A 71,021-nucleotide genomic window follows, 5' to 3' on the forward strand; every position below is an offset into this window, starting at 1 on the left:
CTTCACGTTCCCATGTAACTTCAGCTTCTGTATAATTGTTCCACTGTACTCGGCAGTACATGACTGTTGTTCTCCTAGTTTTACAAGTTGCCACATCCAAGATTTGGATGGGTCTTTCCTCCTACTGAAGATCTGGCTGTAGTTCCATGATTTTCAAGGGAACTTGTTCTTCTAGAACCCTGAAACATTTCTTTAACTACAACACATGAAACACATCATGTACATCGGACATCTCTTTTGGAAGTGCCAGCTGGTAAGCCATTGTTCCAATCTTTTCGAGTATCTCGTCAGGTCCCACAAATCTAAGTGCCAGCTTTCATGCCTGAAACCTCCGAGTGCCTCTTATTGGGGATACCTTGAGGTAGACTAACTACCCTACTTCAATGGTTAGGTCTCTCCTTCGGTTATCTGCATAACCTTTCTATCTGCTCTGAGCTGCTCTCAAGTTTTCCCTGATCTTAGAAACTTGTTCTTCCGCGTCTTTGATTAATGCTAGTCCGAAGAGCATACGCTCTCCAACTTCTGACCATAGCAAAGATGTTCAACATTTTCTCCCATACAATGCCTCAAGTTGCGACATCTTCTGTCTAGTTTGCTAACTATTATTGTAGGAGAACTCTGCAAATGATAGGCTTTTTCCCAGTCTTTTTCATAGCTTATCACACAAGGTCTTAGAAGATCTTCCAAGACCTGGTTTACTCTTTCAGTCTGACCATCTGTCTGCAAGTGGTAAGCAGAATTGAAATCTAGTCTAGTACCTAAAGTGGTATGTTGGCTTTTCCAAAACCTTGATGTAAACTGGGGTCCTCAATCAGAGACAATCCTTCTAGGAACTCCATGTAGTCTTTGAATACGGTCGATATATAAGTCTACCAGCTTGTCTCCTCTATAGGTTGTCTTGACTGGTATGAAGTGAGCTACTTTTGTCAGACGATCTACTATAACCCATATGGAGTCGTTACCCTTCTGTGTTCTGGGTAACCCAACTATAAAATATATACTAATTTCAACCCACTTCCAAGTTGGGACTTGCAATGATTGTAGTAATCCTGTTAGTCTTTGGTGCTCTGCTTTGACCTTTTGACATGTGTCACACCGAGCGACGAACCCTGATATGTCAAACTTCATTCCTATCCACCAATACTTGATCCTCAGATCCGTGAACATCTTGGTACATTCTGGATGAATGGAGTAGGGAGACTTGTGGGCTTCATCCCTCATTAACTCTATAAGATTTTCTCGATCTGGTACACACAACCTATCCTTGTACCATACAGTTCCTTGCTGATCTACTAGGAATTCAGGTGCTTTATTTACCCCGAGAGTCTCTTCATATTCTTACTGGGCCTCATGAATCGTATCCTCTAGTGTTGGACACACTACCAGAGTGTGAACTTGTTCTTGTGATATGTGCAAGTTCAGATGTTGCATTTCTGCATGAAGCTCTAGCCTTAAATCCTGCATTTGTAGGTCATGACTGTAAACTTTTCTACTCAGGGCATTAGCCACAACATTAGTCTTGTCTGGGTGATATTGGATACTCAGGTTGTAATCCTTTATCAACTTTAACCATCTTCATTGCCTAAGACTCAATTGTGACTAAGTGAAAATATAGTTCAGGCTCTTGTGATCCGTATATATCTCGCACTTATTTCCAAGAAGAAAATGTCTCCATATCTTAAGTGCATGTACCACTGCTTCTAATTCCACATCATGAGTCTGTAATTCTCTTCATGCGGCTTCAGTTGCCTAGATGCATAAGCCACAACCTTGTCATCTTGCATCAGCACACAGCCTAAACCTTGGCGTGAGGCATCACAATATACTACAAAGTCATTCTGGATATCTAGCAATTTCAATACTGGGGCTGTAGTTAGTCTCTTCTTGAGCTCTTGAAAACTCTCTTCGTAGACTTCATCCCACTCGAACTTAGCGTCTTTCTAGAGAAGCTTGGTCTTGGTTTAGCTATCCTCGAGAAGCCCTCAATAAACTTAAAGTAGTTACTTGCCAATCCAAGAAAACTTCTGATTTCTGAGACATTGATTGGTTGAATCTAGCCTACTACTGCTTCAACTTTGGAAGGGTCCATGGACACTACTTCTACTGTTAGAACATGTCCAAGGAATGCCACTTCTTGAACCCAAAATTCACATTTGTTGAACTTGGTGTAAAGCTGATATGCTCTTAGCCTTCCCATAACCACCCTCAGATGTTGTTCGTGCTCTTCGTCACTCCTTGAGTAGATGAGAATATCATCAATAAACACTATCACAAATCGGTCCAGTTCTTCCATGAACACATTGTTCATCAGATTCATAAAGTATGCTGAGGCATTTGTCAACCCAAATTATATGACTGTAAACTCAAACAATCCATACCTTGTTACAAAGGCAGTCTTCTGGATGTCACTTTTCCTAATTTTTAACTGGTTGTATCCAGATCTCAAATCTATCTTAGAGAAATACTTGGCTCCTCTTAACTGATCAAACAGATCATCGATCCTTGTAGTGGATACTTGTTCTTAATGGTCACTTCATTCAAAGAGCGGTAATTCACACACATCATTTGACTTCTATCTTTCTTATTCACAAACAGAACTGGTTATCCCCAAGGTGAAGAACTAGGTCTAATAAAACCACTTGCTAGCAATTCTCTAATCTGCTCCTTCAACAATTCCAGTTCATTGAGTCATCCTATAAGGTCTCTTGGCAATTGGGGTCGTTCTAGGTAAGAGGTCAATAACGAACTCTATGTCACGGTCCAGTGGCATACTAGGTAATTCATCTGGAAATACACCTGGGTACTCACATATCACTCGCACATCCTCTATTGACTGGATAGACAAGTTGCATGCCATTGGGTCAGACTTGGGATCTTTGGTCTCGAACTCTACCTTGATTTCTTTATGATTGACCAAGGTAACTCTTCTACTAGTACAGGCTATATGACTTTCATGCTTGGTTAACCAATCCATTCCCAGGATGACATCTCTTCCACTTGAATTGAGAATTACCAGGTTTGCTAGGAACTCTACCCCACTTAAACAGAGTTTGACCCGGGTGTATCCTAGATGACACAGGATATTTCCCGTAGGAGATCGAACTAGCTTAGGATTCTTAAGTATCACAGTAGGTAACTTATGCAGTGCATCAAACTTTGAAGAAACAAATAAATGCGAAGCTCCAGAATCAAATAAAACTGTTGCAAGGGTTGAGTTGGCGGGGAACTCACCGAGTACAACGTCCGGTGCTTCCTGGGGTTCCTGAGCGTCAATGCGGTTGACGCGGCCTTGTCCATAGTTTTGTGATTGTCCTGCTGATCAGTTCCCTTCTCATCACGCTCCTGTTACTGGGGCTGAACAAGCTGGTGCATTGTTCTGATTGGCATTCGAGTAATCCTTCGTGTAGTGTCCTAGCTGATGGCAGATGAAGCATGTCTTCTGTGTAGCTGCTGGAGTTTGAGCATTGCTCAGCTTAGACTATCCTGAGTTGGAACTGCGATGAGTAGATGTTGCTGTGCGGAATGTGGATCCCGGAGTTGGGTACCACATGGTTTGCTGCTGCAGATACTGAATTTTTTGCCTCTGGTTGTAATTGGTCCCCTGGGACCTACTACCCTACTGCTTCCGATCAGCGAACTTTCTCTTTCTTTCCACCTCTATGGGTGCATGAGCCTCTTCTAGTAGAAGGGTCCTGTTCATCATGGTATTGAAGTCGAGGTAGATAACAAGCATAAGCTGAACATACAAGTTGCGTTGCAGTCCCTTCTTGAAGCAATCTTGCTTCTTCTTAACCATTGACACCTTTTTTGGTGCATAGCGGGAAAGGTGGATGAACTTTCGAATGTATCGGTTCACTGTCATTAACCCTTGCTTTAGGTCATGGAACTCGTCTGCCTTCATCTCCATGATCCTTGTCGGTACATGGTATTTCCTGAATTCTTCGCATAATTCTTCCCATGTGATGGCATCGGCATCCACTGATGCTTTGTAGTAGTTCTCCCACCATTCTGCTACTAACCTAGTGAGTTGGTGGGCGGCAAGATTAACCCTGTCTCGGCCCTCACAGTTGATGACATGGAGCTTCCTAGTGATTGCCCTGAGCCAGTCATCAGCCTCCAAGGGGTCATCGGTACTGTCAAAGGTTGGAGGTATGATCCTCATCAACTCTGCTATCTTGTTCTGAGGTCCATAACCTCTTTTGTTGATTCATGCCTAAGCTATGGCCTCCAGTAGGCAGGTTTGATTGGTCATCACTGCCACCAGAAAAAGTTTTTGGAATAATTCAAATTGAAGAATTTGAATTTGGTTTCGACTTTGGATTTAGATCAATTTCATTTGGAATATTTGAACCTGGATCTCAAGACTTTCTAAGATGATTTGAATCAAAGGATCTGAGCTCAAATTTGGATTTGTGCTGAATAGAATCTACGAGTAGAACTGAAATTGAGAGACATTCAATTTCAAATCTCAACACAAAAAACCATAAAAATCTCAACTAATGCATATGATCATCTTAATGCAGAGATTATTTTGAAATTGATTCTAATACATTTTGGGAATACCTATTCAACTTGATACCCTTAACACACATATGAATGTATACATATCGGTATACATAGACATTCATATACACATACATATACTTTCTTGACTTTAATTATCTTAATTAATCACAAAAAAAATTGATTTGAAATGAATTTTGTAATTACTCAACATGCTTAAACTCAGGATGTTACGCTTGATGCCTCAATCTGACCATATGAATTCTACTTGAGAAATTTTGGCTGCGTTATTGCTCGATTGGATCTTCTATAATTCATTGCAAGCTGCTTGGCACTATATACTGTTTCAGGAGATCGAATAGGACTTGTTTGTGATCTAGTTCTTCCTGTTTGTGATTGCGAGCATTGGCCTTTGTTGTTCTTTAGCCTTTTGTGATCTATTATTTCTGTGACATTTTCTTTTCATGGTTGTGACCTAGATTGTATTTCTTTCGCATATGCGTTCTAGATGTCCAATGACAATATAGATTTGGTTTCTAACACAAGCAAGGAGAACTAATAATTAACACCAGGCAATAATAACACTGGTCAATGTAATCAACGGATTGCCTGTTCTATTTTGTTTTTGTTGAGTCCTTGTAATAAATAATTCCTTGGCTTCTCTAGATGTTGAGTACTAATAAAGCTCCTTGTGAAAAAAGCACTGGTCAATGGCCCTGATCGTGTTATTGCAGCTTTTTTTTTTTTGCGTAGGAGTGATTGCTTCTTGTGAAAACTATATTTCAGAATATTGTTGCAAAAAAGCATAAGGACGAATACTTAGCTAACTTATGATATTATTACTACAGAAAAAGTCATTCATACCCCCGTTTTCACTGCTAGTTCGAAAATAACTGGCAGTAATAAGGTATCACTACCGATTCATAAGCTGAACCAACAGATCTTACTGCGAGCCATTAAGAACCAGCAGTGATAGTTGATATCACTGCCGGTTTGGAATATGAACCGGTGGTGATAATCCTTATCACTACCGGTTCATAATCTCACTATCAGAGTAATAATTGAGCGAATATAAACTGACAGTGGTAATCCTTATCTCTGGCAGTTCATATTCCAAACCGGCAGTGATAAGGATTATCACTGTCGGTTCATAAGCTCACCGATAGAGCAATAATTGAGCAAATACGAACTGATAATGATAGTTATTATCTTTGTCGGTTCGTGTTCTAAACCGACAGTGATAATCCTTATATAAATCCCGAGGTCGTCTCACTCAATCCGTTGCCCATCTGACTTCGCTTCCATTCTCCATAAGCCGATTCCGCGGGGGAGTGGAGGTCGAAGTAGTGTGATGGCCACCGTCGCAACTTCGATCGTCTCTACCCATCAAGCCCGCCTTCCACGTCTTTCAAGCCTATCGTCGTCTCCCCGAGCCCGAGCCACCTCATGGTCACCCTCATTTTCCCGAGCCCTGACCGTCTACTGAGCCCGTCTTCCAAGTCCTCTAAGCCCATCGTCGTCTCTTGAGCCTAAGCCACCTTGGGACTGCTCTCGTTTCCCTGAGCCCTCGCTGTCTACCAAGCCCATCGCCGACCTTATCGTTTACCGAGCCCATCACCAACCTCGCCATCTAACAAGGCCGTTCAAGATTGTGGCAATAGGAATATCTAAATGAGTGGTAGAAAACACATTTGCTTCAAGATGATTGTGCTTCCACCATTCATTTAGTTTTAATATTATCACTCGGATAGCACAAGACGCAAGATGTAAAACAAATGGCGTAACATCGCTATACCTAAAGCTCTTCGACATATGATGCAATACTACAAGCCTAGATCCTAATATAAAAAGCTCCTGGTATAGCAGCTTTGCAACATCTGTTCTATTTGTATTTGTGAGTTCAATAAGATTATAGTTTTAAATTAGGATCGAGCTTGAGCATGGGGATCAGTTTGCCTTGCGGTGCAAAACTGCTTTACCAGAAGCGAGGAGCTCTGAGCAGTTTTGCACCAGGAACATTGATCCTAATGTTGAATGAGAATTTTCTGTGAATTTAGATTTAGATATAAAATATTCTACCATAAACATTTTGGTATGGGACCTATGTCTCAAGTTTGATCAAACTTGAGATAAATACCCATGCCAAAGAGTTCATGGTAGAATATTTTTGCACATATGAATGGATTATTATTGTCCGTTCGAGATTTGAACTAGCAGTGATACTTACTATCACTGCCAGTTCATATGCCGGTAGTAATAATCCATGTCGCTAATTCATTACCGACTCCAAAACTGACAGTGATGCCTGTTTTGAACCAATATTGATAGACTACTGCTATGTAGTAGTGTATATAGTGATTTATCTTCCATTTGTCTGGTGAGTAGTTATAAGAGAGGCTAAAGAACAACTTAGTATGTCATGCTCCAATTCGTTGTATTTTATTCTCTCATCTCTCTGTTTGCGTTGACACTTCTCTCTGCAAAGATATACACTCTATCCCTAGTATTGTTTTGTTGAAGCTATGTTTTTTTGTACTGACATGAAGTCATCGGTTTTGCTTCATGTGAAGCAATGGGATGATGAAACTGACATGACCAAGCTCAACCAAGCAGTAAGGAGTGTCAAGATGGAGGGCTTGTTCTCGACGGCGCTTGTATCTTACCACCTCAAATGTTCCCCTAAATTTAGTCACGCAACACTGTCTTTTTTATGCCTTTTTAGTTGAGGTTTTATTGTGGAATTTATCCTTCTTTGTAGGCAAACTCGTCATAATGACAATTGTTGATGTCCTCGTCTCTATTGACAGTATCATCAAGTACCATTTCTATACATTCAAAACAGTGTTATTGTGGCCTTTTTTTTTCCGGAAACAGTAGGGCAGGAGCCTACCGAGATTTTTTATAGAGAAAAAGGTACGTACATGCAAAGGGAAAGAAAAAGAAAGCAACGAAGTTGTCTATCAATGTTTCACTATTGAAAAAAGACATAACAGTGATGATTGAAAAACCGACACTGAAATTATTTTTAAATCGTCACTCTTTATTTAGTATTGATAGACAATGTCGGGTCTGAATTCGACACTGAAAGTTTTGTTTAGTGCTGGTTTATGCCTCCAATAGACACTGAAAAAGGTTCCTAAGCCAAAAATAAATAAACGAGCCAACTCGATTTTCAGCCTGCTCGGCTGCTGATACTGCTGCCGTGCCCGCTCCTCCGTCAACCTCCACTGCTCGCTTGAGCCGCTCTCATCAGTTACTGCTCCATCCACCTGCAAACCCGAGCAAACCCAAATCGAAGAGCAATCACAGTCCAATCCCCAAATCGAAGAGCAAACCACAAGAAATCTCTCAAATGCATGTGTGCAATTCACATGCTTTTAGCCAAACACAGAAAATATAATCACTTCCGATTAATCTAATTACCAAATAAAGACTAAAACTAGCAGCAGCAGTAGCACTTGCGCTGCTCCGAGCATCAGCAGTAAGCCAGCCTCCACACTCACTTGCGCCGCTCCGAGCAACAGCATCAAGCCGGCCTCTGCACCCACTTGCGCCGCTCCAAGCAGCACTTGTGCCAGCAGTAGCAGCACTTGTGCCGCTCTGAGCAGCAGCAGCAGCAACCAATTGCGTCGCTCTGAGCAGTAGTAGCAAGCTTCTTGCGCCAGCAGCAGCAGCACTTGCGCCGCTCCGAGCAGCAGCAGCAACACCCACTTGCGCTACTCCGAGCAGCAGCAGTAGCAAGCCACGACCACGATCGATCATGCCCCAGGCAAATCCACCAGCTTCTGGATCCCGTGTAGGAGTGAGTGAGGGAGAGAGAGGAAGAGATAAGGATTGAGGAAACGGACGTGTGAGGACTGAGGATGAGATAAGATGAAGCCAAAACGCGAGCCGAACGGACGCGAGGATGAGCCAAAGCGTGATTCGAAGGAAATTTTGGGTCCGGCACTTTTAGTGACGGTTATCACTGCAACCAACACTGATAGTCTATTTCAGTGCCGGTTAACACCTCAATCAATGTTCATGCGTAGAAGCTTAAGAACCGGCACTAATACATCTTCAGTTTTGGTTCCTATACAACCGACACTAATGTGCCGCTACTTTTGACTAGTTCTGTAGTAGTGTTTTAAGAAGCATTTCCTTATATGCCACCGAAAAAACTCAAAATACCTGGATATAACATCGGTGTGTGTATGACACATGAGACCTATCTTAATCATTGATAGTGGCACATCAAGGATTTTGAGTTTTTTTCAGTGATATATGAGGAATTATCCTATATTTTAAGAAGTCAAAACATTATCTTTTGCGTGTAGTACAACCTGTGCAATTTCTTTTCTGAAAATGCTCTCTCATTGCTGCATTGTTTGCTCGATTTGATTGAACAATGTTGGAACTGATGTCCCGAACAAAGAGAACCTTCGCTTGTATGGAAAGCTGAAGGCTTCTGGGTGTGACACGTGTATGGGTGTAAATAGTCTCAATTGATTCCGCCCGTCTCGGGTATAGTATGGTTCTATTTATAGCCCGTACTCAACCACTCCACGCTGGGGTTTACAGTTTTACCCTCTCACCTACTACATTCTCAGAATATTCAGGAGCATTATGGTACAATCAAGTGTATTTACATAATTACAAATCTACCCTCGACAGTTAAGTGGGCCTCGACATGCAATCATGGTCTTCAGCCGATCCCATGACTGCACCGAAGGCTTCTCAGCTATCAGTCAGAGGTTAACCACGGGCTTCGCTCCTCCCCTTCAGCACCATGAGTCGATCTTCGGTCTCCAGCTGAAGATGTGCTGGTACCTTCGCCCACTTCGGCCAGCAAAACTGCCGGTGTAGCCTTTGGCTTCCGACCGAAGGTACTTCGTGATCTTTGCCTGCACTCCCTGAAACATCCCTGCAACACCCGAATGCGTAGCCACCGGTAGACTTCGAGTTACCCTACAAAGGGGGAGGGCGAGAGATCATCCCCAACAGTAGCCCCATACGGGTAAGGTTCATCTTCGATGGGCCGAGCCTGTAGATCTCAAGATGTGTCTCAACGTCGTCCCCTTCGGCCCGTCGAAGGCTTGCAGGGGCAGATGCACTTCGGGAAATTTCAGGATGAAGTGTTGGTTGCGGTAACAATCTACAATTTTCTTTTTGGTATGACCATCTTGCCCCTGAATAACTGTTTCATTTATGGGCATTAAATGTCTTCACTGGACACCGAGATGTCATTTCCCACTTTGTTTCGAATCCCGACGTGCCTCGTTTTAACCACTCTCCTTGCTGTTATAAATACTGGTCTACGGTGGTTTCTTTTTACCGCGCGCCACTGCTCGAGCTGCAGCTCTTGTACGAAGCTTCTCATTCTCTCCTCCAAGTCTTTCACCGTCTAAGATTTTTCAAGTCAGCCCGATGGCACCGAAGGCTAAGTCTAATCGCCCAAAGACATATTGGATTGGGAATTCGAAAGTGGATGATGAAGTGCTAGTCGGCCTCGTGAAGAAGGGACTGATCTACAACGTCTCAAAGGTTAGCTTCCCAGGAACCAGGAGACACCGAGCCTGCTGAAGACGAAGCTATCGTCTTCATTGACTCTATTTGAGCAGGCCTTCGCTTGCCCTGCAATGACATGATGGCCAAGGTACTGCAATTATTCAAAGTGTACCTACACCAGCTTACACCCAACACCATTGTGAGGCTGGGAATATTTGCCTAGGCTGCTCGATCTGATGGCGCAGAAGCATCGGCCAGGGCCTTCGCTGCTGCCCACTAGCTTCATCACCAGCTGAAGCCTATATTCGCCCGAAGCGTGCAGAGCGAAGCACATTACGGGTGCTTAAACTTCGCTTATCGCGTCGGGTTGTCCATGCCTGCCATCATGTACAAAAATAAATGGCCCAAGGACTGGACGCAGTGATGGTTCTACCACAAAGTAGATGAACAGGAATTTCTCATTTCAAAATGCAAGGAGGTGAAGGGAACCGCACTCCTGACATGCAATTGAAAGTGTCCCAGTGAACTACTCTCGAGGCCTTCGCCAGATGTGTGAAGTATTTATCCACCCAGGACCTCGTAGAGGAGTTTATAGCCACCGGAGTGTGGCCCCTCAACCGGGACTAGAGCATCCCGGAGTTTGGAGAGAAGGGGCCTGAGGGGTTTTGACGTCCCCATCCTTCCATGCACGACTTCATGGGTACACATTCATTTACTATTATTAATGTTTCTAGATGCACCTTCGTTGTCGTTTGCTTATGTTTTTTGATCTTCGCCAGACTTGTCAGTGTCTGAAGTCAAAATGAAGGCTATGATGCCTCTCAGGAAATTCACGCCAGGTGAAGCCCAGTTGTGCATTGACTCCGAAGGCTCAATAGAGTCTTGGAATACAGGGGCCTTTCCTACAGAGATAGGCCAAAGATTAGCACGCTCCTACAGGGTCCTAGAGAGGGCTCCCCGATGGAAGATATCAACGAAGAGCTTCCCACTGGTGCTTCGAAAAAGCAAAGACACTCGGAACGCTAGCCGCAACGAGGCCGGAAGAAAAAGGCATTGGCCCTTCGGAAAAGGCCGTGCGAGGTTGCCACCGATGATGCTCGCGAAGAGGCATCTCCTGAGGGTGCAGTGGCACTGCGCGTTATCACCTTAAGGCAAGAGGTGCCCGAGAGCACCCAGGATCCCCACCCCTCCTCGAAATTGGGGTTTTGCTCTTGCGTGGACCTTCCCACGCTAATTCTGAAAGACGACGAGGAGGATCTGGCGGAAACACGAACCGTCATCGAAACTACTGCCAGGGACGCCGAGGTCTAAGGGGGTGAAAATATTGAAGCTATAGCTGACTCTTCGCCCTCCTCGTCCTCGAGCTCGTCCTCTGGCACTGAGGAGTCTATGCCCACTGCGCCCCATCGTGGCAGGAAAGGGCTGATGAGCCATAGCGGGCTGATTGAGGCAAAGGCTATCGAGCCTGAGGCATTTAAGATTTCTTCGTTTGAACCAAGCTCTGGGAGGTCAGCGATGCAAAGAAGATTTTTAGCACCTTCGTCGTGCCCGAGCTTGAGATTTCCCTTGCCCAGAAGCCCGCCGCCGAACTTCTCGACGCTTCCGATGTGGCGATTGTGAAGGTATATTCGTATGTTCTATTATGTTAGTATTTCCTTGTCATTTTATTACTCGCTCTCATATCTGTGCGATGTCCCAAACTGTGCTTATCTCGTGGGCTCAATGCAAACAAGCGGAAAATTACGAAACCCACACCCAGAACGTGGAGGCGCAAATAGACATGTTGCAGAAGCGTGCGGAAAGAGCCAAAGGCCACAAACGTGAATTTGCGCGCCGAGCGAGGGAAGCCGAGGCATGCCTGTAACAACTCCAGAAGGAACTAAGCGCCCTTCACTCGGAGAAACGGAGCACCAAAGAGGAGGTCAAGTGCTTGCGGCAAAATTTACAATCATCCGAAGCGCAAGTCTCTGACCTACAGGCGCTCTGCACCGCTGAGACCGCTAAATCACAGCAGTTGTAAGAAGAGCTGAACGAGACGGAGGCTTTGTCCGAAGATGCCTTAAATACACTTAGGGAGCTGGAGCCGAAGGCCGTCGCTACATGCGAAGCCATCAGCAGCACCTTTGAAGGTATTGGTGCTTCGGCCACACCCCCAACACTCGATATTGTCAGGCTGGGTAGTCTTATAGGTTGGATTAATGAAACCAGCGGAAGCCTTCTCCCAGGAGCTCAATTGTATGGCAACTTCTGCGTGATGGTCACAGCCCGAAGCCTTGTCCAATCAATTGAAATGACTGGCTGCGACCATCACATTGCACTCCAGAAGCACACCTTCTGGTATCCAACGGACATGTCTACTTTGGCCATGTCGAGGGCATCGAAGGCCACTGCCCGATCATTCACCACCAATTATTGGTGCAGACATGGCCACGATCTTGCCCTCCGGGAGGCGGAGATGAACCGCTAGCGAGTACGTTGCTTCTTATTACCAGTTTTGTTTAATTTGTTCAGTCATGTGTGCTTTGAAGAAATCTTTCTTTTGCAGGCGAAGGCGAGGGATGATCCTTCGGCTAAGGCTACGACCGCGGTGGCCGAAGAGACAGGGAAGGTGTGACGAATTAGCGCGAAGCATCACATTGTCTATTGAAATTTTGTTATCACCTAGGGCAATGTAATATATATTAGTGATGTAATATATACTATTTTTACTTGTTGCGAAATGTTCTTGACTGTTTACGCTCATTGCGCAGGTCCTCCCCTCGGAAACTACGTAGGTAGCCAAAGAGCCTATTCCTGTTACTATGATGTGGGACAATTTTTTGTGTCTTGGTCTTGCTGGGACTCCTTTCACCACCTCCATCCAGATATTGAATTTGAGCGGTACTGGGAGGTGAAGTGTAGGGCATACGATGCGATGAATAACAGAACCAAAGCATTTTGGTAATCTTTTAGCCCTTCGGCTTTGGTTACCCGCAGAGCTGAGAGCAACTCGCGTTAGATTGCGCACGGAGAAGTCGAACCTTCACCTACTCTCATCGAACCGAAGCCTGAGCCCGAAGACGACGATGGACTCCTGCCTCGCCAGCCTTAGCTTTGCTACCATCAGGGGCCCTCTTCACAGTTACTGCAACACACCGAAGGCTAGGGCGCCCTTCACGCATCTGCCTTTGCTTCATCTTCTTATGTTGGGTCCCCACTCGACCCAACTATGCCTTTTCATGCTAGTCAAGGCATAGCCTTTCAATTTGGTTTTAGTCGATGGTATAAGGATTTTGTTGATCCTGATATTGATCGCTTTGCGGAATAAAAGGTGTTTTTACAATTAATGTTACTTCATTTTTGGGCGTTTGCGTTGTTTCTTTGGCGGCATCGTGCTTGAAGTATGATTTTAATAAAGATGTTTCTCAATGCTTTCAAAGGTTAGGAACACTTCACAATACCTTGAGCGAAGTCTCCCTCGGCGAACGCTGTTCACCCGACTTTCTAGGGGCGCAGGAACCGAGTACCGTCCGTGAAGCGTTTTCTCGAGTGTCATTCCTTATAATTTATTTGGGGTGATGCTTCGACGGTGATGGATGTTTAAGATCTGAGAACACCATCCCCCCCCTCCCCTCGACTTTTTGCTGTAGGTACCTTCGGCAGTGATGGAAGTGTTGTTCCAAGAACGTCGTCCCCCCCCCCCCCCCCCCCCGACTTTTTGCCTTAGGTACCTTTGGCTAATGGAACTTTATTCTTTGGTGTGGGGGCAGGCACTCTTAGCCCCTAACTTTTAAGCGAGAAGTGTGCCGCCTTCGTTCAGGTCAAGCGGCACTTCGGCTTTTCTTCCGAAGGTTTGTTTTTCATTTGGTGCGGGGGTAGGCACTCTTAGCCCTCGACTTTTTAGCGAGAAGTGCGCTGCCTTATTTCTGGACGAGCGGCAATTCGGTTTTTCTTCTGAAGGTTTGTTTTTCCTTCGGTGCGGGGGTAGGCACTCTTAGCCCCTGACTTTTTAGGGAGAAGTGCGCTGCCTTCTTTCAGGTCGAGTGGCACTTCAGCTTTTCTTCCGAAGGTTTATTTTTTCTTCGGTGCGAGGGCAGGCACTCTTAGCCCCTGACTTTTTAGTGAGAAGTGCGCTGCCTCCTTTTAGGTCGAGTAGCACTTTAGCTTTTTATAAGATTTTTTTTATTTTAGGTCAAAAGGGTATGGTGTCTTTTCTTGACACTTCGCACCTCAAGTTTTGCCGTCAACTTCCGGCGCGCTCCCCGTCGATTGGTGTGACGCCTTGTTCTAAAAGGCTGGCATACTTCAAAGACGAGTTATTCATACTCAAACCAAAGTGTATTCTTTTGGGGGGTATTTCCATTATATTGATGCTTACAAGGGTCCCTATCTCATTAAAAACCTCACGCCCTAACGAAGGGGTCCCCCTGTGAGGAAAAGAGTGCAGTTCCCGTATATTTTTTATTACATGAAAAGAAAATTACATAAATGTTTCCTTGGCACGGGTGCTTCTTCCAGAGGTGTGAAGACCTTCACCGCTACTACATGTAGAATTTGCGAAGGTTATCCGCATTCCAAGTATGAGGGAGCTCCTCGCCCACCAGAGTAGCCAAGTGATACGAGCCGGGCCTTAACGATCTTTTGACCAAGAAAGGGCCGTCCCACTTACTCTGCAGTTTTCCCACTGATGAGGTATTGCTGAGTCTTTGCAGCACAAAATCTCTAGGGACGAAGTTCGTTAAGGATATTTTCTTATCTCTCCACTTTCTTGTCTCCTCCTGGTACTTGTTCAAATTTTCGGCAGCTTGCAATCTCACTTCCTCGAGGGCATCTTTTGATGTTAATTTTTCGCTTTGCTCTGATTCATTTATGACCCTAAATTATTTGTTCTTACACTCTTCCAGAGTCATTGCCTCCTCTTCGAAGAGCAGGCGAAACGGTGTGAAACCGGTTGGTCTTGTTACCGTTGTTCTTATAGACCATAAGACCTTCGGCAGCTCTTCGACCCATTTTCCTTTTGCCAGACCTTGCAGTCACTTTGCAACACCAGCGAAGACGATACCGTTCACTCTTTCTACGGCTCCATTGGACTGTGGGTTTCCCGCAATCCTTTGAGATGTTGGCTTCTTCTGGCACTCTTGACCACTATGTTTCCCGCAATCCTTTGAGATGTTGGCTTCTTCTGGCACTCTTGACCACTATGTCGTCAACGTACACTAGGACATTTTGCCCTATTTGTGAACTTAGCACTGTTTGCACCAATCTGATGAAGGTTACGCTAGCATTTCGGAGGTCGAAGGGCATCCTCACAAAGCAGTATATGCCGAAGGAGGTTCGGAAACTTGTCTTCTCCTCATCTTCCTTTGCCATCCAAACTTAGTGGTACCCCTAGTATGTATCTAGGAAACTCAACATTTCACAACCAGCCGCATAGTCCACCAACTGATCAATTCTAGGTAATGGGAAATCATCCTTCGGACAAGCTGTATTTAGGTTCGTGAAGTCTACACACATTCTCCACTTACCGTTGCTTTTCTTAACTAGCACTGGGTTGGCCAGCCACTCTGAGTGCAACACTTCACGTATTACACCAGCATCGAGCAGCTTCTTTACCTCAGCCTTCGTTGCTTTTTCCCTTTCATTTGAAGCTTTACTAAACTTTTCCTTCCTTGGCTTCGCACGTGGATCTACATTTAAATTGTGCTGAATGATTTCCCTACTGACTCCTTGCAGATCCTTTGGAGACCAAGCGAAGACATCCTCGTTGCCACGAAGAAACAATATTAGTTCTCGCTGGTCCTCCTCTGGGACCTCCGCCCCTATGGTGATTTTTTTATCTAGTTTTTCTGGATGTAGCAGCACTATTCTGGTTTCCCTTTCCAGTATAGCCTTCGCCACCTTCTTTACCTTTGGCTGGATCTCACTCTCCTCACGATCCGCTGAAGGTTCCGTCACCATATGGACATTTTGCCATCCTAGAGTGATTCCTACTTCGATTCTTTGGGCCAGTTGCTGATCTCCAAGCACTGTTATGACGCCTCCAAGACCCGGCATTTTCCTTCATAGATATGCATGGTGCGGTATTGCTCTGAATGTGTTAAGGACTCCTCTACCGAATATCGCATTATATGGATAGTTGATGTCGACCACATCGAAGGTAATATCCTCCGTTCGGAAATTTGTCCCTTCGCCAAATGACACCAGGATTGTTATCTTTCCCAGAGCGTTGATTGCGTTTCCGCCAAATCCTAGCGGTGGAGATCCATCCTGGTCCAGGTCGCTTTGACGTAAACCCATTTTGTCGAAGGCATCCGCAAAGATAATATCCGCGGAGCTTCCACCATCTATCAAGATTCTATGCACTTCATTTCTTGAAATGTTTGCTGTGATCACGAAGGCATCCATGTGCAGGTAATCTAGAACCCTAATGTCATCTTGCGAGAATGTAATGGGCACATTGGACCATCTTGAGTGAACGTAAGTTGGCCTTACACCAACGTGGTTGACCCTTCACATGTATTCTTTTCGCTGCCTCTTAGACTCTGTCTCCTGATTAGATCCTCCTGAGATCGCCAACACCACATTGTATCCACGATTTACCATGTTCATGGACTTACTGGTCTCCGGTGGTGCTTCGATCGCAGGTCTTGGTGGAGGCGGAGGTAGCTCCCCTTGGAGGGTCAGTTGCCCCATTGTTTGATCCAGCTAAGCTGAGGCTACAGGGGCATATTGTTGTGGCGCAAGAATCGGTCGGTTGGCAAACGTCATGCCTGGGTTGGGGTTTTCCCATGCTTCGCCTCGCCTGAATTGTGCGGCGTGGTGTATGGTTCTTGCTTGATAGAAGAATTGCTACGCTAAGCTCTCTTTCATGGCTATGACCTGTGGGCACTGCTTGGTCCTGTGGTCGGCTCCTTCGCCATGTAACTCGCAGTAGAATGTGGCCGGGTCCTGCGGAACTCATCCACCTCAGCCACCTCGACCCCTTCCTCTGCCAGTTCAGCCTCCTCGAGTAGTCCCACTCTGACCTTCGCTTATCGCTGGAGCAATTTCGAAGGGGCCGAAGTCTATCTGATTGACCTCTTTTTGCCTTGTTGTATAGTCAAATGCTTCGGCTTCCCTCACATACCGCAATCGGTCTCTAGAGTGGCCAGTGCCTGCCTCCCTGGCTGACGTATTTATTTTTATTACTTTTGAGGTTACCATTTCATTTTTCCTTCGAAGATGGTCGAGCTCGGATCTCGCATATTCTTCCATCTTTTTGAGCAGCTCTTGTACACTCCCTGGCCTCTTTCTTGTAAGTTTTCCTGCTAGGAGTCCTCCTCTGATGCCCTGTATGGCTGCGTCGATGATTCTCTTCGCTCAGCCCCTTCGCCTGACAGCGGATGTGTACGAAGTGACGCATGTAGCTCTGTAATGTTTCTATTGGCTATTGTTTTAGTGCGAAGAGGTCGCTCGCGGTAATCTTTTCTGCTCGATTTCCCTGAAAATTGCTGTATAGGGCGTTACGCAATTGCTCCCATGAGTAGATGGATCCCGGATGCAACGCAGAGTACCACAATCTTGCTATCCCTTTTACAGCCAATACGAAGGCCTTCGCCAGTGTGGCATCGTCTCCTCCGGTGGATTCGACTACCGCTTCGAAACTCATTACGAATTCCCTTAGATCCGACTCTCCATCGAACATTACTACTCTAGGCATCTTGAAGCCCGAGGTCCACGGGTTGGTTCTGCAGGCCAATGGATAGCGGGGATTCCAGGTCTCCTGCGGATGACCGTCGCCGAAGGTCCTGCGCAGGTCGTGCCGTGTCTTCCGACGGAATCACGTGGTGAGCTATTTCCTCCGCACGATGCAGCATATCGATTTCCTCTTACATTTTCTCCAATGTCTTCCTAGCTTCCTCCGCCCACCTGCGATATTCCGTAGCTTTTTGACTTGCTGTCAGGCTATCCAACAAGCACTTTTTCTATGCAATCTGCCTCTCCAGCTCTTCTGCTTCCAACCTGGCTATTCTTTTTCCTCTGGTGTTTCGTCTTCGTCTTCATACTCTGTGAAGTCATCTAGATCTTCCCACTTTTCGTCTCGCGCCTTTCCTCCTTCTTGTGCTGAAGGCTCAAAGCATGCGCGATCGCTTGTTTCCGCAACCCGCGCCGGTCCGTGCTTGTCCTCATTGCTTCCTAGTGGTGCAACATCAACACCGTAGTGCTGTTCGAGCCCACCAGAAGCTCCTCCGGCCGAAGCATTGCTTGACCCTGGTAGCACCGAAGGGTGTCTTTTGAACGAAGCTTCGGCTGCAGCCGAAGGCTCCGGCAATGCCTCCGATGTACTAGTTGGCTTCGTCTTCTTCTTGGGTGGCATGGCTTCGGTCCACTCGATCCCCGTAGATGGCGCCAACTGTAGGAACCGATGTCTCGAACAAAGAGAACCTTCGCTTGTAGGGAAAGCCGAAGGCTTCTGGGTGTGACACGTGTATGGGGGTAAATAGTCTCAATTGATTCCGCCCGTCTCGGGTACAGTATGGTCCTATTTATAGCTCGTACTCAACCACTCCACGCTGGGGTTTCAGTTTTACCCCCTCACCTGCTACATTCTCGGAATATTTGGGGGCATTATGGTACAATCAAGTGTATTTACATAATTACAACTCTGCCCTGGGCAGTTAAGTGGGCCTTGACATCCAATCGTGGTCTCCGTCCGATCTCATGACTACGCCGAAGGCTTCTCAGCTATCAGCTGGAGGTTTACCACGGGCTTCGCTCCTCCCCTTCGGCACCATGAGTCGATCTTCGGTCTCCGGCCAAAGACGCGCTGGTAGCTTTTCCATGAAATCTGACACTATTTGGAGAATTTTTTTTTAAAAAAAAGTTTCATTTTGAGAATTTTTTTTAAAGAAATTTTATTAACTCTTATCGTTGCACCAAGCTAATACAACCGCACAACTAATTATTCTTTTTAGCAACTCACGATACTTCCGCTGGTGTAGCACAGAACACGAACGGAAGTAGTGTGTATAAGTAAAAATTACTTGTAAAGGAGAACTGTTACTATATGGAGAACTGTCACTTGATTTCTATTTCTCTGTGGACAAATACGGTTCCCGCATTCCTGTGCAAATGGACAGTAGAAGAAAAGATGATCTAAGGTTTCTTCAGTTCTTGCGGACAGCACACACAGTTGTAGAATTTGAGGTGAAAGGTTTCCTGTTTAGCAGATTCCTTGTATTAATCCTGTCATGAAGCAGCAGCAAGAAAAAAAAAAAGCTTCATGTCTTTTCTGACAAGAATTTTTCCATAACCATCTCAAGTGAACCGGTGTTTGACTCTGTCCCATTACAACTTTGTACATATTTGAAGTGAGTATACGCCATTTCCCGAAATGTATTTCCATTCATCATTTTCTTACGAATGTGTTACACTACTGAGATAAGCTTCCAACTCCTGATACTGCGCATATGCCTCAGTTGAGAGAGGCAAGCTTAGCTGCTCATGTAATCCATCCAAGGATAATACTTTTTGTACTGATATCATTGGGTTAAGACTGGCAATGGATCGTGGCGAATCGGATCCCGCTTGTTTTACATCCAGTGAGGGTGAGGGTGGGTACATTTTTAGCCCTGCAGGGTCGTAAGTCGAGGGTCCGATTGATGGTCGGATCGTGGTGGGTGTATAATTTTGCCCGTGAGCGTCCACAGGCGCTCAAAAAGATGCAACCCATCCCACGCCACACGCCTGTGCTTGGTCGTCGCTCGCTCGCGCATGCCTCGGCTCCCGATTGCCGTTGCCAGCGCCCGCCTCGGCTCCCGACTGCCGCAACAGCACCCTCGCTCCTGGCCATCTTGACATCGCACCACCGCCTGCCCCAGGCCGCCGTCCCATGGTCCCGTTCGCCACGACGCGTCCCGTCTCCCGCCACAGTGGCACCCTTACTCTCGGGCACCGCCCGTCCGCCCTAGACCACCTACCTCACTGCCCTCATCTCCCGCCGAGATTGCACCTTTGGCACCCATCGGTCCCCACTGGGTTCGGGGATGGAGTATTTTTGCACCTATTAGGTGCAGCAGGACCGGATCGGTTTTTTTTTTTTTGTTTTAGATTGGATGTATTCTGGTTGCATCAAGCCACTTGTAGAAAAAATAATTTGTACAAATAGTTCAAAAACCATCTGTACAAGATAGGCCGTTTACTTCGTGAGTTGTGACATATTCATGTAAAGCAGATGCAACATGTACTTATTCATGGGTATGATTTCTTGGATAATCTCAAAAATCTATGTTTAGTTCGTGTTATTTTTCAAGGTACTGTTCTTGCTAATTTAAATATATGGCTCTTGTTACAATCAAATTGATTCCACACTTTGGATCATCCAAACAAGTATTTGAATGTGATTCCTAGAAAACAATCCCATGTGCATCCAAACAAAAATATTGGAATCGAATCACATTCCAGCCAATTCAATTATTTTGTTATTTTTCAAGGAATTGAATTGGAATCTAATTGCTAGAATCAAATTTAATTCAATTACTTTGTTATTTTTCAAGGAATTCAATTACTTTGTACAGGTAAGTGATTCCAGTGGCGAAAAAGAAACTAAAACCATGAAAACATGAACTTCAGAGTTAGCGGAAAAATAGTTTCCTTTTAAAAGTAAATACATCTGTAGGTTTAATAACAGCTCAACATGAGGGTAAGCTTATGGACTATCTGTCCTCATCAGGTTAAATTTCTCCATTAATCTATGGCAAAAATCCAAAAATAGTCAACATACACGACCATATTTACTAAAATAGATAGTATATTATCGTATTTATTAATTTAGAATATCTATTCAGCACCTCGCTCATCGAATACGTGTTTTCGACATCTGAGGTGCCAAATATGGCTGGCTGTATTTGACAACTGAGATACACAAAAATATGGTGTACAGTGCTATATTCGGCACCTCAGTTGCTGAATACAGCCCGCCCATTTATGTTGTAACACACTACTTTACAACTAAGCCTAATTATTTAAAAATAAGAAATTTTGGCAGCATTTCCTCTATAGGGAACTGACCACAAAAAGATCACGGGCAGGCAATATAAGATATAACCAACATATATAGCAATCCTCACGACGCTACCAGCGTCTCACCACAACATATACCAAAACAAACGACAGACCACCAAAACCATAACTTATAAACACCGGTTGACTTATCGACATTGTGATAAGATAGTGCGTGCAACTACCAAGATCCATCCCCAAAATGCACGTCAACATCTAAACATACATGTAAAAGATTTAACAGGGGGTGAGACGAGCTCAGCAAGTAACAGCTATGAATATAAACATATCTAACTTAGTTCAAAAGTATTTGGGAATTTAACATTCTTCTCATAACAACAAAAAACACATGGTTTTAAAGAGAATAGCCTTTCAGATCATTTATCGAGAAAGTAACGACAATTTTCAACCCGGTCTCCTACAAAATAATGGCATTCAACTTCCAGAATTCTGTATTCTCCAGATATCATAAAAAGAAATGTATGAATGCTATGATGCAACTCCATTTGAGAGCTGGACGATGCCAACATCTCATGCAACTCCATGTACCGGTACGAATCACACACGATGGCAGTGATCGGCCTTTATCACTATATGAAGTGCATAAATGCATATGTATGCATCTGAATTGACGTCAATTCTTTATTCCTTTTTGAATGACTCATGATAAAAACCACAACTGATACATGAAGACAAAAGTGCAATCCAACTCAATAAGAAAAGCATGGATTTAAATAATCGAATGCAACGTCATCCATGATTTAAATAAATTAGAAAAGAAAACCATATACTTCAATTTTATTTGCAAAAGAAGTAAGACATGAATATAAACATAGCATGGAATCACACCCCCACGTTACTTGCCTTTTACCAAAAGCGACGAAGAAATTTCGATCAAGAACGTCCAAAAGGGGTACCACCTGTACAAGTATGCTATTAGCACTAAAACACATTTAAACATATAAAATATGAAGCGTCAACCCTACGTCGAAAAACGTCGCGTATACGCCTATATTTCAGAAAACCGAACAGACAATTGTATCACATGAAACGATACACTATTTCCAATTCAGAGTCGAACTAAAACTCTCACTAATTAGACTTCGCTTCGATGAACGAATTGAATACTTCGACTCGGATGTCATATCTTCGAATCAACAACGATTATCAAAACGAATCAGACTATTGATCACATGAAATGATATGACACGAATTGCTTGATTTGATTTAATCCAACCACAAATGTCCAGAAATTACCGAGAAATCACCATCAAAAGATTGACGACGAATCCGACAAAATTCCGAAATTTCCAACTTTTCCCTCTTTTTTTGCTCTCTTTTTTTTTCTTCCCTTTTTTTCCTTTTCTTTTTTTTCTTCTCTTTTCTTTTCTTTTCTCCTTTTCTTTTTTTCTTTTCTTTTCTTTCCTTCTCTTCTTCCCTGGCTTTCTTCCGCGTGCTTGCTTCTTTGTTTCTTTGCTTGCTTCGATTAACTTCTTCTTTCCCACAGCAGCCAGCACAGAGCCGCACAGAGCACGCAGCAGCAGCGCGCAGGCGCACGACGGCGTGCAGGCAAACGGCAGCACGCGGTGCGACGCACAGGCGCGCGGCGGCGCGACGGCTAGCAGCAACGGCGCGGCGGCGAGGCACGCGGGCGGCGCGTCGGCGAGCAGGCGCACGGCGGCGCGGCAGCGGCACGCGGGCGACACGCACAGCGGCAAGGAGAGAGAGAGACGAACACAAGAGGTATCTGGATGGATCGGGTTGAGGGCCGATCCATCCGGTACTTATTCTTTTTTTTTAACAACGAACGGTCTAAGTTTATTGGGCTCGCTACGGGTATCAAAGTGCCCGGAACGGACATATGAATAGCAAAATGGGTTCGTCTCGACGATATGAACGCAACCACGGTCTCTGATCGTCCATACGAGCAACGGATCAAAAAGTAAAAATTTGGTCAAATCTCTCTCTCTTTTTTCTCAAAAATTTGGTATTACATTCCCCCCCCCCCCTAAAGGAATTCATCCCCGAATTCTGACGCTTTCATAGCAACTATGGAACAGAGGTAAAATATTTCAAAACTTATGACTCACCAGTCTCAAAGAGCTCAGGATACTCCTTACGCATTTGTTCTTCAAGTTCCCAAGTTGCTTCTCGTTCTGTTTGATTTGTCCAAAGGACTCTCACAAAGTTGATAGTCCTCCTCCTCATAACTCGCTCTGAGGAATCTAGAATACGTACCGGGTGGCACTTTACAGTCAGATCTTTCTCTATCGTGATTGATTCAACATCAATTTTATGCTCAGGGTCTCTCAGATATTTTCTTAGCATAGAAACATGGAAGACATTATGTACTCCACTCATTAAGTCTGGTAATTCAAGACGGTACGCCAAACTGCCTACTCGGGCTGTGATTAGAAATGGACCAATGTACCTCGGGTTAAGCTTTCCAGAGATACCAAAACGTACAACACCTTTGGTTGGCGGCACTCTGAGAAGCACATAGTCACCAACTGAAAATTCTAGGTCTCGTCTTCGGATATCTGCATAGCTCTTCTGTCGACTTTGAGTAGCCAACAAGTTCTGACGTATTTGGTATACCTTTTCTGATGTTTGTTGAACCAAATCTGGACCAAGTAGTGATCTTTCTCCAACAGAATCCCAACACAAAGGAGATACACACCTTCGGCCATACAAGGCCTCAGAAGGAGCCATCCGAATACTTGCTTGATAGCTATTGTTATAAGCAAATTCTGTTAAGGCTAGGATACAAATTTGGAATCTCGATCTGAAATGATCGATTTTGGCACACCATGCAACCTCACTATTTCTCTGATATACAAGGGAGCCAAATCATGTGCCGAACTGGTTGTCTTCATTGGAATGAAATGTGCAGATTTTGTAAGCCAATCCACGACAACCCAAATAGCATCTCTGCCTCGAGGTGAACGAGGCAACCCAACAACAAAGTCCATAGTGATATGTTCCCATTTCCATTCTGGAATTTCTAAGAATTGCATTAATCCTGCAGGTCTTTTATGCTCAGCCTTTACTTGTTGGCAGAAACCACAAGCTGCAACATACTTAGCAATATCCACTTTCATCCTTTTCCACCAAAAATTTTGTTTTAGGTCTCGATACATTTTGGTTTCACTGGATGAATAGTATAAGGAGTCCGGTGAGCTTCTCTCAATATATCCATTTTCACATCTGCTTTCTGTGGTACACTGAGACGTCCTCTGAAGCGTATTGCACCATTCTCATCAATGGTAAATTCTTTTGAATTTTTTCATCGAAGTCCTCTTTCGAACTCCTAAAAGAAGACGATCATATTGTTGAGCTTCATGAATACACTCAGGTATAGCAAACTAAATAAACATTTGAGTCTCCTTCTGTATCGTACTAGTAAAACAAAAAGAAATTTGCCCAGCTCAAATCCAACAATATAGACATTACTGTTTTAGGAACACCTGTCCTGTTAAAAGCATCTGCTACCACATTCGTCTTCCCTGGATGATACTGAATTGTCAGATCATAGTCTTTGATTAATTCTAACCATCTTCGTTGTCTCAAATTCAGATCTCTTTGAGTGAAAATGTACTTGAGACTCTTATGATCAATGAAAATATCACATGACTCACCATACCGGTAATGCCTCCAACTCTTCAAGGCAAAAACCATTGCAGCCAATTCTAAGTCATGAGTGGGGTAATTCGGTTCATGAGTTTTCAATTGTCTGGAAGCATATGCAATTATTTGACCTCCTTGCATAAGCACACAGTCAAGTCCAATTCGGAAAATATCGGTGTAGACTACGAAACGCTTGCCACTCTCGGGCAAAGCCAGAATGGGAGCGTTCACTGACTTATTCTTCAAAGTTTGGAAATTGGTCTCACATTCATCAGGTCATACAAATGGAACACACTTCTCGGTAAGTCTAATCATAGGCTTTGCAATAAAGGAAGAACCTTGTATAAAATGTTGGTAATGGCCAGCGAATCCAAGAAAACTCCGAATCTCTGTTACATTGGACGGTCTTTACCATTTCATTACCTTCTCACTCTTAGAAGGGAAAACGAATCCAAGAACACACAACATTTCTGCTAATACTATACCAGCCAATTATGAGACACTCTCTTTGACTAGTTCTAAAACCAAGGCATTAGTTGCCTAGAAACATCCTTTTTGGTGGATGCAATCACACCAAAAATATTGTTTGGCTAACTCCACAAACTCGGGTTGAAACCCCCAATAAGAATATAAACCTTCTTCGCTTCAACTTCAACTCCTTCATAGGGAGGATCAATTTAAAACATTTATGGTTCAGGATTAAAGAAACATCAACACTTCACCTCTTCTACCAACATCACTAACTCCAAAAAAAAACGAGTGTGGGTAGATCTACACAAGAGACAGTCACAACGTTAAGATATAAACCTCTAGTTGGTCATTCTCATCCCGATATATCACCAAGTCTAGAAGGGGTGATCAGGAGATTACATCCACTTGCCTAATTCAATCCTTCTAAACATCTAACGACTTGTCCTTCATGGTACAAGTTTAGACTTGCACCTTCCAACTTGAATACCAAAACACTTCCATCCAGAGGTAGTTGGACCAATAGGTAAGCTGTGTTGACTGGTACATTCAGAAACATGCCAAACTGGCATACTAAAGAACTTCACATCTTGCTCACATTCCCAGGATAGTCATACTATCGGTAACCACGCCACAACTTCTTCAAAGTTAAATTGCATGCAAAAACACATCCTCCTCAAAAGTTGCAAAGACATCGGTTAATCTAACCGACAAGATGATCACTGCGGAAGGCTCATGGAGAGGGTTGAAAATATGACTTCTGCAAACTCAATCCTGTTAATCCAACTCCAATTTAATTATTTTGCGAATTTAGTTTAGAAAGCACCATTTACAACACCAGTTTACCGTCAACAGGTTGAGCGTTAGTATACAATGCTTCTCTCCGGGTCCTTAGAAGGCATACCCTCTCCTAAACAGCAACAAAACTGCAAAGATACACCCCAAAGGTTCATCTTCTTTCACAACACTCCTTTAAACAGGGGAGTAACCCTTAGCTCCCAGACATAACTCTAACCTCAGCACTTAAATTCCGGAATGAACTCCACTTTGACAACTCTCTTCCCTTGAACCAGGGTTTGGATAGACTTACTCCCAATAGAGATAAACTTCCAACATGTAAACCCACTCAGGCATCTCTCAGTCAAATCTCCATCCTTAGAGAAAACTGGGTCACCAACAGAAATCCAAAACTCTCACGTCAGAAATTAGTCAATTACTTCTTTAACTTCATTCACTCCACAAGAGCCAACAAGAAACAAGGTTCTAGAACGGATCATGTTAAAAAAAAAATCTGTCAACGAAACACCATGACAAGCCCTAACAACACCTTCGGTTATTAGGTTAGGAAAAGTTCAAGCGACCTTAAATTTCAACATTCACTCAACAAGCAAAACTCACCAGGTTCAATTGATAATGCTCCAACGGTGACAAGCCAATTTAGCATCCTATCATGACGTTATAGGTCATAGACTATTCAACAAACCCCTGACAGCGCCAATGCTCCTACAACCCAAGTATATGCTTGGCTTCAAGCTTCAAAGCAAACGAATCCCCATGTCAAAGATGACAGGTTTAGCTAAGCGATATCAGAAACATAACACAATTCAACTAAAATCTCTACCTCAGCCCCGCAAGGGCCAACCTTAGGTATTCCACTTGTGAAACCTCACAAAACAAATTTGAAACAACTGATGCCTCCTTAAGGAAGGTGTCGCTCCATTAGCATCACTTCGATGCAAATCAGTTGTTTCAACACAATCGATAACTCCAACTCCCATAGCCAGTGGACTATTCCGCAAAGGCTAACTTAACAAAATAACTACCTCAAATAATCATTTCAAAACATGCATAGATATTCCAACCACAAAAGATTATTCTCAGATATTAAAGAAACTGACACATAAGGTATGTAAACATTTCAACTTAAACACGAGGTGTTAACTAATCCTCAAAACATCAACAACTAGGGTACAAGTCTAGCAAAAGATTAGAAAAAAACTCCCAGAACCCTATTAGGATCTCACTATCAACACATCTTCACACAATCGGTAAAAAGATCGCCCCGACTCCATGGGAAAAAAAATCCTACACCATTCTATTGGTTAGGTTGAAAACATTATCACCTTATCTTCTATGGTAAGGCACACATCGATCCATTTCTCCGACATTCCTAGAACGAATAGTTAGGGTCAACGACATGGGGGCTAGTCCATCTCGTACCCAAAACATTCGTTCTGTATGTGGATAGTTGGATCGCAAACCTAACTCTTGGTCAACCTCACCTGGCAATGCAAAAAAGGCATCATGAGGGCCCTCCACTTAACCCATCTGCAGTGCCATATAACAGTTATGCTATTGATCCTCTGAAGCTTCTCAGGTTCTAATGACCAAGGTAACCATTTTAACGCCCTGACAAATTCACCATTCCAACGGAACTGACTCCAACAACTTAACAATATAGATCAATGATAAAACACTAAAGAATATATGGAGAATCAAACAAGTAACTTCAATAGTACTTATCTGAGATAGTGAACATAAGCGAACAAAGATAAACAAGACGTATACAATGCAATGCATCCCATACCTATTCTATTTGTGCAAGTGTGTCAGGTTCATCATTCAATTACCTAGGACCTAAAGCCTAGGCTCTGATACCAAGCTGTAACACCCTACTTTACAACTAAGCCTAATTATTTGAAAATAGGAAATTTTGGCAGCATTTCCTCTATAGGGCGGTATAACTGACCACAAAAAGATCACGGGCAGGCAATATAAGATATAACCAACATATATAGCAATCCTCACGACACTACCAGCGTCTCACCACAACATATACCAAAACAAACGACAGACCACCAAAACCACAACTTATAAACACCGGTTGAGTTATCGACATTGTGATGAGGTAGTGCGTGCAACTACCAAGATCCATCCTCAATATGCACGTTAACATCTAAACATACCTGTAAAAGATTTAACAGTGGGTGAGACAAGCTCAGCAAGTAATAGCTATGAATATAAACATATCTCACTTAGTTCAAAAGTATTTGGGAATTGAACATTCTTCTCATAACAACAAAAAAATACATGGTTTTAAAGAGAATAGCCTTTCAGATCATTTGTCGAGAAAGTAACGACAATCTTAAATCCGGTCTCCCATAAAATAATGGCATTCAACTCCCAGAATTCTGTATTCTCCAGATATCATAAAAAGAAATGTATGAATGTCATGATGCAACTCCATTTGAGAGCTGGACGATGCCAACATCTCATGCAACTCCATGTACCGGTACGAATCACGTACGATGGCAGTGATCGGCCTTTATCACCATATGAAGTGCATAAATGCATATGTATGCATGTGAATTGACGTCAATTCTTTATTCCTTTTTGAATGACTCATGATAAAAACCACAACTGATACATGAAGACAAAGGTACAATCCAACTCAATAAGAAAAGCATGGATTTAAATAATCGAATGCAACGTCATCTATGATTTAAATGAATTAGAAAAGAAAACCATATACTTCAATTTTATTTGCAAAAGAAGTAAGACATGAATATAAACATAGCACGGAATCACATCCCCACGTTACTTGCCTTTTACCAAAAGCGACGAAGAAATTTCGATCAAGAACGTCCAGAAGTGGTACCACCTGTACAGGTATGCTATTAGCACTAAAACACATTTAAACACATAAAATATGAAACGTCAACCCTACGTCGGAAAACATCGCGTATCACATGAAACGATACACTATTTTCAATTCAGAGTCGAACTAAAACTCTCACTAATTAGACTTCGCTTCGATGAACGAATTGAATACTTCGACTCGGATGTCGTATCTTCGAATCAACAACGATTATCAAAATGAATCAGACTATTGATCACATGAAATGATACGACACGAATTGCTTGATTTGATTTAATCCAACCACAAATGTCCAGAAATTACCGAGAAATTGCCTTCGAAAGATTGACGACGAATCCGACAAAATTCCAAAATTTCCCACTTTTCCCTCTTTTTTTCCTCTCTTTTTTTTTCTTCCCTTTTTTTCCTTTTCTTTTGTTTTCTTCTCTTTTCTTTTCTTTTCTCCTTTTCTTTTGTTTTGTTTTCTTTTCTTTCCTTCTCTTCTTCCCTGGCTTTCTTCCGCGTGCTTGCTTCTTTGTTTCTTTGCTTGCTTCGATTAACTTCTTCTTTCTCACAGCAGCCAGCACAGAGCCGCACAGAGCACGCAGCAGCAGCGCGCAGGCGCACGACGGCGTGCAGGCGGATGGCAGCACGGCAGCACGCGGCGCGGCGCACAGGCGCGCGGTGGCGCGACGGCTAGCAGCAACGGTGTGGCGGCGAGGCACGCGGGCGGCGCGTCGACGAGCAGGCGCACGGCGGCGCGGCAGCGGCACGCAGGCGACACGCACAGCGATGAGGAGAGAGAGGGACGAACGCGAGAGGTATCTAGATGGATCGGGTTGAGGGCCGATCCATCCGGTACTTATCCTTTTTTATTTATTTATTTTTTTAAAACAACGAATAGTCTAAATTTATTGGACTCGCTACGGGTATCAAAGTGCCCGGAACGGACATATGAATAGCAAAATGGGTTCATCTCGACGAGATGAACACAACCACGGTCTCCGATCATCCATACGAGCAACGGATAAAAAAGTAAAAATTTGGTCAAATCTCTCTCTCTTTTTTTTCTCAAAAATTTGGTATTACATATGTGCCGCGCACGCGTGCCCAAAGAAGCTAGCAAGCAGTTGTACACGCGTGTTTAAGGTTTTATTTAACTCTTAATTTTATTTGAGAGTACAAAAATAGTTCAAAATTTTTTAAGTTTTTATGAGAAAACTAGAGCTTACTACCGACCCATTTTAATTGGTTTGATCAAAAAAGTTTCAGCTAATATTTAATTAAAATTCTCCAAATAAGCCTACTTTTATAAATTCTAGTAATTTTTAATGACTCAAACAAATTTCCAAAAATCTAGAAAAAATCACTAATATGTTTCTCATGTGATGTACTAATTTATACATACACACATATATATATATATATCGGTGGATGAACACCGCGAGCAGGGATCCCTCAGGATCCCCCTTTGAGATTCGGTCGGGGGGCTCATCTTGGAACTACCTCGTACGTGGGGTTAATACGTGTGAGACTTAGGCAGGATGGATCGTCGTCAGCTAGTAGAAATTAATGCACCAAGGATTTAGACAGGTTCAGGTCGCACGGAGGCGTAATACCCTACTCTTGTGTGTTCAGTATGTTTTTTACGCTCTTCGGATGTCTCTCTTTATCTACATCTCTCTCTTCTACAAAGTGCTCCCCCCCCCCCTTTATCTACCGGGGGGAGGCCCTTCAGGGAGTGCCTAGAACAAGGGTACAAGTTCCCGTAAACAATAAATGGAAAGTGACCATCATTGGTCTACAGTTGATGTTACAGAGGGTTGAAAATACATCCCTCGGACGGTTCCATTGGTCTTCGCGTTCCAGCTTTAGCAGGCGCAGGGGCGCCCACTGGCCAGCCTCTGAGTACTCTCTCATGCCCGTTTGAGCAGAGTAGGTCTGACGCGGTCTTATGTGACAGGGCGATAAGCATCGTGCCCATCAAAGATATCTTCAAACCGTCTTTCTTCATGGCCCCCGTGAGGAGACATGCAATGGGACCCGCCGTATTAATTGTGTCCACGCCTTCCTGCTAGGCGGCAGGGACTGGCGTATTTAGTACGGTAGGCGTGGGGGAGAGTGGTTGGATGTGACCGTCCACGCTTCCCATTAAATGCGGCATCGGGCTTCCCACCGACCGACACCTCATCGTGGAGTCCCTGCGGGGTCCACCAGCATGGGGCTTGCCCGGTGCTCAGGGGCTCTCTAGGTGCTCGGGGACCAACTGTTCTTGGCCCCGAGCGCCCAGTCCCGGACCTTGCTTCCCTCGGGGCTCTCTGGGTACTCAGGGACCAACTGTTCTTGGCCCCGAGCGCCCACTCCTGGACCTTGCTTCCCTTGGGTCCTCGGGGCTCTCTGGGTACTCGGGGGCCACCTGTTATTGGCCCCGAGCGCCCACTCCCGGACCTTGATTTTCTCGTTTCCTCAGGGCTCTCTGGGTGCTCGGGGACACCTGTTCTTGACCACGAGCACCCACTCCCGGACCATGCTTCCCTCGGGCCCTCGGGGAGGTGGTCCCAGAGGGAAGGCGCCATGTGGCACCGCGCTGTCCTGGCCTCGGGACTCGGGAACCCCCGGATCCCATATCACCGACAGCAGCCCCCGGACCCATCGATAAGCGATGGACTAGAGACTGAGGGTGGGGCCCTATTTCTTCGAGGCCGATCACAGCATTGGTGCCACATGGCTTTCTGTTGCCCAGTGCCGAAATTTTTGCGAGCCTTGCAATTTGTAGGCCCAAGCTCTTGGTATAACCCAAGGAGGAGCCGAAAGGGTGCATGCCCTTTCGACTTTCGAGGAAGGCAATGATGAGGCGGGAGACGCCCAAGCTTCCGCACGGACCAAGAAAAATGTGCCTCACTCACTGCGCCGAGGAATAAGGCGTTTGAACTCCCAGTGAAAAAAAGGGGAGAGGCAATGGACCGTTGCCTTCCTTAATCGCCATTCTTTCCTTCGCCATTCTTGAGCATTGGGAGCCTCTCTTTAGTCTTCAGTGCACCTTGATTCCAGCCACTTCTAGCTCATTTCCCACCCCTGAAAATGCCAACGGCAGGAGGCGGCCGTTGGAAAGCGTCGAACGTCGACGCCATTCTGCCGAAATCCCGCCTCCTGAATGAGGAGGGCCCGGAGAAGGTGACGAAGCTTATGGTCCTCACTGGCCAGCGGGGAGCATCGGTGGTGACGCCGGCCATCCATTCGCCCACCCCGTGTGGCCCCGGGTAGATCGTCATCTTTGCCTCCTTCGTGGCCGCCGGTCTAGTGCCGCCATTTTTGACATTCTCCATGCAGGTGCTAGACACTTATGGCGTCCAATTGGCCCACCTGAGTCCGAATTCGGTGGTGATCCTGGCGGTCTTCGCCCACCTCTAAGAGATGTTCGTAGGGGTGCCACCATCTGTGGCACTGTTCTGATACTTCTTCATCCTCCGAGCGGTCGGGAAGAAGAAAGGGTTGGACGATGTGGAGGTCGTGGGCTGCTGCAACTTTCTCCTGCGGAAGGGTGTCGGCGACACCTACATCCAGCAGGTGCTACGTGACAAGTGGGACAACTGGCGCTAGGACTGGGTCTATGTAGACGTCAGCACCCACGACCGCCTTTTGCTACCCCGATCGCCGGCGGAGCCCAACAAATGGGTCTGGGAGTCCGCTCCCGCGGAGGATGCCCGCCTACGCCCAGTGCTGAACCGCATCAAAGATCTACGCCGGGAGACACTCACCTCGCTGATGGTGGTCACCGACTTCCTACGCCGCTGGCTGGCCCCCCTGAGGGAACGCGTCCGTCCCGCCTGGATGTACACTGGGTCTTGTGATTTGACGAGGACGTGTATAGGCAATGGTGGGAACCTCGATGAGGGGGCCCAGGTAGCGCTGCTCAAGGTGATAACCAGCGTTGAAGACCTCGCCCGGGCGGTCCTACAACGTGAAGACCTGGCGCTCTGTTCAGACCCAGGCCGGACGGCTCTGCAGGAGGCGATGCCAGTCTTTGACGCCCAGGGGCCGACGGACCGCACAGGGCGCTGAGACCCCAGGACACTGCACATTCCTGGGGCAGACGACAATAGAGGGTGAGGCGCTGCCGTAGACGATGGCAGATCATCGAGCCAGGGCGACAAGGGGAAGCGTCCCCGGTCGCCCATCGCCCTACCGTCCTCATTCTCTCTGTCGCCATCATCTCTGCCATCCTCGCGTTGAGACCCTCGGCCGATGGCTGGCGGTGCGACAGCCGGTGACCGAACTGGCCAGCCCTCAGGAGTAGGTCTCGGGGTGGATGCTCGGACCAGTTCACAACGACACGGGGCCAGAGCCCACCCCCGAAGAGGAGAAGGACGGATCCCAGGCCGAAGGCCCCCGAATTCCAAATCCCGTAGTCCCGATGGCGGTACCGCGGGCCAAAAACCATGTAAGCCCCTTTTTTCATCGAGCTCGTTTTGCCTGTGTTTTGGGTGGGGGTTGATCTGTTTCCGTTCCAGGCCGCCCAAGGGCTCTTCAGGAAGCCGAGGGTCTCCTGAGCAACTGAGGCCTCCCCCTGGCCCTGAGTTGAGAGGCCAGGTTGGCTCTGCCCCGAGCGCTCTGACTGGGGAGGAGCTACCGGCTTCAGGGGAGGCCTTCGTGACAAGGGTGGCGCTGGCGCAGCCGCCGTCGGGGTCCTCGAGTGCCTCTGCTGAAAAGGCGCGGAGGGGATCCAGCTCTTGGCCAACCCCTGGCAAGGCCCCAGAACCCCTCCTCGAGATGTTGGGGAGTGCTCGGGAGGTCATCGGGCGGCTTGAGACGGCCATCGCGGCAGATAGGACCGAGCTCGAAGAGGAGTGCGCCGCCCTTGTTGACGAAAGGGGCCGGCTGGAGGAGGCCCGCAAGCTCCTGGAGACACGTGTGTCCATGGCCCGCACGGCCCACGAGGGGTCCCTACAGGAGCTGGCCATGAAGTGGGAGGCCTTGGAGGAGGTGTGCGAGGAGGCCGTCGCCGCACAGAAGGAGGCCGAACACTTGGAGGAGCTCACGGCGTTGCGCGACCAGGCGTCGAAGGAGCGCGCCGGTAAGCTGGCCACTCGTGAGGTGCAGCTTGCCTTGCGCGAGCAGGAGGTTGCCTCACGGGAGGAGGCGGTTAGCAAGAGGGAGGAAGCCTCGCTGTCCACTGAGACGGACCTCCACCACCAAGCCCAAGATCTCAAATGCGGCCGCGCCGACGTTCTCTACCAGGAGGAGCAGGTTGCGCTGCGCGAGATGGACGCTAACCTGGCGTCGTCAGCGCTCGCCGCCCGCGAGAAGAGCCTCGCCAACCAGGAGGCACGCGTAACTGCCCGAGAGCAGGCCATCGAGGCCTGGGCCGAGCAATTAGAGCGGGCTCGCACCGAGGTGGCTACCCAACTCCAGGAGGCGCGGGCCATGAAGGACGTCCCCGCCAGCAACAAAGGTCTTGAAGCTCGGCTGAACAAAGCCGACGAGGATCTTAATGCCGTCCGCGAAGAGCGAACGCATGTTAAGGCGATGATGCAGGACGTCCTCCGGCAGGCGACGGCTCCGTGGAGGCGACCGGGCTCGGGTCCGGGTCCGTGACGGTGGGTTCCCAAGGTCTGGACACGTTAGGTCATCTCGCCCTTGTGTTCTCGGAGATCGCCCAGCGCCTCGAGGCTCTCGCTGTCATGGTCCAGGAACTGGCGACCCGGGAGGGGCGTGCACTGGCCAATGGTTTGGCCGAGCACGTTCTCGCCTGCTATCGCAGCCGAGACCCCACCTTCCCGCTGGAGCCAGCCCGGCAGGGCGTGGTTGAGGCGGAGGAAGTCACCGCTAGGGCAGCCGTCCGCGAAGTTGCCACCGAAGTGGCGGAATTTTTTGTGCGGGAGCTGGGCCTAGGCAGCGATAGCGGCGACGACGCGTGATGTCCTCCGTAGCTTGTAATAAGTTATGGGTTTTCTCTTCTTTTTCAAAGTTGTATTTCTGGAAGTGATTCCCTATTGATTGGCTCCCTACAGTACATTAGAAGCCGTCCATGGAATCGTACTCTGTTTTGTACTTCTCCTTCCTTGATTTTGTTTGTACTGATGCACGGGTGGCACTAACCTGGGCGAGCATCAGCAGTTTACCCCCGAGAACAAGGCTGCCTCGGCCACTCATGCTCGAGCAGCAGGACTACCCGAGACTCTCGGGGGTTCGGTAGTGCTTGGGGTACTCGGCTCCCGAGCATCCAGCCCCCAGGCCCGCTCGTAGAATCCTGTGCTCGGGGCGTGCAGCCCCCGGGCACTCGCGGGTACATGGCTGTTGAGTCAAATAGACACAGATAGACACAAACTCTTTTGCTCGGGAAGTGAGTCCACCTAGCACGGTACCCACCGTGACTCATGAACGCTTTCCATCTCGCGACCTCTCAAACAAATAGACCGGAGATGTGCACAGGCGGAAATGCAACTAAGAGTCCCCATGGTTCGGTGGTGTCTGGGGTAGGATTGATCAGGCCGAGCACCGACAGCCTGACCCCGGGGACTCATGCTCGAGCAGCAGGACTACCCGAGAACCCCAGAGTCTTGGTAGTGCTCGGGGTATTGCCATGCCAGTCGAGCACCACAGCCTACCACAAAGGACTTAGGTCAGCGATCGCCGCCTATGCGGTACACCAACTATCGTTTGTCTTTGTCGTTCCGAAAAAGCAAATAAGAGGGTGGGGTTTTGCGCGCGAGGAGATCGCCTCACCGAGCAGATTAGCACAAGAGGGTTCCGAGAATAACTCAGGAACAATAGCTTATTACGTATGTATGAACAAAAATTCACATGACTTTTTTATAAAGATACCCCAAGTAGTGACTTACCAAGTCGGTGTCAGCCTCCCGGCCGACCAGGCTAGGAAAGGGTAGATGCCCCGGTGCTCAGGGCGCCGGGAATGTGGATTCCCTTGTGCAAACTACTTTAGCCTCCAGGTCGTCCTTTTAGCACCCGAGCACTTCCCGGGGGCTAGGTGGTCCCGACCACTCATGCCCGAGCGGTAGGATTACCCGAGGACTCCATAGGCTCGGCAGAGCCCTGGGTACTGATGCCCTGGTGCTCAGGTCGCTTGGTTCTCTAGCATTTCCCTGCAAGCTCAAATGGGCAAGGTTTCTTTGCTTGGTGCGCTTTGTCGGTGCGGTACTCACTATAGCCTGCTCTCATTTTTGACCCGTGATCTCTCGAATGCTCGGACCAACGAAGTGCACAGATGGAGATACGACCAAGAGGTCCCATGGTTCGGTGGTGTACAGGCTGGGACTAACCAAGCTGAGCACCGACAGCCCGCTCCCGGGGACTAGGTGATCCCGACCACTGATGCTCGAGCGGTAGAACCACCCGAGAACCCCAGAGGCTTGGTAGTGCTCGGGGTATTGCCACAGCAGCCAAGCACCACAGCCTACCAAAACGGACTTAGGTCAGCGATCGTCACCTGTGCCGCATTACGACTAGCATCCGTTTTTTGTCAGCGGGAAAACAAGAGAGAGCATGTTTTTCGCGCACGAGTCGAGCATCTCACCAAGCAGATTAACGCATGGATTCCATAGGAAAACTCGGAACAAAAGCAATATAGGCATATATTAATAATTCATACAGATGCGACGAATTTAAATATCAAGTGATAACTTACGTTGTTGGAAAGCCCCTGGCCAACTTGGGCAGGGAAAAGGCCCCTGGCCTGGTTGGCCCGAGCACAGACATGCTTACCTATGGATAAAATTTACGAAGGTGCTCGATGTTCCATGCATTCGGGAGAGGCTGCCCATCCTCTATGGCCAATCAAAACGAGCCTTGCCGTGGGGTACTGGTCACGATGAAGGGGCCTTCCCACATGGGAGAGAGCTTGTTCTTTCCTTCGCACGTCTGAGCACGTCGGAGAACCAGATCCCCAACTTCGAGTGACTAGGCCCGGACTCAGCGCTGATGGTAGCGCCTTAGGCTCTGCTGATATCTGGCGGTTCAGACGGCAGCTCGTGGCTGACGCTCTTCCAAGTACTCAACATCGTCGCGTCTTCGCTGTTCTTGCTCACCCTCTGAGTATGCATTCACCCAAGGCGAGCCGAGCGTAAGCTCGGAGGGGAGGACAGCTTCGGCGCCATAGACGAGGAAGAAAGGAATCTCCCCGGTGGCTCAGCTTGGTGTGGTCCAGTTGGCCCATAACACAACGGGTAGCTCATCGATCCACCCTTTCCCATGCTTTGCGAGCACGTCGTATGTCCGGGTCTTGAGGCCCTTCAGTATCGCAGCATTCGTGCGCTCCACTTGTCTGTTGCTACGGGGATGAGCAACGGAGGCAAAGCAAAGCTTGATCCCGAGGTCCTCGCAGTATTCCCTGAACAAGGCACTTGTGAACTGGGTGCCATTATTGGTGATGATCGTGTTCAGGACGCCGAAGCGACTTGTGATAGCGCGGATGAATTGGACCGCCATGTTTTTGATGACCTTGATTACTGGGACCGCCTCCGACCACTTGGTGAACTTGTCGATGGCGACGTACAGGTACTCATAGCCCCCGACTGCTCAGAGGAATGGACCCAAGATGTCCAGCCTCCAGACCGCGAAGGGCCAAGACAAGGGGATGGTATGAAGAGCCTGAGCTGGCTGGTGAATCTGCTTTGCATGGAACTGGCATGCCCTGCAGCGCTGAACTAGCTCGGAAGCGTCCAGGAGGGCTGTTGGCCAGTAGAAACCTTGCCGAATGGCATTCCCGACTAGCGTGCAAAATGATGCATAGCCACCGCACTCGCCCTCGTGGATCTCAGTGAGGAGCTCACTGCCTTCTTCCCGAGTGATGCATTTCAGGAGGACACCGTCTGTGCCGCACCGGTAGAGATCCCCATCTACTAAGGCATAGTGTTTGGACTATCGTGCAATCCTCTCTGCAGAGGCGTCATCCTTGGGAAGGATGTTTTCTTTCAAGTACCATCGAATCTCATCGATCCACGAGGGTTCCTGAGGACTACCGGCAAGTGCAGCGCACTCGCTGGGCGGCGGCACCTTGACGGGACCTCCCACTGAAGGTGCAGCCTGTGTCCCCTCGACTAAGCTCGAGGGTTCCCCTTCATCCTGGTCAAAAGACAGGACGGATGGCCGTGTGAGCCTTTCTTCAAAGGTTCCGACCGGGACGAGCGCCCAGATGGAAGCCAGGCAAGAGAGGTCATCAGTGACGGTGTTGTCACGGCGGGGTATATGCTGCAGCTCCAGGTTGTCGAAGTGCCGCTCCAGCCTCCTGACTTCTGCCACGTACACCGCCGTTGCAGGTCCACACACTGGTATTCTTTTGATACTTGGTTGACTACCAGTTGGGAGTCACCTTTGACAAGCAGCCGCCGGATCCCGAGACCCACCGCTGCTCAGAGTCCAGCGATGAGGCCTTGGTATTCCTTCATATTATTTGTTGCTCGGAACTGCAGCTGCATGACATACTAGAGTACTTCACCTATCGGGGAGGTGAGCACCACTCTAGCCCCCGCGCCCTTCAGCATGAGGGAGCCTTCAAAGTGCATGACCTAGTACTCAAGTCCGTCTTGCCCAGGGTACACGGACAATTCTAAGTTATCGATCTCGGGGACCGACGTCCACTCCGCCACGAAGTCAGACAGCGCCTAGCTTTTGATCGCGTGGTGATTGATGAAGTGCAGATCGAATTCCACGAGCTCAACCGCCCACTTGACGATACGCCCGGTACCTTCTCGGTTCCGCAGGATTGGTCCTAGTGGGTACGTGGTCACCATTGAGACTTTGTGCGCCTGGAAGTAGTGTCGCAGCTTCTTGGAAGCGATAAGCACTGCGTAGAGCATCTTCTGTGCTTGAGGGTATCTTGTCTTGGCATCCCGGAGGACTTCACTAACAAAGTACACCGGCCACTGTATCCGGCGGCCCCCGACCGCAGCCTCGCTTGAGGCCCTACCACAGCCCCCGAGCTCAAAGCAGAGTTCGGAGCCTGCCGAGGTCTCGAGCTCAACTCCCTGGTCGAGACCGGTCCTGCATCCTGGAGGCTGCTTAGGGGCGGCTGGGAGCTCGGGCCTAGCACCTTGCCCCGGGCACTCATCATGCTCCACCACCAGCACCATGCTCACGACATGAGGAGTGGCCGATACGTAGAGCAATAGAGGTTCATCCTCGCCGGGGGCTACTAGTACGGGCGGCGAGGTGGGGTATTTTTTTAAGTCTTGGAAGGCCTGCTCGACCTCCAGTGGCCAGTTGAAATGACCGATCTTTTTCAGCAATTTGAAGAGTGGGAGCTCCTGCTCCCCGAGCTTGGAGATGAAACGCCCCAAGGCTGCCATGCATCCAGCAAGACGCTGTACTTCTTTGAGCTGAGCTGGGGGACGCATCTGCTCGATGGCCCGGATCTTCTCAGGATTGGCCTCGATTCCGCGACTGCAGACCAAGAAGCTGAGAAGTTTGCCTGCGGGTACCCCGAATACGCACTTCTCGGGATTGAGCTTCAGGCGCGTGCTGCAGAGACTGTTGAATGTCTTGGCCAAGTCTTCTAGCAGGGTGGCCCATTCTCGGGACTTGACCACGATGTCGTCGATATATACTTTGACGTTGCGACCAACCTTCGTGTTAAGGGTAATGCGGACGGCTCGTTGAAACGAAGATCCAGCATTACGCAAGCTAAAAGGCATAGACACATAGCAATAAGTCCCCATAGGGGAAATAAAAGAAGTTTTTTCTTCATCTTACTTAGCCATGCAAATTTGGTGATAGCCTGAGTTTGCATCAAGAAAGCTCAAAAGATCACACCCCGCAGTGGAATCGACAATCTGGTCTATGCGAGTCAGAGGGAAAGGATCTTTTGGGCATGCCTTATTAAGGTCGGTGTAGTTGACGCACATTCTCAGCCGGCCATTGGCCTTTGGGACAATGACGGGGTTTGCTAGACACTCCGGGTGAAGGACTTCTCGGATGAAGCCGATGTCAAGGAGCTTGTCGACTTGCTCCCGAATGAACTCCTAGCACTCAGGTGCCTGTCAGCGAACCTTCTGCCTCACAGGCCGTGCATCTGGGCGCATGACAAGGTGGTGCTCGATCACCTCCCTAGGGATCCCGAGCATATCCGACGACTGCCATGCAAACACGTCGGCGTTAGCCCAGAGGAAGGCGACGAACGCGCTTTCCTATTTGGCATCCAGGCCACCACCGATACTGGTGACCTTAGACGGGTCTTCGCCCAGTGCGACCTCCTTCGTAGGGATGGAGGCATTGGCGGCAAGTCGTGACTTGGACGAAGAGGGTCCCAGACCCCCCGGGTGTCCTTTGACCTCGGCGCGGGCGGAGGCCAAGGCCGAGTACAGCTGCTCGGCGCAGGAGACGGCGCTGCCGGTTTCGGCGGGCACGGAGATGGGGCTGGCCGGGCCCGGCATCTTCATAGTGAGGTAGGCATAGTGTGTTGCCACCATAAATCTGGCGAGCGTCAGGCGCCCGAGGATAACATTGTAGGGGAGAGGGACTTCCGCAACGTCGAAGACCACGTTCTCCGTCCGGAAGTTGTCCTGACTCCCAAAGGTGATGGGCAACTCGACTTGCCCGAGGGGTAGGGTGTACCCCAGCGTCACCCCATAGAAGGGAGGGACGGCTTCAAATGCTTTGGAGTCACCTGCAGCTTTTTGAACGCTTCTTGGGACAGGAGGTTCAGGCCTGCGCCCCCGTCAAAAAGCACTCGGCTGACCTTTACATTGCAGATGGTGGGGGATACCACCAGAGGTAGTCGCCCCACCCCCGCAATACTCACGGGATGGTCCGCCTGACTAAAGGTGATCGGGGTCTCTGACCACTTGAGGGGCCTTGTGGCTGCCATGCTCAGGGTTGCCAAGCACACTTCACGCCGCATTGTTTTGACACAGCGGCGAGAGGAGGGCGTGTATGCGCCCCCATCGATGAAGGCAACGGTGTGCTCGGACTCTTGAAACTAGAGCTCTTTGTTTCCGGGGGCGCCTTTGTCGTTGTCACCTTTGCGGCGCTCCTCACGCTCCTTCTGGTGCCACTACGCGAGACCCTTCACCGACCGGCACTCGGTGAGGTCGTGCTAGTCGGTCTGGTGGATTTCGCACCATTTCCTTGCCTCTGACCTCGTAGGAGCGGGCTTTTTATCAACAGCCGCTCGGCGTGCCGGCCTGCGTGCGATGCCTTCCACCGACAGGATGAGGGCAGCTTCGCATTTTTTCCTCTTCTTTTTTTCCCACTTATCGGAGTGGGAAGGACCTATTTTGTCGGCTGCGGGTTGCTCAGGGCGCGGACCATGCCATGCCCAAGCTTCCACCGCCTTGGCGCACTTATCGGCCAGCGCGAAAAGCTCCGTGGTGGTCTCGACCTCGTGCGTGCCTAGCTTCTCGAGCATCCACTCATCGCGGACGCCCTGCCAGAAGGCGACGATGATAGCGTGGGGGTGATCCGCGGGATGGTATTGCGGACCTGGCTGAAGCGTTGTGTGAACCGCCTCAGCGTCTCTCCCTCCCGCTGCTTGACGGCATGGAGGTCGCACTCCAGACCGGGGTGCGCGAAGGTGCCCTGAAATTTTGCCACAAACTGGTGGCACAGATCATCCCAGGAGCAAATAGAGCCTGGGGTAAGTTCATGAGCCAAGAGCGGGCAGAGCCCCTCAGGGCCATGTGAAAGTAATTTGCCATCACCTTTTCGTTCCCACCCGTTGCTTGGACGGTGGTGGTGTAGATCTGGAGGAACTCGATGGGGTCGATGGAACCGTCGTACTTCTTTGGTAGTTCGGGCCGAAACTTTGTGGGCTAGTTGACCCGGCGGAGCTCGCCGGTGAACGCTCGGTAGCCCATGCCATATACCTCGGCGTTGGCTGTGCCCCTGGGGGGTGAATGCCGACGCACCGAGGAACCCCGGCGGTCGTGGGCTGGCATAGAGGAGGCTTGGTCCTCCATCACCTCGGCCCCGCGACGGGACTCCCGGTGGCGCTCGAGGGTGACACACGCATCCTCGATGGCCCTCTGCTCATTAATGTGCAAGCGGAGGTCTTAAGCTCCTGTCGTGATCAGGGGGCGGCACTTCGTTTGGAGGCCCCCTGGCCGGCTCTACCGCCACCCGAAGATGATCTAGCCTTAGTTGTACCATAGAGGGAGGTGGTACAGGAACTCTGGGCAAGTACTTGCCGATGAGCTGTGCCCACAAAGTCGGCTACCTCCTGTAGCCAACGGCCCTCTGGTGTTTTTCCCACTGCATAGACCGGCGGTCGTGGGCTGCCTAAGGAGTGCTTGCATTGCAAACAAGGCACTCCCAGGGCCGGCATCACCAAAGTTGAGTTTGCGCCGTATCGACGCTCGGTGTTGTCCGGATGCCGATGTTGCGGCAGGGACAATCGCTGCTTGCTGCAGGTTCGGTGACCCGCCGCAGCGGCCGCGGCCCTACTGGGCCCAGCGCCATTGTCCCTGATGCAAGGAGGTGCCGTGTGAGCCGACTGTCGACGCCGGTGAAGACAAGTAGGAGCCAGGGCCCCCCAGGACACGTTTTCCATCTCCTCGTTCAAGTCCGAATCAGCGCACTGACAACGATGTCCACCCGCCATTTTTTCTGCAAAAAATGAGGTGGATTCAGGGGTACAAACCCCCTACCTGATGCGCCAGCTGTCGGTGGATGAACACCGTGAGTAGGGATCTTGTGGGATCCCCTTTGAGATTCGGCTGGGGAGCTGGTCCTGGAACTATCTCGTACGTGGGGTTAATGCGTGTGGGACTCAGGCAGGATGGATCGTCGTCAGCTAGTAGAAATAAATGCACCAAGAATTTAGACAGGTTCAGGCCGCACGGAGGCGTAATACCCTACTCCTGTGTGTCCAGTATGTTTTTTATGCTCTTCGGATGTCTCTCTTTCTCTGGATCTCTCTCTTCTACAAAGTGCTCCCCCCGTTTTATCTACCGGGCCCTTCAGGTAGTGCACAGAATGAGGGCACAAGTTCCCGTAAATAATAAATGGAAAGTGACCATCATTGGTCTACGATTGATGTTACAGAGGGTTGAAAATACATCCCTCGGACGGTTCCATTGGTCTTCGCATTCCAGCTTTAGCAGGCGCAGGGCGCCCACCGGCCAGCCTCTAAGTACTCTCTCATGCCCGTTTAGGCAGAGTAGGTCTGACGCGGTCTGATGTGACAGGGCGATAAGCCTCGTGCCCATCAAAGATATCTTCAAACCGTCTTTCTTTATAGGCCCCGCGAGAGGACATGCGATGGGACCCACCGTATTAATTGTGCCCACGCCTTCCTGCCAGGTGGTGGCAGGGACTGGCGTATTCAGTACAGTAGGCGTGGGGGAGAGTGGTTGGATGTGACCGTCCACGCTCCTCATTAAATGCGGCATCGGGCTTCCCACCGATCGACACCTCATCGTGGAGTCCCTGTGGGGTTTACCGGCATGGGGCTTGACGGGTGCTCGGGGCTCTCCGGGTGCTTGGGGACCAACTGTTCTTGACCCCAAGCGCCCACTCCCGGATCTTGAGTCCCTCAGGTCCTCGAGGCTCTCTGGGTACTCGGGGACCAACTATTCTTGGCCCCGAGCGCCTACTCCTGGACCTTGCTTCCCTCGGGTCCTCGGGGCTCTCTGGGTACTCGGGGGCCACCTGTTATTGGCCCAAAGCGCTCACTCCCGGACCTTACTTCCCTCGGGTCCTCGGGGCTCTCTGGGTGCTCAAGGACAGCTGTTCTTGACCCCGAGTGCCCACTCCCGGACCATGCTTCCCTCGGGCCTTTGGGGAGGTGGTCCCCGAGGGAAGGCGCCATGTGGCACCGCGCTGTCCTGGCCTCGGGACTCGGAAACTCCCGGATCCCATATCACCGACAATATATATATATATATATATATATATTCGTAATTTCTGGTTTTTATGCTTCTTAAGTATCTAGTTTTACCATATTAGTAGTAGTTGTTAAATTGTTATGTGCATCATATGAAAAGAGTATTACTGAATTTATGATATTTTGGGTTCTATGCATCAATATGAATGTTTGAATTTTTTATTCAAATTGAATTAAAAAGAGAATATCACATGAAATAATAAAAATGCATACAAATTGAGCATTACAAAGGAATAACCTAGGGTTGGAAATATTTTTATAAATTAGTACATCACATAAGAATAATATTAGTGATTTTTTCTAGATTTTTGGGAATTTCTTTGAGGCATTAAAAATTGCTAGAATTTATAAAAGTAGGCTTATTTGGGGAATTTTAATTAAATATTGACTGACGCTTTTTGGATTAAACCAATTAAAACGGGTTGCTAGTGAGCTTTCATATGCTCATAAAAATATTTAGAAATTTTGGACTATTTTTATACTCATAAATAAAATTAAGAGTTAAATAAAAAGCTTAAACACGCAGGTACAACTACTTGCTAGCTTCTTCGGCAAGCGTGGCACAGGAACAGGCGGGCTGTATTCGGCAACTAAGATACTGAATATGGTATTATATACTGTATTTGGCAACTCAAGTACAAAAACATTTTTTGATGAACGAGGTACCGAATACACATATTAAATTTGTAAATACGATAATATATCATATATTTTGGTAAATATGGTTACGTGTATTAGCTATTTTTGGATTTTTGCCTTAATCTATCGATACATGAAGCTCAACATACACCATAGTGGCATTCCATTCATTAATGACCGGGTCCCGGGGGGCAACGGTGCAACAACCAACCATAGACGATGCATCTCTTTCCTGAGAATCAATCAATGTGCGCTTCATGATTTTGTGCGTGTGATGCAATAGGGCCATGCATGAAGATGATGGTTCAAGCCGATGGAGCTGGTCCCGGGGACCAACCACTCGGTCGTCTGGTACAAGTACAGGCAGGACCGACCTCCAGTGCCTTCCATTCATGGCAACATGTTCCTTGCATTGGCCCCCGAGTTGAGATCCACACAACAACCCCCGTCGACAGTGGGAGCCACCGTTGCATACTACGTTTACCATCCGAATCAGGTTGTCTCCTGCTAGGCCAATTAGCCACCATTTGGAGAAAAGGAATTTTGCATTATCACTGCTCATTGGTGCTGCTGACCGTAGAATAGAATCACTGCCGTCACAGGACTATAACTGCCAAGCAAACGAAGAAGAGATCGAGCGTCGATCGGAAAGGTCGCTGGCATGCGACCGAGCCCACCTGAGTTTGAGCCCTACTGCCTACGCAGGTGCTTACCTGCTGCCTGAAATTAAATCCTAGACTGAGATTAGATCCCAGACAGGTTGTATGTACGCATGTATGCGTGTTGAGTGGTATTACATATTTTCTACACATTGAGAGCTTAAAACCTTCCAATTTATCTTTAGCATGTGTAAGAAATATGTGTGCGCGCACATATGGTGTGAGTGAGATATGAGTCGGTTATGTATGTCCTCCATGTACTTAATAAAGCAAACACAGAGCCTGTAGCTTGCAAATTGGCGTTGCATTTACTGAACAGCCAGGTTTTAGGATATACCCTTGCCTTACCACTAAAAACAGCCGGACTCTGTTTTTTGTAGAGCGAAACATTAAGATTCTGTGCAGTAGCATCTCGTGAAAACTGAAGAGTAGTAGCTGCTCGTACCAACTAACAAAAGAGACTATAAGAGTGCATTGCGCAACAACATCACACTGCTTCTTTTCATCCTAAAAATACCAGCCAGTACCATATCGCTTTCCATTCAAAAACTCTTGAAGACCAGAAGGAAGAACATCGCCTGTACACCACCAGGTTTAGCCACTGTCACTTTAGCACTTCGCCATAATCTATCCCCTCCAAATGTAAAGACCGAGCAGTGCTCCTGCTCATCGTTCAAAAAAGAATGTAAAGACTGGCCATGCTTTTAGGAGTTCCAGCATACGGGTACGATAATTCATCATGGCCCAGACATGCTTTCACTATAAGAATATTCCAGATAATAGGCCACAAAATAATTATAGCCAGAAAGGCATGCATGGTCCAGTTTTTCAAACAAATGCTCAGGGTCATAATACTACTAGTTGCTGTTCATTCATAACAGAGAGCACGCATACAGGTAGTTAAACTAACTCATTCCCATAATGTCACCATTAAGCAAGCACAAGAAAGACACATCCCACGATAGCAAACTAATTATATGAGCTAGCACCTAACTTGCTAAGAGCCCATGTGGGCACTAAATACTGAACTACTGGAGCTTCGTGTTCTCCTAAGCATCGTCCCATACTTGAGCTGTACAACCGTCATATTCCACCCAAAATCACAGCATTCCAAGATAGCACTTTTCTAGCTTGAACCGTTGAGGCGCTCCAAGGTTTCTGCGACATGCCTCATGGACGGTCGCCGCTCAGGATTCGCCTGAACACAAGCGAGAGCAACTTTCAGCACTGCAATCATCTCGTCCTCTCGTTCCGAGTCACAGGCAAGGAAAGGATCGAGCACATCGGCGGACGGTTTCTTCTCCTCGATGCAGAATTGGACCCATTGAACCAGATCCATCTGCATGGTTTCTAGGAGAATAGCAGGCGATCTGCCAGTTATCATTTCGAGCAAGACCACACCGTAGGAGTAGACATCCCATTTCTGGGATGGTTTCAGCGTCTTCAGAGCTTCTGGTGCTTGATAACATGACCCTTTGCTCACGAGAGGGCTCACTGAGGCATCTGATTGCTGGCTCGGAACCTTTTCTAAACCAACTCGATCTGATTGCGCGAAAGGTGATGCTCCAGCAATGTTTGCAAGTCGCCCAAGGCCAAAGTCTGAAATGTATGGCTCCATGTTTGTTCCAAGGAGCACATTGTTTGGCCTCAAATCCCCATGAACATACTTTTTGGGGCTGAATTCATGCAAGAAAGACATCCCCTTGGCGACTCCTTGCATGACCTTCAGACGGGCATCCCATGGCAATGGCGTGAATGTCATTGTCCCAGGTTTACCTGAAAGCCATAGCAATTTGACAGAGCAAGGAGTCAGCAAACATATCACTAGCTCGACACAACCACACATGTCCTACTAGAAGGTGAGGATATAGTCAAACAATCTCTGTTACAATAGGCAAGAGAATCTCCAAGTTCTGAATAAAGATAACAACTAACAGCAGGGTAGGTTATATCAGAAAAGTCAATCTTTGACGAATACCAGAATACAAATCCTACCAAACTTATATAAAAACTAATAATTGATCAAAGCCTGGAGAAAAAGAGAAGTTGGTATGAACTTAATTCCAATCCTAACATACTAGTTTCAAAGAACAAAACAATAAAAAGGTTGCACACAATTACACCAAGCGCATACCAAATTTCCACCCTACCTGCAGTTATTATGCTAAATTAAAGCATTGGGAATTACGATCGTGATCCACAAAAGTATTATAAGGAACTTCTCAATAATTTGTTCATGGAACAACAGAATCAATAGAAAAGGGCACAGCAAAGGCTTTGTAAATCTTGATGTTAGTCACAAAACCATGCACGTACCATGAATTGCTGCAGCAAGGCTTCCATTAGGAATGTAATTGTATATCAGCAACTTCTCATCAAAAGACCAGTAGTAGGCTCTCAAGGTAACAATGTTAGGATGCCGGACCTTGCCTATAGCCTCAACCTCAGTCTGAAATTCCTTAAACTTCTGCAATCCCCCCTCCACAAGCCGCCTCACCGCCATCGTGAGCCCATCCTCAAGGACCACCTTGTACACAATCCCAATCCCACTCTTCCCTAGCACAAATGCTGACGCCTTGAGTAGCTCATCCAGATCAAACATCACTTGCTGGTCCAACGCCACAAGATCATAATGCTCCACATGCTCGGATGGAGTCTCGGACTCATCCTTGCCGAAACAGCCGCGATCCTTGCCACACCTCGACCCTTTAGAACCGGCAGCCGCACGATGCCCCTTGTCCTTGGATGAAATCGCCCTCCAATAGCAGTAGAAGAACACCAGCGCAATGATCAAAATTCCCACCACATCACTCAGCGCAATGGCCACAATGGCTATCTTCCCCAGCCCCTTTCTCCTCCATTTGCCACCACCAGCCGCCTCGGGCGCGGTCGAGTCCCCATCCTTGGGCACGAACGAATCGGACGACGGCACGGTATCCGGCGAGCACGGGTTCTTGAGCGGCGGGCCGCAGAGGCCCGGGTTGCCGACGAATGCCTTGGGGCCCTGGTTCTCCAGCGCCCCGTTCCGCGGGATCGGGCCGGACAGGTTGTTGTATGTGAGATCGATGTACACCTTCTCCGGCAGACTCCCGAGGCTCGCCGGAATGGGCCCCGAGAACTCGTTGTGCGAGAGGTCGACCGTCCCAGGGAGCCTGGACAGGCTCCCGATGTCGTCCGGGATGGCACCGGAGAAGTGGTTGTAAGACAAATCGAGCCGCTCCAGCGCCGCCATGTCCCGACCGAACCCCTCCGGGAGCGGGCCGGTGAGATTGTTCCGGGCGAGCGCGAGCGCGCGGAGCCGCCGGCATTTCAGGATCGACGCGGGGAGACTGCCGTTGAGTGCGTTGGAGGAGAGGTCGAGGATCTGGAGGTACGCGAGGTCCCCCAGCTCCTCGGGGAGCGGGCCGTACAGTGCGTTGCCGTAAAGGACGAGGCTCCGGAGCGCGGGGGAGCCAGCGAGGAGGGCCGGCGGGACGGGGCCGAAGAGGCGGTTGCTGCGGAGGTTGAGGTGGCGGAGCGAGGCCGGGAGCGGGGACGCCGGCAGCGCGGCGACGAGGCGCTTCCGGGGCAGGGAGAGCGCGACGACGCGGCGGCGGCCCGTCGAGTTGGTGTCGGCGGAGCAGGCGACGCCGTTCCACGCGCAGGGGTCCGGCGCGGTGGCGTTCCAGTTCGCCAGCGCGCCAGTGGGATCTTGTAGGACGGCGGACTTGAAGGCCAGCAGCGCCTGCCCGTCCGGAGAGAGCGCGTTGGCGGTGGTAGCGGCGAGGAGCAGGAGGACAATGTGGTGGAGCGCCGCCATGGCGACGCGTTGTGCGCGAGTGGCGACTGGCGAGTGGGGCGGTGCAGTGGTGAAGTGTGGGTGGGCTGGGCAGCTGTTGGAGAAGTTATCTTACTAGCAATCTTTGGTCGGGTGTGTTTCCCAACAGCACTAGCCAAGCTAGAAGGTGGCGTTTGGATGAAGCTTTGGAATGGGAACGCGATGTGAATATTGGATATGAGACGTGGGTTACGGTTTAGGAAATAATCAGCTTATACTATTCTTATGTTTGGCATTTGGATATGGGATATGTGCTAGACGTGAGAAATATATGTACAATTCACTAAAGGACACGACTAATGCCTGCACATGCATTCTACGGTTATTCTGTTCACACACCTAATCAGGAAAATAACTTAATTAGACGCATTCCTAATCTAATAAACTACTTGAAAAGCACCCTACGCAAGAGCGCACCCATGCCAGCGCTAGCGCAAACACCCCATCTCACGAAGCGAGCTCATCTGCTCATCGTAGTTGAAATGCATGGACCAGTGCATCCCATAGTCCCTCACAATAAGCATACTTGAGACATAACAAGTATTTATTTTAGGGAGACGAAAAAATTAAATTGACAAAAGCAAATCATTATCACTTGAAAAGCATTTAAATTAATTCAGCGAGCAAATTAGAACAACTTTAAAAGCAAATTATATTGTGTATGCCATTGGCTTTCATAGGAAGATACGATGAGACGGAAAAGGTGAATTGTTAAGCAATTTTTATCATCACTTGAAAAGCATTCTTATTAATTCTGAGAGCCATGCGGCGGTGGCAGCGGTGTAGCGAAGAACACAGCAAGGTGGGGGCGAACCACTCTGTGCCCGTCTTGTTCGTTTGTGAAAACAAAAAACAAAAAGCAAACCTGTGGAATTTTGAGGAGCAAAATCAGGATATTTAGAAAAGACAAATAAAATGGTCCTAAAAAGCAAATCTAGGTATAGTTTAAAAAGGCAAATTAAGATCTCAGAAAGAGCAAATTGGTTTAAAATTTATGGGCAAATCACATCGAAACATTTGAGTAAATCACGATTACATAATGAGCAAATTGATTGAACAAATCAAATCGACATAACATTTGAACGTAAATAGTTGATTTCAAAAACCAAATTAGGATTACTACAAACCAAATAAAAAAGCAATTTGATTTTTTTTTCTCAGCACATTTGACTCTGTGTATAGGCAAAATTGGCTCTGTAGATAGGCAAATTTGACTATGTATATAAGCAAAATCAATATGAACTCAGAAAAGGCATATTTGTTTTAAATGAATAGCAAAATCAACTAAACCGAGAAAACAAATTTGTTTCATATTACAAGCAATTTTGCATGCTATCGCCGGAATTCCACTGATTTTGCTTATGGCATGGAAAAAATTGGTGGCTCACCACTCCACAATGGACTCGCTGCCTGCCTCCTGCTGGTCGAGGCCTCGACGCATCGCCGTAGGGCTTGCTGCCCCATCGTGGCCTCGCTGTGCTGCTGCTTGTGCCGCCTCCCCGCCATGGCCTCGCCGCTGTGACCCGCTCACCGAGGCCTCGACGTGTATCCGCAAGCTGGCTGCTGCACCACCACGGGCTCGCAGCTCGCTGCCATGGGCTTGCCACCCGTCGAGGCCTTGCCCCATCACCACGGGGTCGCCACCCCACAATGGCCTAGCCGGTTGCAGCTCACTCGCCGAGGCCTCAACACGTCGCCACAGGCTCGGGTCACCACGCGGCCGCAGGGTCGCCACCCTACAGTAGCCTCACCACAACATTTCATCAGAGATGAGCGAGAGATGAGAGGGGGGGGGGGGGGGAGAGAGAGCCGAGATGGAGGATGCTTCAATGGGAAAATCGTCGTGCGCTGAAGATAAGCCTTGGGTAGTGGGCCCCACCAAACATTTGGAGCCTTCCGTTTCACATCAATGCATCGTAGGCAGTGTGAAGTGAATTTTGTAATGGGACACACATATCTCTCGGATTCAGATCAGGCGGTCCATGATGTGTGCATGCTGAAAGACAAACGTAAGCACGGTAGAAAACTAGTCTTTACCTTCCCTAAAATGTTATTTTCTTGCATGTACGCTTCATTCCATATGGAGGTAGTTGTGTAATTTTACATGCCATAACCTCATGTCCCTATCAAAACCCAACCCCCACCCCTCATTGGGATAGAAATGGTGAGATATGAAGCCATGAATAAAATTCTCTACATGCGTGCTCCAAAATGGTGCCCCTGCAGCACCAGGCGAATGCCCGCTAGCTGTCCCATGAACCAATCTCAAAGCTAATCGAGAGTGAGTTGGGCGCTCATCAGCCAAAGTCGAGCGATGGTACAAGCTGGAGTTGTTTCCACCTCGAGCCACGATAGCCTGCAGTGCCATCCTGGTTTAAAGATTCCTACTTGGCCGCCCTCAGCTTAATCTCGCTTCACCATCGCCTCCTGCATACCTGCCAACCTCCATCCCCGCGCCACCGACTCGAAACAAGATAGCAGCCCATTACCGTGTCTAGATCAGGAGGCCGGTCGCCGCATCGGGCGTGGGTCTTTGCTCGCGGTGGTCGACTTGCCTCGCTTGAAGATTCTCGTTGCTTAAAGGTGGAGGGTGGTGTCTTTCAAGGGTAGAAAAGATCTTTGTGGTGATCAAATTTCTATCTGGCTATGGATTCTTGTGTTATATGATGTTTCATGTGGACCCAGTCCAAAGGATTATCTGATGGCCTGATATGTTATTTGGTGCCATTGGGGGTAGCTATAGGGTCTAGTTAAAAAGAGAAGTTGTTGTCTTCATTGTATTGATGCTAATATAAGTGTGTGAATAATAGTTTTTTTTTGTAAATATGAACAAAATTTCTTCAGTATCTGAATCTCTCTTATGAAAGCAACTATCAGCAAAGGCTGTTTTGAAGTATGCATTGACTGGACTCCATTTGCTAACTGAAGATGGAGTATGTGTTGACTCGAAGCAACACAAGCTGGAGTTAAGATGGTGAAGAAGATTGTGTTCCGTTATACCATCATATTGTATTCAGTTACACAGGATGTGTTTAGCATTCAGTATATAAGCTATGTTCAGCTATACAAGTTGTGTTCAGTTATACAAGCTGTGTTCAGCATTCAGTTAGTGCTCAATTATACAAGGAGCAACAATTGATCCCTCTAGTTTGGTTAACCAGTGCAAACTCGAAATCTTCTGGCCTCAAAGGATCAGCTTCCCTACAAAAACTCTGTAATTTTCAGTTTTGTCAGTTTGGCTACAATACTTTGTTTAGTTATGTGTTCTAGGCCTTTTGAGCCTGGGAATCCTGTATAGGCTTCCCACCTGTATTGTAAAGATTCATGTATCACGATTGCAAAAAGTATTAGTTCATGCATGAAACATCTGTGTTGTAAGTTACCAAAATAGTGCAAATGGAAAAATTACAATTCATCAAAGAATGCCTACTCTTAAATGTTGCATTATTCGGTACTTCATCAAAAAGCATTTTTATAGTAGTAGACCACGCTCTGGCATCTTAATCAACTCCAAGTAAAAGACTTGTATATCCTCCTTGGATCAAAGGAGCAACTGTGGTCGAAGAATCCCCATACGTATTGGTGGAAAAGTTTGGCATTGTAATATTAGCATTGGTGCTAGCATCAAGTGATCCATGTGCCAAACAAATACAAATGTCTTCATAACCGAATAGATGCAAGTTAATGAGTTATTGTAAGACAATAACAAGCCTAGTTGATGTTTCTTACTGTCGGAGGGTTAACTCCTGTCGCAGGGATCCTGAGTGACCCCTTTTTAAAGATTCGGCCGGGCGGATGATCCTGAATATGTTCGCCGGAGGAATAAATGGGTATAAATGCAATGGCCGGCGGGGTGAAATGATCTAGTGCGGAACGAAGTAAATGCACTGGTGTTTAGACAGGTTCGGGCCGCACGGAGGCGTAACACCCTACTCCTGTATGGATACTATAAATGCCCTGAGAATGTCCCTCAAGGATGTTGCTGGTTACAAGAATGTTTTTCTATCCTAGAGCCAGGGGCTCCTTGTTCTTTGGTCTGTGCGTATCTGTTGGCTGTGGGTACTCTTGGGCTTCTCTTCCCTTCTCTACCCACTTCCTCTGGGATTGCTCAGAGATTGTTTTGCGTCTGTTCCGATATTCAACCCCTCTCTTTGTCCGTGCTGTCGGCTGCTTTAAATACCCGCCGGCAGTAGCGTGTTCCGAACGGGAGAGCACGAGTTCCAAGGCACCATAAATGGAAAGGGCGTCATCATAGCCTCTACGCGAAGTGACCGGGGGTGGAAAATGCGCCTCGCGCCCGGTCATCCGTCACCATAAATGCACTGGCAACGGGCGTTGTGGAGAGGGCCCACCGGGTAGCCGCAGAGCGGCCCGGCGTGCCCGCCCTGTCTTGTTCTTCTGCCACAGCGGCGCCGCGGCAGACGGAACGCCTCGACCCTCACGACGTTATCCCGAGACAGGCCGGATGGCACGGGATGGGACCCTTTCATTTAATGACCCCACGCTCTTCTGCCAGAATGTGGCAGGAACTGACACCGAGCGTGGCGGGAGCAGTTGGAGGTGACAGGCCACGCGCGCTCTTAAATGCGGCTTCGAGCCTTTGACTGGCTGACACCTCATCAGTGGGCCCCTGTGGGGGCCACTGTCAGGGGGCTTCCTGGGTCGTCGGGGAACCGAGTGCTCGGGGGTCACTGTTCACCTCCCCGAGCACTCTGTCCTGAGACTGCCCTTTCTTGGTCCTCGGGGAACCGAGTGCTCAGGGGCTACTATTCACCTCTCCGAGCACTCTCTCCCGGGCACGCTTGTACGGATCCTCGGGGGACCGAGTGCTCGGGGGCCGCTCCATGCAGCTCCGAGCACTCTCTCCCGGAACTTCCTTCAGTGGGTCCTCAGGATACTTGGGTGCCCAGGGGGCCACCGCTCGCGGCCCCGGGCACACTTCTCCCAGTACTTAGCTTCCCTGGTCGTCGAGGGACTCGAGTGCTCGGGGGTCACCGTAGACCTCCCCGAGCACTTTCTTCCTGGCACTTAGACTTCACAGATCATCGGGGAACTTAGGTACTCGGGGACCACTGACTGTGACCCCGAGCGCCCTCTCCCGGGACTTAATCATTTTGCCTCACGGAGGAGACCCCGCGGGATGGTGCCACGTGGCGGATTGCTGGCCCGACCTCGGGATTCGGGGACCCCCGGTTCCTGGTTCACCAACAGCAGCCCCCGGGCCCATTGGCAGGTGATGGCCCAGAGACTACGGATGGCCCCTTAGTCATCAACGAGGCCGAACCCAGCATCGACGCCACGCGGCGCGCTCTTAGACATTGGCCCTTCTAGTCTGGGCTTCTGGTACGGCCCAATGGGGAGCCGAACGGACGCGCGTCCAGCCGACTCCCGAGGCGCGTGATAACGAGGCAGGCGGCACGTGTGGCAACCACGCCGATCGAGGAAAATACGCCTGACAGCTGCTGACAACCGCACGGCCCGAGGGAGATTCGCCTGACGGTTGCGCTGGCGAGGAAACTATCCCGCCGAACGCGCCGCGGCAGGCGACGTTTGAATTTCCCTGGAGTATAAAAGGAGGAGGGGTGCGAACCGCCCCCCTCTTTACGCCATCTTTGCGAACAAGCCTTCGTCTTCCTTGCGCTCCTGAGCCCTAAACCTTCCTTAGGCGACCAGAGCACCCCTCTTCCCCCACCGTCCAGATCATCCCCCACCCTGACAAGATGTCGAGAGCGGGAGGAAGCCGCCGCGACAAGACACCTGACAGCGTGCTGCCGAAGTCCCGGCTTGTGAACGAGGAGGCGGCGGACAAGGTGCGGAAGCTGATGGTGCCCGAGGGCCAGCAGGGGGCCTCGATGGTGACACCGGCGAGCTTCGCGTCGGTGACGGACCAGCCAGAGCGCATCGTCCTCTTCACTTCCTTCGTGGCGACCGGGCTGGTGCCGCCGTTTTCGATATTCTTACTTCAGATCCTCGACACGTTCGGGATCCAGTTGGTGCACCTCAGCCCCAACTCCGTCGTCATCCTGGCGGTCTTCGCCCACCTCTGCGAGATGTTCGTGGGGGTGTCGCCGTCGGTGACGCTCTTCCGGCACTTCTTTGTGCTGCGGTCGGCCAGGAAGGAGAGGGGCTTTTCCACCGCGGACGTCGTTGGCTGCTGCAACTTTCGGCTGCGGGACGGCCTGGGGGAGCAGTACATTCCCTAGGTGCTGTGGAGCAAGTGGGAGGACTGGCAGCGTGACTGGTTCTACGTCGACGTCAGCCCCCACGACTGTCTGACCCTACGGAGAGGGCGGTAGAGCCCCAGAAGGCGACCTGGGAGGTGCCGCCGCAGGCGGACGCGCGGATGGAGCCGGTCCTGGAGCGCATCGACTTCCTATGCCAGGTCGGGCTTACTTCAGTGATGGTGGTGGCAGACTACCTACGCCGCCGTCTGGCGCCTCTGCGGGAGCGGGCCCAGCCCTGCTGGGTGTACACCGGCCCCCAGGACATCACCAGGACCCAAATTGGTGCAGAGTGGGACCTGGACAGAGCGGCGCTGAGGAGCCTGCTCTGGGTGGTGATCGGGGTGGACGACTTGAGTCGAGTGTAGCTCCCCTGGAAGGAGTTAGCGCTCTGCGCCAACCCGGACCGGGTGGCGCTGCAAGCGAAGCTGCCAGAGTTCGACGCCCAGGGGCTGGTCGACCGGCCAGGGCGCCAGAACCCCGGGACTATCCAGATTCCCGGGGTGGACGAGGCGGTCGGCGAGGAGGCCGCAGGCGGTCCGGCACAGACCGGTGGCCCGGGTGCCGTGGGCAGCGGGCTGCAGGCCAGCGGTGGGGCTGCTGCAGGCAGCAGCCGCCAGGCCGGAGGAGGAGGCGCCGCCGGCAGTGGGGCGACGACAGCGCCGGGGGACAGAGGGAAGCACCCCCGGACTTTCATTCCTACGCTGATGTCACCGCCGTTGCCGTCGCCTGGCGAGAAGGAGGGAGGCCGGGACGGCCAGTCGTCCAGCGCGGGGCCATCGGCGGGGGTGGCATCTGCGGTTCTGGAACCATACCTTGATCTGCTTGGGCCTGGTCTGGAGCCCGGAGATCACGCGGTAGCCCCGCAGAACCCCCCGCGGAAGAGGAGGAGCGAGGATTCCGGGCCGACGCCGTTGGGCCCGGGCTACAGGATCCCGAAATCAAGGTGGCAATACTGGAGACCCAAAGCTGCGTAAGTTTCCCCCCTTTTATCCTAAGCATGCCTTGCCCAGAGATTGTTCGGAGACTAACCTCATTTTTCTTTTGCAGGCCACCTACGGGCCCCGAGCCGAGCGCGCCGGTGGACCCAGAGCCACTGAGCGCGCCGGCCGAGACAGATCCACAGGCGCCGCCCTGCCCCGAGCCGATGGCGGTGGCCCCGCCCGAGCAACGGGCACCGGCTGAGCCTGCCCCGAGCACGTCGAATGTGGGGCGGATGACCTCGTCGTGGGCGATGCCTGCATGGCAGTTTTCGGGGACCCCGAGCCCCTCGGAGGGGGCTCGCAGGGGACCCAGCGCCCCGCCGTCGCCCAGCCGGCCTGCCGAACCCCTCCTAGACGTGCTAGGGAGCGCCTGGGAGGTGATCAGGCGGCTGGAGGTGGCCGTGGCGAGGGAGAGGACGCAGCTTGAGGTGAGCCACGCCGTCCTTGTCGTGGAGAGGGAGCGGCTTACCGAGGGCAGGCACCTTTTTGAGGCCCGCGTCGCCACGGCGCGCGCCGCCAACGAGAGCGAGCGGCGCGCGCTAGAGGTGGAGCGAGAGGCCTTAGAAGAGATTTTCACGGAGGCCGTGCAGGAGCAGGAGGAAGCCGCCCGCCTGGCTGAGGTATCGCGGCAGCAGGCTGCCGAGGCACTCGCCAGGGAGAGGCAGGTGCAGGCGCGGGAGGAGGCGGTCCTGGCCCGTGAGAGGACTGTGGAGGCCTCCCAGGCGGACTTGGCCGGCCAGAAAGGCGAGGTTGAGTAGAGTCACGATGAACTCCAGTGGCAGGAGGAGGAGCTCCAGCGCCGGGAGGAGGACGTTGCGATCCACGAGACCGACGTCAGCATTACGGCGATGGACCTGGACGCCCGGGAGGAGCTGCTAATCCGCCGGGAGACGGAGGCTGCCGAGGTGTTGGTGGCCTCAGCTGCTTGGGAGGAGCGGGCCGCCAAGTGGGAGTCAGAGCTGACCACATGCGAGCAGGCCCTCTCTGCCCTTGCAGAGCGGGTGAAGCAGGTCGAAGCCCAAGCGCCCGGCGCCGCCTCGGCCGGCGTGGCCGGGGGACAGAGCCTCGAGGAGCGGCTGCGGAGCATGACGGAGGAACTCGAGGCCGCCAAGACCGAACAGGCCAACGTGAAGCTGATGATGGAAGACATCCTTTGACAAGCGCGGAGGTCTGTGAGGGTGGCCGGGCTCGGGCGAGTCCATGTGGAGGCGAAGGGGACGGGCATCGGCCGCATCGCCCTTGGCTTCAAGGATATCAGCCAGCGCCTCGAGGCGCTCCCCCAGGCCATCCAGGATCTAGCCGCCCGGGAAGGGTGAGGCTTGGCCCAAGCAGTGGCCGAGCATGTCCTGGCCTGCTACCGAAGTCAGGACCCGAACTTCTCGCTGGAACCAGCTCGGGAAGGGGTGGTCGAAGTCGAGGAGGAGGACATCCGGGAGGCAGTTCGGGGCGCCACCGCCGAGGTGGCGGCCTGCTTCACGCGAGAGGCGCCGCCGATTCCGGACCTGGGGAGCAACGGCGAGGAGGCCCCGCTATCTTTCGAGGGCTCTGACTTAGATTAGGCTTTGTAATTTTCTTTTTCTTTGACTTGATGTAAATATGGGAGTGATTCCTCAGAATAGCTGTCCTTTCTTGTGAATATAATGGAAGCCTTCCTTTGGGGTCGCAACTCCAGTGTTCTTCTGAGTGCTTGATGAAGTTTTTGTTCTTTTTACTTGATGCCCCGAGGAGTACTCAGTCAGACCGAGCCTGACCTTTCCCTCCCCGAGAACCCAGTCGCCCAGACCACTCATCGCTCGAGCAGTGAGGCCTTCTCTGCGTGTTCAGCCCCCCAGCCCTCGCGAGTCCGTAGTGGCTAAGTCAAAAGACAAAGGCACAAACTTCCTTGCTCGGGAGATAGATCGATCCAGCACGGAGCACGCCATGACCAGTGAACACTTTCCCACTCTGCGACCACTCAAACAGGTAGACTGGAGACACATGCAGGCGGAAATGAGACCAAGAGTCCCCACAGTTTTGTGGTGCCCGGGCTAGGACGGGCCGAACCGAGCACCGACAGCCCGCCCCCAGGGTCTAGGCTCCCGACCGCTCGAGCAGCTCGAGTAGTGAGATAACCCGAGAACCCCAGAGGCTCGGTAGTGCCCGGGGCCTTTTAAGAGGACCGAACACCACGACCACCATGAAAGACTTCGGTCAGACATTGCTGTACGTACGGTACACCTTTCTACTGTTCGTTCTGTCGTTCTGGAAAAGCGGACACGTGGTAGGGTTTTGTACGCGAGGAGACCATCTTGCCGAACAGATTAGAATACGAGGGCCCCGAGGACAACTCGGGAACAATATATTAATGACTGTAAAATTTGTATGAATTTAACCACTCACCGAACAGCTGTCAGCTTTTCGGCCGATCGATCCAGGAGAGGCATGCGCTCCAAGCTCGGGGTGCCTGGGAACTTGGTTCCGACGGCTGGGGCGCCCGAGCACTGGGGGGCGCATGGGGAGCCCGGGATCAGGCGATCCCGACCACCCATGCCCGAGCGGTAGGACCACCCAAGGAACCCTAGGGCCGAACAACGACTTGGGCACTGAGGCCCTCGCAGTCGAGCTACTTTTGCTTTTGATTATCGATATGTGACTCGAGAAAAATAGAAATATTCTTTGCTTGGTGCGCTCTGTTAGTGCGGTACTCACTATAGACTGCTCTCATTTTCGACCCGAGACCTCTCGAATACCCAGACCAGCGGACAAAACAGGCAGAGGCATAACCCAGAGGTCCTATGGTTCGGTGGTGCCCGGGTATGACAGACCAGACCGAGCACCGACAGCCCGCCCCTGGGGCCTAGGCTCCGGACTACTCTTTGCTCGAGCGATAGGATTACCTGAGAACCCCAGGGACTCGATGATGCCCGGGAGACTGCCATGACACCGAACACCACAGACTACCACGATAGACATAAGTCAGCGGCAACTGCCCGCGCGCATACCGATCGGGATTCTTTTATCAACGGGGAAAATGAGAGAGCAAACTCTTTCTCGCACAACCGAGCATCTCGCCAGACAGATTAAATGTATGGAATCCAGAAAAAATAAAATTTGGCATAAGGACTGCACATTGATATACATATTGTATTAACAATTTTTACAAGACTGGGTGACTTACCCGGTTAGTGGTAGCCCCCGGTCAACTTGGGCGAGGGGGAAGCCCCCAGCCTGGTTGACCTGAGCCTGCATACATGGCCATCTACAGGAAGAACTTGCGCAGGTGCTCAATGTTCCACGCGTTGGGGAGCGGCTGCCCATCCTCTGCAGCCAACTGGAAGGAGCCTTCTCGCGGGACACCGATCACGGTAAAGGGGCCTTCCCACATAGGGGATAGTTTATTCCTTCCTTCGCGCGATTGGACACGTCGGAGAACTAGATCCCCCACCTCGAGAGACCGGGCCCGGATGTGACGCTGATGGTAGCACCGCAGGCTTTGCTGGTATCAGGTTGCTCGAACGATGGCACGCCACCAGCGCTCTTCCAAATAGTCAACGTCGTCGCGCCTTTGCTGTTCCTGTTCGCCTTCAGAGTAGGCATGCACCCGAGGGGACCACCTCAGCGCCATACACAAGGAAGAAAGGAGTCTCCCCGGTAGCGCGACTCGGCGTGGTCCGATTGGCCCACAGCACAGCAGGCAGCTCGTTGATCCACCCTTTCCCGTGCTTTGCGAGCACGCTGTAGGTCCGGGTTTTGAGCCCCTTCAGTATCTCCGCGTTGGCGTGCTCGACCTGCCCATTGCTCTGAGGATGAGCGACGGAGGCAAAGCAGAGCTTGATGCCGAGGTCCTCGCAGTAGTCCCCGAACAGGGCACTTGTGAACTGAGTGCCATTGTCGGTGATGATCCGGTTCGGGACACCGAAGCGACTGGTGATACCGTGGATAAACTGGAGTGCCGTGTTCTTGGTCACCTTGACGACTGGGTCCGTTCCCCCGAGCAGCGCCGTGGATAAACCATGATAGGGGGATGGTTTGAAGAGCCTAAGCTGGCTGGTGAATCTGCTTTGCATGGAACTGGCACGCCCTGTAGCGCCGAACCAGCTTGGAAGCATCCTGGAGGGCTGTAGGCCAGTAGAAACCTTGCCGGAAGGCCTTCCCGACCAACATGCGGAACGATGCATAGCCACCGCACTCGCCCTCGTGGACCTCAGCGAGAAGCTCGCCGCCTTCTGCCCGAGTGATGCATTTCAGGAGGACGCCACCTGCGCCACACCGGTAGAGATCCCCATCTACTATGGCATAGCGTTTGGACTGCCGAGCAACTCTTTCAGCAGAGGCATCATCCCCGGAGAGGAACTTTTCCTTCAAGTACCCTCGGATCTCATCCATCCACGAGGCATCTTGAGAACTGTCAGCAAGCGCAGCGCACTCGCCGGACGGCGGCACCCTGTCGGGGCTTCCCACTGAGGGCGCCGCCGGGTCCCCTGAATTGAGCTTGAGGTTTCCCCTTCGTCCTGTTCGGCAGGCAGGACGAAAGGCCGTGTGAGTCTTTCTTCAAAGACTCCGGCAAGGACGCGCGAACGGGAGGAGGCCAGGCGAGAAAGGTCATCGGCCAGAGCGTTGTCACGGCGAGAGATGTACCGCAGCTCCAGGCCGTCGAAGTGCCTCTCCACCTTCCTGACTGCCGCCACGTACGCCGCCATTTGAGGATCCGTGCACTGGAATTCTTTCGATACCTGGTTGATCACCAGCTGGGAGTCTCCCTTGACCATGAGGTGACGAATCCCGAGGCTCACCATGGCTCGGAGGCCGGCGATGAGGCCCTCATATTCCGCCATGCTTGTTGGATGCGCGGAACTGCAGCTGCACGACATACCAGAGTTCTTCACCCGTTGGGGAGGTGAGAACCTCTCAGGCCCCCGCGCCTTTCAGCGTGAGGGAACCGTCGAAATGCATAATCCAGTACCCGGGCGCATCGTGCCTAGGATATGTGGAGATTTCTTCTTGGACGACCTCAGGGACGGGTGTCCACTCTGCCATGAAGTCAGAGAGCGCCTGACTTTTGATCACCTGGCGGCTGACAAAGTGCAGGTCGAACTCCGCCAGCTCCACCGCCCACTTGACGACGCGCCCGGTGCCTTCTCGGTTCTGGAGGATGGGCCCCAGTGGGTACGTGGTAACCACCAGGACTTTGTGCGCCTGGAAGTAGTGGCGCAGCTTCCAGGAAGCAATGAGCACGGCGTAGAGCAGCTTCTGGGCTTGGGGGTATCTTGTCTTGGCCTCCCGGAGGACTTCACTGATGAAGTACACCGGTCGCTGTACCCGGTGGGCCCGGACTACGGCTTCACCCGAGGGCCTGTTACAACCCCCGAGCTCGGCGACGTGGTCAGGGCTGGCCGGGTGCTCGGGCTCGACTCCCTGGTCGGGAGGAGCCAAGTGCTCAGGCTCGACCCCCTGCTCGGGGGGAGCCGCGAGGACAGGGGAGTGCTCGGGGGCGGCCGGGAGCTGGGACCCAGCACCTAACCTCGTGCACTCATTGCGCTCCACCACCAGTACCATGCTCACGACCTGAAGAGTGGCCGAGACGTAGAGCAGTAGTGGCTCGCCCTCGGAGGGGGCCACCAGGACGGGTGGCGAGGTGAGGTACTTCTTCAGATCACGGAAGTCCTGCTTGGCCTTCGGCGTCCAGTCGAAATGACCAGTCTTCTTCAGAAGCTTGAAGAGGGGGAGTCCTTGCTCCCCAAGTTTGGAGATGAAGCGCCCGAGGGCCACCATGCAGCCGGCGAGACGTTGCACCTCCTTGAGTAGAGCCAGGGGTCGCATCTGCTTGATGGCCTGGATCTTCTCTGGATTGGCCTCGATCCCTCGGCTGGAGACCAAGAAACCGAGGAGCTTGCCCGCAGGCACCCCGAAGACACACTTCTCAGGGTTGAGCTTCAGGCGGGTAGTGCGGAGACTGTTGAAAGTGTCGGCAAGATCTTCGAGTAGGGTGCCGTGGTCTCGGGACTTAACCACGAGATCGTCGATGTAGGCCTCGATGTTGCGGCCAACCTACGAATCAAGGGTGATGCGGATAGCGTGCTGGAAAGAAGACCCAGCGTTGCGCAAACCAAAAGGCATCGATACATAGCAATAAGTCCCCACCGGAGTGGTAAAAGCAGTTTTTTCTTCATCCTCTATGGCCATGCGAATCTGGTGATACCCAGAGTTTGCATCTAAAAAACACAAAAGATCACATCCCGCGTTTGCATCTACAATCTGATCTATGCGGGGCAAAGGAAAAGGATCTTTGGGGCAAGCCTTGTTTAGATCGGTGTAGTCCACGCACAAGCGGAGCTTACCGTTGGCCTTCGGGACGATAACTGGGTTCGCCAGCCACTCGGGGTGGAGGACTTCTCGGATGAATCCAGCGTCAAGGAGCTTGCTGACTTGCTCCTGGATGAACTCCTGGCGCTCGGGCGCCTGCCGCCAGACCTTCTGCTTCACCGGGCGTGCGTCCGGGCGCACAGCCAGGTGGTGCTAGATCACCTCCCTAGGGATCCCGAGCATACCGAACAGTTGCCATGCAAACACGTTAACGTTAGCCCGAAGGAAGGCGACGAGCACGCTTTCCTATTTGCCGCCCAGGTCACCGCCGATTTGGACGACCTGGGAGGCGTCTTCGCCCACCATGACCTCCTTCGTAGGAATGGAGGTGTCGGCAGCAAGTTAGGGTTTGGATGAAGAGGGTCCCGGGCCCCCTCGATGACCTTCGACCTCGGCTCGAGCTAAGACCAAGGCCGAGTATAACTGCTCGGCACAGGAGACGGCGCTGCTGGTCTCGGCAGACACGGAGATGGGGCCTGCTGGGCCCGGCATCTTAACTGTGAGGTATGCATAGTGCGTGACCACCATGAACCGAGCGAGCGCCAGGTGCCCGAGGATGGCGTTGTAGGGGAGGGGGAGCTCCACGACGTCGAAGATGACGTTCTCCGTCCGGAAGTTGTCCCGGCTCCCGAATGTCACCGGCAACTCGACCTGCCCGGGTGTCACCCCGTAAAACGGGAGCGACGGCTTTAGGTGCGTGGAGGGCACCTGCAGCTTCTCGAAAGCCTCCTTGGAGAGGAGGTTAAGGCCTGCGCCCCCGTCGATCAGCACTCTGCTGACCTTCACATTGCAGATGGTGGGGGACACTACCAGGGGTCGCCCCACGCCTGCAGTACTCGCGGGGTGGTCGGCCAAACTAAACGTGAACGGGGCGTCCGACCACTTCAGGGGCCTTACGGCCTCTTTGCTTGGGGTCGCCGAGCACACCTCGCGCCGCATGGTCTTGACACTGCGGTGGGAGGAGGGCGTGTACACGCCTCCGTCGATGAAGTCGACGGTGTGCTCAGGCTCTTGGAAGCCGAGCTCTGGGTTGTTGGGGGCGGCTCCATCGTCGCCACCCCTGCGGGGCTCCTCGCGGTCCCTTTGGCACTGCTCAATGAGGCCCTTGACCGTGCGGCACTCCGTGAGGTCATGCCACCTGGTCTGGTGAATCGGGCACTACTTCCCCGGCTCAGGCCTCGTAGGAGCAGGGGCCCTTGCCGGAGCGGGAGCCCTAGGAGGGGCTCGGGCCGGAGCCCTCGCTGGTGCAGGCCGTCTGTCGACGGCCGCCCGGCGTGCTTGCTGGCGGTCGGGTTCCTGGGCCGGCCCACGGGCGGGGCCCTGGGCTGGCTCGACGGGGACAGCCTCGCGCCTCCTTCTCGTTTTCTTTTCCCGCCTGTCGGAGTGGGAAGGACATGGTTGATTGGCGGTGGGGTGCTCAGGGCGCGGAACGTGCCACGCCCGAGCTTCCGCCGCTTTGGCGCACTTGTCGACCAACGTGAAAAGTTCCGTGGTGGTTTCGATCTCGTGCGTGCCTAGCTTCTCGAGCATCCGCTCGTCGCGGACGCCCTGCCGGAACGCGACAATAATAGCGTGGGGGGTTATCCGTGGGATGGTGTTGCGGACCTAGCTGAAGCGCTGAATAAAGCACCGCAGCGTCTCCCCCTCCTGCTGCTTGACGGCATGGAGGTCGCATTCCAGGCCGGGGCGTGTGAATGTGCCCTGAAAATTAGCCATGAACTGGTGGCAAAGATCATCCCAAGAGCTGATGGACCCTGGGGGTAAGTTCATAAGCCAAGAGCGGGCAGAGCCCCTCAAGGCGACATGAAAGTAGTTAGCCATCACCTTTTCGCTGCCGCGAGCCACTTGGACAGCGGTGGTGTATATCTGGAGGAGCTCGACGGGGTCGATGGACCCGTCGTACTTCTCCGGCAGCTCGGGGCAGAACTTGGTGGGCCATTTGACCCGGTAGAGCTCACTGGTGAAGGCACGGCAACCGGTGCCGTACCCTATGACGTGGGCAGCACCCTTGGGCAGTGAACGCCGGTGAGCCGGGGAGCCCCGGCGATCATGGGCCGGCAAAGAGGAGGCCTGGTCTCCCGTTGGTGCTCAAGAGTGCCGCGCACATCTTCGATGCCCCTCCGCTCGTTGAGGTGCAAGTGGAGGTCCTGGGCTCCGGTAGTGGCCAGGGGGCAGCGCTCCGCCTGGAGGTCCCCCATCCAGTGCGACCGCCACCTGATGTTGGGCCGGTCTTAGCGGCGCCACGCTGTGAGGTAGCGCGGGAACTTTCTGCCAGCACCTGGCGGTGGACCGTGTCGACTAGGGCGGCTACTTCCTGGAGCCAGCGGCCCTTTGGGGTTTCCCCCATCGCCTGGACTGGCGGGTGCTTGAGGAGAGCGTGCGCCGCAAGCAGCGCGCTCCTGGGACTGGCCGCGCCGAAGGCGAGCCTACACCGGAGTGGCGCCCGGTGCTGTCCAGACGTGGACCTGGCAATAGGAGTTTCGACCACATGCTGGGGGTTGGATGGTGCACCGGCGACAGCGGCGGTGGCCCTGCTGGGCCCAGCGCCATTGTCCCCTTGAGAGGGGAACAACGTGCGTGCAGATCGTGGCTGCTGCTGGGACGCAGCAGCGACAGGGGCCTCCTGAGCGAGGGGCTCCATTTCCTCACTGGAGCTGGAGCCGGAGCGCTGGAGACGATGACCACCGGCCATTTTTTCTGCAGAAGAAAACAAACAAATTTAGGGATGCTTCCCCCCTACCTGGCGCGCCAGCTGTCGGAGGGTTAACTCCTGCCGCAGGGATCCTAAGGGACCCCTTTTTAGAGATTCGGTGGGGGGGATGATCCTGAATATGTTCGCCGGAGGAATAAATGGGTATGAATGCGATGGCCAGTGGGGGGAGGAATGATCTAATGCGGAAAGGAGTAAATATGCTGGTATTTAGACAGGTTCGGGCCGCACGGAGGCGTAACACCCTACTCCTGTATGGATACTATAAATGCCCTGAGAATGTCCCTCAAGGATGTTGCTGGTTACAAGAATGTTTTTCTATCCTAGAGCCAGGGGCTCCTTGTTCTTCGGTCTATGCGTATCTGTTGGCTGTGGGTGCTCTTGGGCTTCTCTTCCCTTCTCTACCCACTTCCTCTGGGATTGCTCAGAGATTGTTTTGCGTCTGTTCCGATATTCAACCCCTCTCTTTGTTCGTGCTGCTGGCTCCTTTAAATACCCGCCAGCAGTAGCGTGCCCCAAACGGGGGGGGGCACGAGTTCCAAGGCACCATAAATCGAAAGGGCGTCATCATAGCCTCTGCGCGAAGTGACTGGGGGTGGAAAATGCACCCCGCGCCCGGTCATCCATGACTATAAATGCACTGGCAATGGGCGCCGTGGAGAGGGACCACCGGGTAGCCGCAGAGCGGCCCGGCGTGCCCGCCCTGTCTTGTTATTCTGCCACAGCAGCGCCGCGGCAGACGGAACGCCTCGGTCCTCACAACGTTATCCCGAGACGGGCCGGATGGCACGGGATGGGACCCGTGCATTTAATGACCCCACGCTTTTCTACCAGAATGTGCCAGGAACTGACATCGAGCGTGGCGGGAGCAGTTGGAGGTGACAGGCCATGCGCGCTCTTAAATGTGGCTTCAGGCCTTTGACTGGCTGACACCTCATTAGTGGGCCCCTATGGGGGCCACTGTCAAGGGGCTTCCTGGGTCGTCGGGGAACCGAGTGCTCGGGGGGTCACTGTTCACCTCCCCGAGCACTCTCTCCCGAGATTGCCCTTTCTTGGTCCTCGGGGAACCGAGTGCTCGGGGGCTACTGTTCACCCCCCCGAGCACTCTCTCCCGGACATACTTGTACGGATCCTCGAGGGACCGAGTGCTTGGGGGCCGCTACACGCAGCCCCGAGCACTCTCTCCCGGAACTTCCTTCAGTGGGTCCTCAGGATACTTAGGTGCCCAGGGGGACACCGCTCGCGGCCCCGGGCACACTTCTCCCGGTACTTAGCTTCCCTGGTCGTCGGGGGACTCGAGTGCTCGAGGGTCATCATAGACCTCCCTGAGCAGTTTCTTCCCGGCACTTAGACTTCGCAGATCATCGAGGAACTTGGGTACTCAGGGACCACTGACTGTGCCCCCGAGCGCCCTCTCCTGGGACTTAATCTTTTTGCCTCGCGGAGGAGACCCCGCGGGATGGCGCCACGTGGTGGATTGCTTGCCCGGCCTCGGGATTCGGGGACCCCCGGTTCCTGATTCACCGACACTTACTATCAGTTGCTTTAGATCTACCCCACCTTGTATGTTATTTGCTGCATTTCTTGGATTTCCTCCTACAATTGAACCATGTAAAAGCAAAGTAAAATTATAAGTAGCAATACTAGAATGCGATGAGAAAAGGACATGTGTAGATGGGTAGCACTACTCTTAGCTGCTTCTGTAATGCTCCCTTTTTTCTTTTTAAGTACATTTATTGATCTTTTAGTCTTTAGAGCTCTTATCACCTGAGGAATTCTAATTGATACTTTACCTTTTATTATGTCTCCAGCACATTCATTACAACTTCAAGAAACCCTTGGCAGGTGTTTGTCTTAGTGAGTTATTTGCTTCCAGGTCCAACTTATCTATAGCGTTCTCCAATTCATCAAGAAGTTTTTCAAAACTTAACACTTCAATGCAAGAGATGTTACCTTTTGAGAGATACGCGCGGCATGTGTTGTCAAAGTTTCCTCATCGTTTTCTTGTTTCTAATAAAAAAAACTCTCGTTTTGTATATTTTGTCTCTCTGTTTAGTTTATATTTACTTGGCAAGACAAAAACATCATTGATATTGAAGACTCGTAGAGCATGTTTGCACAATAGACCTATAAGTCAAGTAAACTATTTTTTAGCAAAATGTATTGTAAACTAGTATAATTTTTAAATATGTATACATACCAATGGATTCATACTTTCTGCAAGAACATGTTATGGTCATATCCGCCGAGTTAAATACAACAATTGCTTCATCTTGAAATTCCATAGGCATAACCTTGTAAGTCATAATTGTCCCTTCAGTTTGTACAACTTGCATGAGAAAGAAAATTGCTCCTTAAATTGCTCCTCAAAATCTGAATAAAGCCTCCTTGTAGATGACTTAGCTGCAGTCTTCAACATAGGAAAATCTCAGATATAAGTAATCGGGATAGTGTGTCATGACTTATAGTCTGCATCCGAGTCATTTTCACGGAGACTAGCAGTACACTTCTCACGTTCTACAAGAAGTTCTAAAATACATAGTTTTCTATGAAATCTTTTCTTGAAGACATCATTCATACCATCACTCGTTTGAGTTGAAGTCATATCAATAGTAAAAGAGTCATAGAAGACAGATGTCTACTTCTCCATCAAATCATATAGGTTTCTCATCTATGAGTTCTCCTCAAGTTTATATGTACTCAACAATTCATGTCATATCTTGTTGAAGTATACCACTTATCTTTCTTCATAGACGCATCTCTTAAATTCAACAAGAAATGGAGGATGCTCAGGAATTACATGACCAAGATGTTTAGCTGCATTCATATAAATGTGCTGCAAACAAAGACGATACCTTGTGCTTGGCAATACAAATCTAATTGCTGCTGACATCGCATCGCATTGATCTATGAAATTGTGCTAAGATGCTCGCCAGACATTACTGTTAGAAATGTGTTGAAAAGCCTAACAAATGAATCAATGAGTACCCGAGTTCCCCGATGATCTACGAAGTCTAAGTGCCGGGAAGAAAGTGCTTGGGAAGGTATACGGTGGCCCCCGAGCACCCGAGTCCCCCGACGTTCAGGAAAGCTAAGTACCGGGAGAAATGTGCCGGGGGCCATGAGCGGTGGCCCCCTGGGCACCCAAGTATCCGAGGACCCGCAGAAGGAAGCTTCGGGAGAGAGTGCCTGGGGCTGCGTGCAGCGGCCCCCGAGCACTCGGTCCCCCGAGGATCCGTACAAGCGTGCCCGGGAGAGAGTGCTCGGGGAGGTGAACAGTACCCCGAGCACTCGGTTCCCCGAGGATCAAGAAAGGTCATTCTCGGGAGAGAGTGCTCGGGGAGGTGTGCGGTGACCCCCGAGCACTCGGTTCCCCGACGACTCAGAGAGCCCCCCGACAGTGGCCCTAGAGGGGCCCACTGATGAGGTGTCAGCCAGTCAAAGGCCCAAGGCCGCATTTAAAGAGCGCGCGTGGCCTGTCATCTCCAATTGCTCCCGCCACGCTCGGTGTCAGTTCCTACCACATTCTGGCAGAAGGGCGTGGGGTCATTGAATGCACGGGTCCCATCCCGTGCCATCCGGATCATCTCGGGATAACGTCGTAAGGGCCCTCTCCATGGCGCCCGTTGCCAGTGCATTTATGGTGACGGATGACCAGGCGTGGGACGCATTTTCCACCCCCGGTCACTTCGCACAGAGGCTATGATGACGCCCTTTCCATTTATGGTATCTTGGAACTCGTGCCCTCCTCCCGTTCGGGGCACGCTACTGCCGGTGGGTATTTAAAGCCGCCGGCAGCACGGACACAAGAGAGCTCTGGGGAAAAAGAAGAGGTTTTTTCTGAAGAAGTTTTCAAGGTAGCGAAGAGAAGCGCAGACCGAAGAATAAGGAGCTCCAGGCTCTAAGATAGATAGACATTCTTGTAACCAGCAACATCCTTGAGGGACATTCTCAAGGCATTTATAGTATCCATACAGGAGTAGGGTGTTACGCCTCCGAGCGGCCCGAACCTGTCTAAACACCAGCGTATTTACTCCCTTCCGCATTAGATCATTCCTCCCCCACCGGCCATCGCATTCATACCCATTTATTCCTTCGGCCAACATACTCAGGATCATCCCCTCGGCCGAATCTCTAAAAAGGGGTCCCTCAGGATCCCTGCGATAGGAGTTAACCCTCCGACAGCTGGCATGCCAGGTAGGAGGGAAGCATCCCTGAATTTGTTTGTTTGTTTCCTTCTGCAGAAAAAATGGCCGGTGTTCATCGCCTCCAGCGTTCCGGCTCCAGCTCCAGCGGGGAAATGGGGCCCCTCACGCAGGAGGCCCCAGTCGCTGCTGCGTCCCAGTAGCAGCCGCGATCTGCACGCGTGGCATTCCCCTCTCAAGGGGACCAGGGTGCTGAGCCCAGCAGGGCCGCTGCCGCCATCACCGGTGCACCACCCAACCCCCAGCAGGCGGCTGAAACTCCTGTCGCCTGGTCCGCGTCTGGACAGCGCCGGGCGCCTCTCCGGCGTAGACTCGCCTTCGGCGAGGCCAGTCCCGGGAGCGCGCTGCTTGCGGCGCACGCTCTCCTCAGGCATCCGCCAGTCCAGGCGGTGGGGGAAATTTCGGAGGGCCGCTGGCTCCAGGAAGTCACCGCCCTGGTCGGCACGACCCGCCGCCAAGTGCTGGCCGAGAGTTCTCGCGCCACCACCCAGCGTGGCGCCGCTAGGACCGGCCCATCGTCGGATGGTGTTCGCGCTGGCCGGGAGGCCTCCAGGCAGAGCGTCGCCCCCCTGGCCACTTCCGGAACTCAGGACCTCCGCTTACAGCTCAACGAGCGGAGGGGCATCAAAGACGCGCGCGTCACTCTCGAGCACCAGCGGGAGACCCGGTAGGAGGCTGAAGCTGAGGACCAGGCCTCCTCTTTGCCGGCCCATGACCACAAGGGCTCCTCAGCTCACCGGCGCTCACCGCCCAATTACGTTGCCCGCGCCGCAGGGTACGGCACCGGGTGCCGTGCCTTCACCAGTGAGCTCCGCCGGGTCAAATGGCCCACCAAGTTCCGCCCCGAGCTGCCAGAGAAGTACGACGGGTCCATCGACCCCGTTGAGTTCCTCCAGATATACACCACCGCTGTCCAGGTAGCTGGTGGCAGCGAAAAGGTGATGGCTAACTACTTTCATGTTGCCTTGAGGGGCTCTGCCTGCTCTTGGCTTATGAACTTACCCCCAGGGTCTATCAGCTCCTGGGATGATCTTTGCCACCAGTTCGTGGCTAATTTTCAGGGCACATTCACGTGCCCCGGCCTGGAGTGCGACCTCCATGCCGTCAAGCACCAGGAGGGGGAGACACTGCGGCGCTTTATTCAGCGCTTCAGCCAGGTCCGCAACACCATCCCACGGATAACCCCCCACGCCGTCATTGTCACATTCCGGCAGGGCATCCGCGACGAGCGGATGCTCGAGAAGCTAGGCACGCACGAGGTCGAGACCACCGTGGAACTTTTTGCGCTGGCTGACAAGTGCGCCAATGCTGCGGAAGCTCGGGCGTGGCACGTTCCGCGCCCTGAGCACCCCGCCGCCGATCAACCAGGTCCTTCCCGCTACGACAGGCGGGAGAAGAAAAAGAGGAGGCGCGAGGCTGTCCCCGTCGAGCCAGCACAGGGCCCTGCCCGTGGGCCGGCCTAGGAGCCCGACCGCCGACCAGCACGCCGGGCGGCTGCTGACAGACGGCCCGCGCCCGCAAGGGCTCCGGCCCGAGCCCCTCCTAGGGCTCCTGCTTCCGCAAGGGCTCCGGCTCCTGCAAGGGCTCCCGCTCCGACAAGGGCTCCCGCACCGACAAGGGCTCCCGCTCCTGCGGGGCCCGAGCCGAGGAAGTGGTGCCCGATTTACCAGACCAGATGGCATGACCCCACGGAGTGCCGCACGGTCAAGGGTCTCATCGAGCAGTGTGAAAGGGACCGCGAGGAGCCCCGTTAGGGTGGCGACGACGAAGCCGCCCCCAACAACCCAGAGCTCGGCTTCCAGGAGCCTGAGCACACCGTCGCCTTCATCGACAGAGGCGCGTACACGTCCTCCTCCCACCGCAGCGTC

General features: G+C 50.9%; 3 protein-coding genes across 5 annotated transcripts; 1 reads left to right on the top strand and 2 right to left on the bottom strand.

The window, feature by feature from the left end:
• Nucleotides 1-7,522: 7,522 nt before the first annotated feature.
• LOC133909931 (uncharacterized) lies at nt 7,523-8,409 on the bottom strand. Its single transcript, XM_062352458.1, has 2 exons — nt 7,927-8,409; nt 7,523-7,772 (listed from the first exon to the last, which is right to left on the bottom strand). The coding sequence occupies exons 1-2, from the start codon at nt 8,263-8,265 to the stop codon at nt 7,548-7,550; spliced, it is 564 nt and encodes a 187-aa protein (XP_062208442.1). The 5' UTR covers nt 8,266-8,409; the 3' UTR covers nt 7,523-7,547.
• A 10,671-nt stretch (nt 8,410-19,080) lies between these two features.
• Nucleotides 19,081-34,336, top strand: LOC133903599 (golgin-84-like). The gene is made up of 3 exons (XM_062345022.1): nt 19,081-19,162; nt 22,517-22,769; nt 33,253-34,336. Exons 1-3 carry the CDS (start codon nt 19,081-19,083, stop codon nt 34,334-34,336), a joined length of 1,419 nt encoding a protein of 472 aa, XP_062201006.1.
• An 11,309-nt stretch (nt 34,337-45,645) lies between these two features.
• Nucleotides 45,646-50,475, bottom strand: LOC133903092 (receptor protein kinase-like protein ZAR1). Of its 3 annotated transcripts, none has more exons than XM_062344470.1 (3): nt 50,081-50,475; nt 47,192-49,031; nt 45,646-46,651 (listed from the first exon to the last, which is right to left on the bottom strand). In XM_062344470.1, exons 2-3 carry the CDS (start codon nt 48,672-48,674, stop codon nt 46,002-46,004), a joined length of 2,133 nt encoding a protein of 710 aa, XP_062200454.1. In that variant the 5' UTR covers nt 48,675-49,031; nt 50,081-50,475; the 3' UTR covers nt 45,646-46,001. The 3 variants fall into 3 exon arrangements, with proteins under 3 accessions (XP_062200454.1, XP_062200448.1, XP_062200439.1); XM_062344464.1 differs by having other exon boundaries at nt 47,192-49,557; XM_062344455.1 differs by having other exon boundaries at nt 47,192-50,475.
• Nucleotides 50,476-71,021: the final 20,546 nt, after the last annotated feature.

Source organism: Phragmites australis, chromosome 2 (assembly GCF_958298935.1).
Source record: "Phragmites australis chromosome 2, lpPhrAust1.1, whole genome shotgun sequence".
Lineage (NCBI taxonomy): Eukaryota > Viridiplantae > Streptophyta > Magnoliopsida > Poales > Poaceae > Phragmites > Phragmites australis.

Coding starts and splice junctions, on each gene's coding strand:
- LOC133909931 (XM_062352458.1), bottom strand. CDS start 8,265: ATGATCGATCGTGGTCGTGGCTTGCTACTGCTGCTGCTCGGAGTAGCG. Junction 7,773..7,926: donor CTAGTTTTAGTCTTTATTTG/GTAATTAGATTA, acceptor TCGGGTTTGCAG/GTGGATGGAGCAGTAACTGA.
- LOC133903599 (XM_062345022.1), top strand. CDS start 19,081: ATGGACAGTAGAAGAAAAGATGATCTAAGGTTTCTTCAGTTCTTGCGG. Junction 19,163..22,516: donor TGTAGAATTTGAGGTGAAAG/GTTTCCTGTTTA, acceptor TCTTTCCCACAG/CAGCCAGCACAGAGCCGCAC. Junction 22,770..33,252: donor GAGGTATCTGGATGGATCGG/GTTGAGGGCCGA, acceptor TTTCCGTTCCAG/GCCGCCCAAGGGCTCTTCAG.
- LOC133903092 (XM_062344470.1), bottom strand. CDS start 48,674: ATGGCGGCGCTCCACCACATTGTCCTCCTGCTCCTCGCCGCTACCACC. Junction 46,652..47,191: donor CCTTGCTGCAGCAATTCATG/GTACGTGCATGG, acceptor TATGGCTTTCAG/GTAAACCTGGGACAATGACA.